This window comes from Dama dama, chromosome 6 (assembly GCF_033118175.1).
Source record: "Dama dama isolate Ldn47 chromosome 6, ASM3311817v1, whole genome shotgun sequence".
Taxonomy (NCBI): domain Eukaryota; kingdom Metazoa; phylum Chordata; class Mammalia; order Artiodactyla; family Cervidae; genus Dama; species Dama dama.
The window spans coordinates 22,390,321-22,462,409 of record NC_083686.1 but is presented as its reverse complement, the minus strand read 5'-3'; the positions used below and the strand labels follow the sequence as shown (position 1 = coordinate 22,462,409).

Genomic DNA, 72,089 nt, shown 5'->3' with positions numbered 1-72,089 from the left:
TTTAATGTTCTTTCCTCTACTCCAAGATGCTTTCCTTGTCTCTTCCATCCTAGTTTTACAAATTAGATCATAGCTGCTTAGTCTTTCTTTTTGTATTTATTATCCCTTTCCCCAGGCTCTTCTCCGGCTCTTTTATCTGGCCTTTTTTCCTCCATCACCTCAGATCCTTAATATTTTAATTTTTTTCTCCATTTCATTTATTTGACTTGTTTTTGTCGGGACCAGCCGGCAAAGAGAACAAGTCCCAATCGCAGCAGCACGGAAGCCTGAGAAAAAGGAACTGAAAGTAAAGGATGGGGTCGAGAGGGCTGAATGCTCTTTAGGCAAGTCAGTGATTTTATTGGGTAAAACAGCTACCGTTATACTAGTACAAGCAGAAAACATAGTTCATAAAAAATGCCATCTGGTGTTTGTCACATCAATACAATTCTTTGTCTTAAGTGATTGCAGAAGCTTACATCTTGTTTTCGGCATTCCAAGATAAACTACTAAGTGAAGGTCACTACTATGTTTTTCTCAAGGAAGAACAAAGGAGACCCAGCAAATGTTTTACTACTTTATCATGGGGTGGCGGGACAGGGAATGGCCTCTTTCAAGGCTTTCCCAGGGCCTTTTTGGGCCTTGAACAGGCCGGCTCCCCACATGTTTTAAGAAAAAAACTTATAAACTCATCTGTGTTCCAATGTTTATGATTTAACTACACTACAAAATAATCTTACTTCAGCAAACCTAATTAACACTTATTTGTGAATTTATTGAGAATCTATTATATGCCAAGCACTTCTCTAGATTATGGGTACAAGAGCATGGAACAGAAGAATAAAAATGTATTGCCCTCATGGAACTTAAATTTCAGGGTCAGGTGAAGTGGAGATGGAGAAGGAAATGGCAACCCACTCCAGTATTTTGCCTGAAGAATCCCACAGACAAAGGAACCGGGAGAGCTACTGTCCATGGGATTGCAAAGAGTCAGACACAACTGAGCAATTTAGGCAATAAATAAATTATACAGCATATTAAATGATTATAATGCTATAGAAAAAAAGGAAAGAAGAAAGAAGATAGGGAATATCAGATTTTGGTTGGGAGGGATTGGTTCAATTTTAAATAAGGTATTCGAGGAATGCCTTAATGAGCAAGTGGTGTTTAAGTGATGACATGGGGAGGTTGGAAGTGAGCTCTCTAAACATCTGGGTGAAGATTCTTCTGGTCAGATACAAGAGCAAATGAAGTTTCTGAGACAGGAGTAAAACTAGCATATTTAAAGAACAGCAAGGAGACCACGTTGGCCATTGAGAGGACTTGTGCTTTTAATCTGAGATGGAAAGCTATTGGAGAATGGAATAAAGGAGTGTAATGACTTGTCTTACCACTTGTACCAGATTGGAAAAAACTGACCACAGCATGCTGTAAGTCCTCCCAGCTAGAGGTGGAATCTTGTCAGTCAGGGTCTTGTGAGGAGACAGAAGTCATATTAGTTACTTGAAAGAACTGTACATGATGAAATGCTTATAATCAGGTATAAAAGTGTAACATAGTCATTGAAAGGATGAAGAAGATAATTTTAAATTGTCACCAAAAGAAGAAAGCATCTGTACCCTGTAGGACTGGGGAAAAAAGGGAAGAGGTTGGAATATTTCAGCTACTTCAGAGTTAGAGGAGGTATATCATGGAGTTGAAAAAATCAGACCTCCAGAGTGAGAACTGAGGCCAGCTTTAGCTGGTATCTCTGAGAGATCATGACTAGACCGATGATAAATGCTGGGAAAACTGCTCATTGGATTGGGTTTCTCATATGGAAAAGGGCTGCTACCAGGGGTGAAGAAGTGATGATGGGGTGATGCTTACATGAACCACAAGCAGGGAGGAACCAAGTAGAGGGAAGCTAAATCCTTCTTCCTCTGGCTTTGCAGTCTTGCTCTAGCAAGCTCTCTCCCCTACTGACCAAATCTAGCATCATTATCTGGTACATTCCTACTCCATCATCACAAAGTGGAGTATAGAGGAAAGAGTTTGAATCTGAGAAAAAAATTGCCATCAACACAACTCTATTTCTTCACCCTTGGAGTTGGGCTGGCAACCTTACTTGCTTGACCAATAAAATTTAGCAACTTGCATTATTTGATCTTCGAGGGTAATCTCAAGAGGCAGCTGTTGGTTTTACTCACTTTGGTTGCTACCTTGAGATCATCTTGTACTGAAGCCATTCTAAAGTCTTGGAGGATGAGAAGCCACATGAAGGAGAGTCAAGGTATCACAGAGGCTGTCTTGGATCTGTCAGATCCCATTGGGAATGAGAGGTATGTGCTCAGCTATATTGCCAGATTGCTACAAATGAGGACTGCTTCACACTTTCTGTTATTCCCCTAATGAAGAGGAGTGTCTAATGCAGTAGTCCTGTCTCTAGCTCACTGTCATATGTTGGATGCAGGAGAAACAGATATCTTAATAGCGTAAATAACTTGTCTTTTTAGTAAACAGATCTCTGGATCACAAGGAACACAGCTAAGAAGTCATGTCTATACCTGGACCAGGTGCAGATTGTAACGTAGTGAAGTTTGAGCCTGTTGCTGTAATGGGATGAGAACTGGAGGAGAGGGGTGAGCAATTTATTATTATTTTTGCCTATGTAAGGAATGGAAATCACTGTAACCGGAGGGTAAACTGTGATCAAATGAAAAACATGGCTGCATTATTTTGTATCTTTTTCATCAAAATTTGTGGCCTAGCTAGTCCAGACTACTGGAGAATGAAAGGCTGTGTAGAAAACTGAGGTTCCCTAGTCAACAGCCATGTCAGACCTACGAGTGAGGCTCTCTTGGATCTTCCAGCCCAACTTAGCCTCCAGACAAATGCAGCTGCAGGAGTAACCCCAGATGAACCCATCAGAGGAGCAACTCAGCTAACCTGCAGCATCAGGAGAAATAAACAAATTATCATTGTTTTAAGTCACTAAGTTTTGGGATGATTTGATTCACAATGGCAGCTCTAGCTGTTTTGTTCAAGGTTGTCTATAAGCGGCAAGAGTGGGGAAAATAGTGGCTCAGACAGTAAAGGAGCCTCCTGCAATGAGGGAGACCCAGGTTCGATCCCTGGGTTGGGAAGATTCCCTGGAGAAGGGAATGGCTACTAACCCCAGTATTCTTGTCTGGAGAATTCTATGGACAGAGGAGCCCAGCAGGCTATCGTCCATGGGGTTGCAAAGGGTCGGGCATTACTGAGTGACTAACACACAACACACACGCTGGAGAAGATAGACGGCTTCCAGGTGCTTCCGTGGTAAAGAACCTACATGACAGTGCAGAAGACGTAGAAGAGAAGGAGATGTGGGTTTTATTTCTGGGCTGGGAAGATCCCTGGAGGAGGAAATGGCAACCCACTCCAGTATTTTTGCCTGAAGAATCCCATGGACAAAGGAGCCTGGTGGGCCACAGTCCATGGGGATCTCAAAAGAGTCAGACTTTGCTAACTGACTGAGTGCTCATTCATGCACCAAAAAGGTAGAGAACTCTCAATACAAATCAAACCTAATGTCTTCCGTCAAGCTGAAACTATAATTTTAAAAGATACACAAGACTTGGACTTTCCTGGTGGTATAGTGAAAAAGAATCTGCTTGTCAATGCAGAGGACACGGATTCGATCCTTGGTCTGGGAGGATTCCACATGCTGTAGGCAACTAAAGCCTGTGCTCCACAACTACTGAGCCCATGCTATAGGGCCCAGGAGCCACAACTACTGAGGCCCGTGTGCCCGAGAGCCAGTACTCAGAGTCAAGAGAAGCCACTCAGTGAGAGGCCCACGCAGCACAACAAAGTGTAGCTGCCACTTTTTGCAAGTAGAAAAAAACCAGTGCACAGCAATGAAGACCCAGTGCAACCAAGTATATATAATTTAATTAAAAAAAATATATACAAGACTTCCAGCAAGGAAACAAATCTGTTATAATGCAAATATTAAGGCAACAAAATATGAATGAGAAAAGGTGATTTTTGAAGCCAGGATCATTACCAATGACTCAAAATCATACAATACATAAACCATGCCTATAGTCCGCGGAATAATAACATAATAATATCACTTATAAAGAATACAAACAACTAAAGTATAAGCATTCTAAGAAAAACAAAGTAAAATATGTATCATTTAAATGTATTAACTCATTTAATCCTCACAATAATCTTCTATGAATGAGTATACTATTATTCCCATTTTATAGGTGAAGAAATATGAGGTTAATTAACTATATCGTAGCTAGTAAGAGTTGGAGCTGGAGTTCAGACTCAAGCAGATATGAAATTACAGAGTCTATGCTCTGAACCACTCACTATGCTATATACTAAAAAGCCAAAGATCAACTTTGGGGAGAGTCTCAGTTGAGTAACTGACTTTTATTGAGTTTTTATTTTTATTGAATTCCTATTAAGCACATTACATCTTATTGGATTCTTGATGTGTAGTTACAATCTCTTTATTTATTGTCCTTAAAAATTGTCATTTTATATAGTTAAATCTTAAGTTCAGTCTACCTATGATGGATTGAAAAAGTGAGGGAAACTTTTCTAAAGCAGGTGATACTTGAGTTAGGTATTATAGAAAGAACAAGAGAAAAATATCTCTCAAACCTCTGTGCATGTCCAAATCCTATCTAGATTTTAAATCCAATATAGAGATTCTTTTCTATAAAGGCAGTTCTGATTTTTTCCACCTTAAAGTAAATGCTTTTCCTCTGAATTTCCTGAATAATAAATATGTCTCTTAGAGTATATTTGCTGTCGTATCCAACATTTGCTTATAGATACACTGTATCTCTTTCCAGATGTAATCCAGGTCTGATTTATGTTTGTATTTCTTTTGTTGACAGTGGGATGAATGGATAGATGGGTGGGAGAATGAATGTATGATTGGATGGATAGCTGTTGAATGAACAAATCTCATGCCTTTGAATGGATTCACACTCTTAACCCATGTTTTCAACATCCCTAAGGGAATATTTTCTGTGAAAATGTTTTTCTAATGTGTTAAGATAAATTATTTTCTTAGTCATGTCTGACTCTTTGTGATCCCATGGACTGTGGCTCTCTAGGGTCCTCTGTCCATGGAATTCTCCAGGGAAGAATACTGGAATGGGTAGCCATTCCCTTCTCCAGGCAATCTTCCCAAAGCAGGGATTGAATCTGGGTCTTCTCCACTGCAGGCAGATCTGCAAATTTACCATCTGAGCCACCAGGGAAGCCCAAGATGAATTAATGGGAAGTTACTGAAATGCATCCTAAGATTTTGCATGTAGAAGGAATATGCCATATTGTTTGGCTTGATTACTTATCTTTTTACAGTAACTACTTAGTAATTATTCTCTTCCATTTCAAAATTAAGCTTCCCTCATCGCTCAGTCAAGACCTGGGTTTGATTCCTGGGTCAGGAAGATCCTCTGCAGAAGGAAACATCTACCCATTCCAGTATTCTTGCCTGGAGAATCCCATGGACAGAGGAGCCTGGCAGGCTACAGTCCATAGTGTAGCAAGAGTTGGACACGACTTAGTGATTAAACCACTGCCCGTATCAAAATTGCCGTTACTTATCCGTAATGGCAATTTTGATAAGTAATGGCAATATTATACACACACACACACACACACACACACACATATATGTTATATATATATATATATATATATAGTCAGTTTGTTTTGGGGCACTTATTTGAGTGCCCGTATGTAAGGCTCTATTTTACTGAAAGGCAAGGGCTTATTTCTTCCTAATTTCTAAGTATGGAGACCACTTCAGATATTTTAAAAAGGTAAAAGAGTTACCCAGGACTATCATATAATTTTCAGGGTTCAGTGTAAAATGAAAATATGAGCCATTTGTTAAAAAATTATTAATTTTCCTGGATGGTGACGGGAGAGCTTTCAACCAAGTTTAGGGCCCTCCTAAGTGAATATGTAAGGGTACAGGTGGTTTCATGTGCATGAAGGGGGCCCTGGTGTTATCCATAGTCTTTTCATTTGTAGCCTCAACAAATAGCACTTTCATCACATAGCAAGAGGGAAAGGTGTATTTTCCCAGTTAGGGGAAGAAACTTTCCCACTTCCCACTTTCCACTGAGGGGAAGAAACATTTGATGATAATCACAAAGTGTCACCAAACATGCACGTTGAGGGTGATTGCATATATGCTCTGGTTTGAAATATTAGGACTTTACCAAATCCATTTCTATTGGATTGATGCCAGGGAGTGGAGTTGCTAAGTCTTGGGTATTCTTATATTTAGCTTCAATAGATATTGTCAAATGGTTTTTCAGAGACATACAAATTTATACTTACCAGCAGCATGTGAGAGTTCTGATTGCTCCATATCTTTGCCAACACTTGATATTAAAGCCTTTTTCATTTTAGCTGTTCTGATATGTGTGTATTAGTATCACATTGTGGTTTTAATGATCATTTCCTGGATGACTTATACAGTTGAACATTTCTCCACATGTTGGGGCTTTTAGTCCTTTTGTTGAAGTGTCTGTATAAGTCTTTTGACCACTTTTCTACTGTGTTGCCAATATTTTTCTTATTTACTTATAAAAAGTCTTTATATATCTGGAGATATGGGCCCTTTCTTGGATTTATGTGTTAATATCTTCTCCTCTCTTTGGGTTGCCTTTTTATTCTCTTAATGGTGCTTTTTGATGAATACTCATTCATATTTTTAAAACATATATTTTTAGTGATTTTTATTTTAAAAAATTATTTATTTTTATTTTTAGTTGGAGGATAATTGCTTTACAATATTGTGTTGGTTTCTGCCATACATCCGCATAGATCAGCCATAAGTAGACATATATCCTCTGCCTCTTGAGCCTCCCTCCCACCTCCCACCCCCATCCCACCCCCCAGGTCGTCACAGAGCACCAGTCTGAAGTCCATGTGTCACACAACAGATTCCCACTGGCTCTCTGTTTTACATATGGTAATGTCTATGTTTCTATTCCGCTCTCTTCATTCATCCCATCCTTCCCTTCCCCCACTGTGTCCCCAAGTCTATTTTCTGTATCTGTGTCTCCATTGTTGCCCTGCAAATACATTCATCAGTTCCATCTTTCTATATTCTACATATATATGCATTAATATATGTTTGTGTGACTAACTTCTGTTTGTATAATAGGCTCTAGGTTCATCCACATCATTAGAACTGACTCCAATGCATGCCTTTTTATGGGTGAAACATATTCATATATATATGTACCACAATTTTATCCATTCATCTCTTGATGGACATCTAGGTTGCTTCCATGTCCTAGCCTATTGTAAACAGTGCTGCGATAAACATTGGGCTGCATGTATCATTTTCAATTATGATTTCCTCAGGGTATAGGCCCAGTAGTGGGATTGTTGGGTCATATGGTAGTTTTATTCCTAGTTTTTAAAGGAATCTCCATACTGTAGTTTCTATAGTGGTTTCTATAGTGGTTAAATCAATTTACGTTCCAATTCCAGCGTTTATTGTTTGTAGATTTTTTGATGATGGTCATTCTGACTGGCGTGAGGTGATACCTCATTGTAGTTTTGCTTTGCATTTCTCTAGTAATGAGTGATGCTGAGCATCTTTTCATAAAACATATCTCCTAATGGAACATTATAAAAAAGAACCTAAAAGGACAAAAAGACTATAAAAAACACAAATTAATATTTGAGCAAATGATACTGAATGGATAATGATGAAGCTAAAAGTAATATAAATGTATAGCTAAACAGCAAGAATAATACTAATCATTCATTAAAAGCAAAATCAAAGAATTCTCTATAGAAATTGTAGGAACTCTGACTATTTGCACATGTATGCACAGTAGGAGCTTTGTGATGTTGCCAAATGCTGTGTGACAGCAGACTTCTCAGCAGCATGCTAAACAATCAGTAAATTCTAATAACACTCTAATCTTGATTCATGAATACTGAAGTTTAATAACACTTTTTTTTTGATTGTGGGATGCATGAACCTCAAGCCAGTTTATTGCCATTTCTAGTGGTTCTACTTATTAAGAAGGTTATTATTAGTATTTAGACCTTTTCATACTTACAAGTCTCTAAGACAGGTCTGATTAATTCTGGAAATAAATAACAAATGCAAGTTTCTTTCTGGCTTTTTATCTACATTCAAATTTGTCTGTGGTCAACTATAACTTTTTGACTTTTTTCTTCTACAAAAACTTGTGTTAACCAGTCTCCTGTAAATATACTTGCATTATTGCTTATTGTCCCCAGCTGCTGCTGCTGCTGCTAAGTCGCTTCAGTCGTGTCCGACTCTGTGCGACCCCATAGACGGCAGCCCACCAGGCTCCTCCGTCCCCGGGATTCTCCAGGCAAGAACACTGGAGTGGGTTGCCATTTCCTTCTCCATTATTGTCCCCTAACATAATATAAACTTATATACCTTTCATAGACATCTATATTTTGTCATCAAAGGGTATAATTTTGTTTGCTGGCTGTTTGTCTTCATTCATTCATTTTTTCATCCATTCTATAAATTCTATAAATATAAAACATTTTATAAATATTAGCTGTGCATCTGCTAGATACTAGGAAATCAGCTGTGAACCAAACAGACAAAAATCCTTGCTGACATGAAGCTTGCATTCCAATGGAAGAGAGACAGATAGGATTGTATCTATATACCTACCTACTACCTACCTACCTGTCTACCTACCGTCTATCTAGAGAGCACTGAATGATAAGAAATATCATGGAAAAAAATAATTTGGGGGATGGGGATGGATAGTAGGAGTCGTCCACAATTTTCATTATTGTGGTCAGAAAAGACCTCATTGGGAAGGTAATTTTTCAGTAGAGTCCTGAGAAACGAGGGAGGAGCCCTGGTTATGTACAGAAAAGCACTCCAGGCAAGGGGACTGAGCGTGTACAAACTTGGAGACAGGGGAGCACTTAGATGGAGCTGACATCAGTGTTGCTGTTGTTTCCGATGCCTGCCAGTTGACACTGAGATATAGCATCCTTGTAAGCAAGGTCACAATTTGGCAGTTAGCAGGCATGACCCAGGAACTTTGACTGGAAATAGGTCTGAAAATAAAATCACTTACCTGAGAGATATATTATGCAGCTCTGATCATTAGAAATTAAAGACAGCACATTTATTAGATGTTGAAAGAGTTCTATGATGATTTTGAGACAATTTGAGATTGTAGGCAAAGTTGTGACCTGTGATTGGGAAAGAGAAATAAATTGTATATGCCTTTATACACACACACGCAACTTGGGGGATTACTGTATTTCCTGGACATTGAGTTATTCATCATTTAAAATTAAGAAAGTAATTGTATCAAGGACTGTTAAGAATTTGTTGCGTTAATATTCCAAAGTGCACCAAGGAGGCAAAAAGCCCTATGCTGATTTTGATGACCTAGACACAGACAGATGGATGTTACCAGGCATTTTAGATCCCAAAGTTCTTCTCTTAGTGTTCTTTTTCATATCTTTATTATTTGGGTAAATGTATAAACTATTAACAAAATTAAATATTTATTCAATTGATATAATTGAGTATGTTAACAAATATGACATTCATAAAGAGAGAATAAGGCTATTGGTCAGGACTCTATAAACCACTTATATCCCCTTGAAGTTGGGATTTTTGAAAATTATCATGTCCATATCATTGATATTAATCTAGCTCACAGCAACTTACCACTATTCTTCTAAAAGTGTAATGATTTTCTGATAATTTCAATAAAAATATTTCCATAAATGTTTGCAGGAGTGATTATGAAAAATGTCAGAAGTACTACAGTGATTACTTAAATATACCATGATGAAAATCAGTTAGCAAGAGTTATTAGAACAGTTTGAAAAAAATCCACCTGCCTAAACAGAAAAACAAGGCATTAGATTCACTAAAATCATTGTTCTTTTTTTTTATTATTGAATTCATTGAATATTGAATTCTTATTTTATTAATAGTCCAATAATTCTCAACAAATTGTATGTGTTGTCATTTACCTATGAAGGTATTTTTTTTTACTGCTAGTATATTTCTAGATCCTGCCTTCCTTCTCTTTTCCCCTCCTATTCTCCCTCCCAGCCTCATTTCTTTCTTTTCTGCCTTTTTTCTTTCTATTATGTGTTTATATCTTTATCTTTGCAACACACCTGATTTGTCTAACCTCCAGGAGAGTTGGACCATAAACTAGGCTGAGCACTGAAGAATTGATGCTTTCAAATTGTGGTGCTGGAGATGACTCTTGAGAGTCCCTTAGACAGAAGGAGAGCAAACCAGTCAATCCTAAGGGAAATCAACCCTGAATATTCATCGGAAGGACCGATGCTCAAGCTGAAGCTCCAATACTTTGGCCACCTGATGCCAAGAGCCGACTCATTGGAAGAGACCCTGATACTGGGAAAGATTGAAGGCAGGAGGAAAAAGGGATAACAGAGCATGAGATGGTTGGATGGCATCACCGATAATTGATATGAGTTTGAGGAAACTCTGGGAGATAGTGGAGGACAGGGACGTCTGGCCTGTTGCAGTCCATCAGGTCGCAAATAGTCAGACATGACTTAGCAATTGAACAACAGCCAGCATGGCAGCTATATAAATACCAGTCTTGTGACATATACACACTTCAGCATTGTTTGCTTAGCAATATTATATGATGTCCCGAGAGCGGTATCCCCCAGAAGGTGGCTAGGCAGTTAGTACCCTTTAACTAACTGATAATTGTGTGAACAATAAATTTCACTTTTTTTTCCCATCCCGAACAATAAGTTTACCTTTCTACTTGGTCAGACATGACAGCTTCTTCTTTTTTTTTTAATATTTTTTTTTTTTTTTATTTTTTATTAGTTGGAGGCTAATTACCTCACAACATTTCAGTGGGTTTTGTCATACATTGACATGAATCAGCCATGGAGTTACATGTATTCCCCATCCCGATCCCCCCTCCCACCTCCCTGTCCACCCGATTCCTCTGGGTCTTCCCAGTGCACCAGCCCCGAGCACTTGTCTCATGCATCCCACCTGGGCTGGTGATCTGTTTCACCATAGATAATATACATGCTGTTCTTTCAAAACATCCCACCCTCACCTTCTCCCACAGAGTTCAAAAGTCTGTTCTGTACTTCTGTGTCTCTTTTTCTGTTTTGCATATAGGGTTATCATTACCATCTTTCTAAATTCCATATATATGTGTTAGTATGCTGTAATGTTCTTTATCTTTCTGGCTTACTTCACTCTGTATAATGGGCTCCAGTTTCATCCATCTCATTAGAACTGATTCAAATGAATTCTTTTTAATGGCTGAGTAATATTCCATGGTGTATATGTACCACAGCTTCCTTATCCATTCATCTGCTGATGGGCATCTAGGTTGCTTCCATGTCCTGGCTATTATAAACAGTGCTGCGATGAACATTGGGGTGCACATGTCTCTTTCAGATCTGGTTTCCTCAGTGTGTATGCCCAGAAGTGGGATTGCTGGGTCATATGGCAGTTCTATTTCCAATTTTTTTAAGAAATCTCCACACTGTTTTCCATAGTGGCTGTACTAGTTTGCATTCCCACCAACAGTGTAAGAGGGTTCCCTTTTCTCCACACCCTCTCCAGCATTTATTGCTTGTAGACTTTTGGATAGCAGCCATCCTGACTGGCGTGTAATGGTACCTCATTGTGGTTTTGATTTGCATTTCTCTAATAATGAGTGATGTTGAGCATCTTTTCATGTGTTTGTTAGCCATCTGTATGTCTTCTTTGGAGAAATGTCTGTTTAGTTCTTTGGCCCATTTTTTGATTGGGTCATTTATTTTTCTGGAACTGAGCTTCAGGAGTTGCTTGTATATTTTTGAGATGAATCCTTTGTCTGTTGCTTCATTTGCTATTATTTTCTCCCAATCTGAGGGCTATGACAGCTTCTTTTAAGCTGCTATGAACCTTCTCAAAATTAAGTCTGAATTTTGATGGTAAAATTTCTTGTTTGTGGAATATGCAAAAATATCTTGCCAACCAGAATAATATTTGGTGTATGATGTTAACAGTTTTCAAAGTGATTTCTCTTTTAATGTTCTTAGTTATTTACATGCAGTTTTATTATTTGAAGTTACTTTTGAAAATAAAATTAACTTTCCATTATGTTTATTTGATTACACAGTATATACCTAACATTTTAAATGAAAACAAACAAACAAAACACAGGGATTTGGATGCTTATGACTCTTGAGAGTCCCTTGGAATGCAAGGAGATCCAACCAGTCCATCCTAAAGGAAATCAGTCCTGGGTGTTCATTGGAAGGATTGATGCTGAAGCTGAAACTCCAGTACTTTGGCCACCTCATGCGAAGAGTTGACTCATTGGAAAAGACCCTGATGCTGGGAGGGATTGGGGGCAGGAGGAGAAGGGACAACAGAGGATGAGATGGCTGGATGGCATCACTGGCTCGATGGACATGAGTTTGAGTAAACTCTAGGAGTTGGTGATGGACAGGGAGGCCTGCATGCTGTGACTCATGGGGCCGCAAAGAGTCGGACACGACTGTGCGACTGAAGTGAACTGACTGACATTAATAAAAAAGAAGTAGATTTAACTAGTTTATTCATTTAACAAATTTTTATTGTGCACCTACAGACATGATTCTTGTCCTCCTTGAACTTAAAATAGTGTATGGAGAGACAGATTGCTGTGATATGAGCAAAGACAGAAATATATAATCACAAATTGTGCTGTGTGGTGGGAGGGAAAAGAAAAACCTTCTTTTTCTTTGGGTTGGAGAGGACTTCTTTTAAATCTAATGGGTGAAAGTCTCCAAAGAGCTGAGACCTGAAGCCAGTCATTCTGAAGAATATTCCAGGCAAAGGACCAGGTTCTGGAAAGGCCCCGAGGCAAGAAAAATCTTACAACATTTTGCAACATTACCAAGGAAGGTTCACATTTCTCTTTCTATTTCACCCATGATGTGAGACATATCTGAAGTAGCTTAAGGACTATTTGCCTTCATGAATCCTTTTTTTCATGGCTGATCCTATTTAAAAAGTCAGTGTGGCCTTCAGTGTTGGTGACTCTAGTTCATGACTTAATATTTGTTCTAGATATTTTCTACCACTGATATTGGGGCATCCCAGGTGGCCCAGTGTTAAAGAACCTGCCTGCCAATGCAGGAGATGTGGGTTCGATCCCTGGGTTGGGAAGATTCCCTGGAGAAGGAAATGGCTACCCATTCCAGTATTCTTGCCTGGAAAATCTCATGGACAGAAGGAGTCTGGTGGGCTACAGTCCATGGGGTTGCAAAAGAGTAGCACATGACTTAGCAACTAAAAGAACAACAACCATTGATATTAAGTTAAATTAAATGAAATTACCATTTTCAGTGATTCAAACCAGATGACTGCTGGCAATTTCACTTGGTTTGGTTTGCATATTACCATTTGTTATGTGGATCGTAAAAGATCTCTAGTAGTAACTAGATTTTTTGGAGAATATATCGAAGAGCATAGATTTATTTTGAATATTATTTGCCATCTCAATTTTTGAAAGTATTGATGTTTCAGAGAAAAGACTCTCCATGGAAATATTTTTACCTAATTGCAGATGATGAAATTATGGAAAGGAATTATGCATACTTTTCATATTTTTGTTACACTAGTGCATCAAAATTCCAGCATTGAAACATTTAAAAAACATAGGCTGTACTGAAATATTTTTACTGTTTCCAAATATGATATTTTTAATGCAGTATAAAATATTTTTGAAGTTCTATGGTATTAATTAGTTCAAAATTATTATGTTTCTTCATTTCTCTCCCATTTCCACTTAATGTTATTATTTCTTTATTTATTCCCTAGAAATTATCTCACTATAAGTATACCATAATCATGTAGGGAGCTATTGAAAGATAGATTTTGAATTTTAGTTTCATATAATTGGTATCAACTGAATCAGAATCTTAAAGCTTGAAAAGACTTCAGCCATAAAAAAGAATGAAATAATATCATTTGCAGCAACATGGATTGACCTAGAGATTATTATACTAAGTGAAGTAAGTCAGAAAAAGTAATACCATATGATATCACTTATATGTGGAACATAAAATATGACACAAATGTACTTATCTATGAAGCAGAGATCAGACTTGTTGTTACCAAGTGGGAGGGGGTATGGAGGAGAGATGGAGTGGAAGGTTGGGATTAGCAGATGCAAGCTATTATATATAAAATTAATAAACAATAAGATCCTACTGTATAGCACAGGGAACTATATTCATATCCTACAATAAACCATAATGGAAAACAATATAATAAATATACATAATGTATATATGCATAAACAAATCACTTTGCTATGTAGTAGAAATCAACACAACATTGTAAATCAGCTATACTTCAAAAAAAAATATGTTTAAAAACAAACACAAAAAAATTTCTCCAACCAAATAAATCATAGATATCTGTATATTGGCTTTTCTTTATTTATGTATTTAACACTTCTGCCCTGTCACTGAAGAATTTATGCAGGATAGGATTACAAACAATAGCAGCTATAGATGACAGCAAAAAAGCTTGCTTTACCACCTCAAAATGTAAAGATATTTGTATGTCTGTACTTATAAAAATAAAAACATGCTATATTATGGAATGTATATTTCTAAAACTAAGTGCCTGAAAGCTAAATTCTCAAAAAAAAAGTAATAATTCTTCCCAAACAGAGAGATTCTCTGCAGTCAATTTTACTGTTATATACCAACAATTCTAATAAAAATAAATGAAAATTATACAGAGTGAAGTAAGCCAGAAAGATAAAGAACATTACAGCATACTGACACATGTATATGGAATTTAGAAAGGTGATAACGATAACCCTATATGCAGAACAGAAAAAGAGACACAGAAATACAGAACAGACTTTTGAACTTTGTGGGAGAATGTGAGGGTGGGATATTTCAAAAGAACAGCATGTATACTATCTATGGTGAAACAGATCACCAGCCCAGGTGGGATGCATGAGACAAGTGCTCAGGCCTGGTGCACTGGGAAGACCCAGAGGAATCGGGTGGAGAGGGAGGTGGGAGGGGGGATCAGGATGGGGAATACGTGTAAATCTATGGCTGATTCATATCAATGTATGACAAAACCGACTGGAAAAAATAATAATAATAATAAAAATTAAAAAAAAAAACTGGAATACAATTATAGCAATAATTGTAGTGTGGTTTGTAGTAGATGCACTTTGCAAAGTGCTTTCATGTACATTCTTGGATTTTTGTTGCATTATTTACATTGAGACTAATTCTTGTTTGTGTTCAGTTTAATTTCTTACTTCCTTATGAAATCATTCATGGTTTTATTAAACTTATGTTCATATTAAATTTCTTTGGCTAACAGACTTAATGTTTGACCAAATCTCAACTGAGAAAACGAGTTTTAAGTTAAAGTAGATAGAGGATATTGTGATTTCTACTTCTGACTCTTTAGAAAACTTAACCTTTATTTGCAGTCTCTATGTTTGGCTGGGGAAAGCCACGTTGTCAATGAAAACATTCAGAAGTCACCTAAAATAAATTCTCAGAAAGCTGTAACTTTGGACTGTGATGGTCACCTTTCATCAGCCAAGAAGAGCACAACAGCTAATGTTTTTTATAAAGATAAACATAAGCAAACAAACAAAAAACCAAAAAACTATAAACCTATGATTGCATCTTCTCTCAGAAAGTCCTGGTGGTCATACATGAATCATGGGTGCAATACTCATTGATTCATGTGTTGGCTGTTGTTCAGCCGCTAAGTCCTGTCTGACTCTTTGTGACCCCATGGACTGCCAGGCTCTTTGTCCTCCTCTACCTCCTGGGGTTTGCTCAAATTCATGTCCCTTGAGATGCTGATGCTATCAAACCATCTCATCCTTGCCACCTCCTTCTCCTTTTGCCTTCAACATTTCCTGGCATCAGGGTCTTTTCCAATGACTTGATTCTTTGCATCAGGTGGCCAAAGTACTAATAGAGATTTATACTAATAGGGAGTTCCACCTCACCAACTTTTTCTACAGACGCAGTCTTTCCTTTCTTTAGGGATCATTTCTAGCGGCAGTTGAATCAGCGGTGCAAGTCAGTCTTAGGGTCTAGCTGATCCTGCACCATAGAGATTTTTTTCCGAAAGGGCCTCAAGACTTTCCTTGTCTTAACAAATGTCTTCCCCTCATTTTAGTTTCATAGATTGTGGGCTCTCTTAATGAGAATATCTTTTGCTTGTAATAGTTATTCACTTAAAAAGCCTTCAAAATATTAACCAGTCGCTGAAGGTTCTTTGAAGAAAAATATGACTGCTCGTGTAAACAATTAATGGTTGTTAAGCATGGCAGTGTATATTATGACAAACAACACATGCTACATTATGCCAGCTGGTGTAATGATGTGATAATGGCTGACTCATTAACTCTGGCACACAGTTTACGATGCCCTTCTATGACAGGATTAATTGATTCACACATACATTAAAACAAAAATAACTACACTGAAATTCAGCTGGAAGCCTGGCTCCTCATTTGTCATAAACCCTGCCATTGGTGATAGCTGACAAAGACCCTAAAGCTGAATGGGTTAGGGTTCCCTTTCTGACCTCACCTTTGATTCTGACTTAGAGCAAGAACCTTGGAAGCACACCAGAATGCCTTAAGGTACAGGCTTTCCCTAGGAAAGAGTTGATGTAAGAGCAGAATACATACACACATACGGGATAGCAGTGAAATGGTTCAATATATTTTTTCTAAAGCAAATTCAGCAACAGAACAACCATTATTAAAGAGTGTCTTATCTACTAGAAATATAGTTTCAATGCTTCTCTCAAATTATTAGATATTTAAAGAATTTCTTTCAGATACCTAATCAAATACTTCTCAGAGTGCTTTCTGGAACTGTAATGAATTCTGACTTCTATTAGGCTGCAGTAAACAGAGCACCCACCAGGGTGCTAACTTTTCTCCTTTGCCTCAGCTGTCAATTTTATGTCTTCATTGAATGTGAGAATTGGCAATGCTTAAAAACTGAGCCTAGGCAACTCTTCTCACCTAAAAGCTGAAAATGTAGTAACAGTCTTATTAAATTGGAAGGCTCACTCATTTTAATGTAAAATATACATTTATTATTATTTGAGGGCACTTTCAACTCAGAACTAAATTATTTTGTGAAATGATTTTTTTTTGTTATTCAACTGAGACCTTATATACTCAATTTAATTATTTCTAGTTAGGGTATTCCTGGTGGCTCAGATGGTAAAGAGTCTGCTTGCAATGCGGGAGACCTGGGTTTCATTAAATTAAAACTAAATTGTATAATATGATTTTCATTTCAGAAGTGCCTTAGACATACTGCATTTATTATTATTATTGGTATTATTATTATTAGAAATTATGGCATAAATGTTGGAGGATATAGAAAACACAGGAGTTTACCTGCATATACTTTATCCAGTATACTGAAACCTAAAATGTAATAGAGGAAAAATGTGCTAACTTATAATTCCTCTGATTATTTTCATTAATTTTATTCATTTTGCCATTTTTGTTTTCAGACATAAAGGAGGCATGTCCCATCTTTACATTGAGACTAAAAAATCTTCTAGCTGGTCAAGTAACAAAGTGATTGGTTAAGGTTGATGAGAGTTAAAGCCTAAAGAGAAGCCCAGGAGTCATTTTGGAAGAAAAAAATGGCACAACCAACTTGCCTTTCTTTTTACCTTGCTAATTTCCATTATAGAATTAAGGCAGTAATTCCAAACTTTTTCTTTATCAAGGGCTATGTTTTCTTCTATAGATCACTTTTTATAAATTTTTGTATCTTTATTATAAAACCCATGTCTAATGGCAACAACTTAGAAGATTCAATGAAAACATAAAGAAAAAAATTAGAGATTATCCATCATTTCACAACCCAGAGATAACCACAATTAACAGGCTAACGTATTTCTTGTCAGAGTTGCTTTATATATAGATTATATATTTTTCCTAAAATTGAGATATTATAAATATGATTTTGTGTCTATTTTTCTTTCTTCTTATGATTACATCTTGAACATTTTATATTTTATTAAATGTTTCAAAACCAATATTTTTCATGACTTTTAACATTTACTTCAGTACCTCAGTATTGCTGGATGTTTACATTGATTTTAAACTTTCTTTATAATAAGACATGCTGTAATGAATATAGGCCCTATTTTTTGAAAAGTTTGGTCTATAAAACAAATTAAATTTGTCAACAAGTAATTTAGATGCTACACCATTTAAAAGTTAATCAAAGGCATAGTAATTGTGGTCCAGATTTTCAAATCAACATTAGAAATCAGTGTTGTTGCCCCAAATTAGTAACATTTCATCCAAAGTAGACAGGAAAGGTTATGTTTATTTGTGACTATATAATTTGTCAGGAAAGCTCATGATCTACCTTTCATGTGTTGATGTAAGAAAAACTGCTCTGAGATCTACAAACTGACAACTAGCACGCTAGCTGATTAACACTTAGTCACACTTTACAGGATAAGTAGAATTGATAGCTAGTTTTATTTATTCTCCGTACCTTAAGATTAAGAAAATATGTTCTTCCAAAGAGGTGAGTATGATGATGTAAATCACAGCAGTAAGAAGAGAATTCACTGAAGAATTTTTTTAATGATAAGCAGATAGGTAGATATAAAGACAGGTAGATTATTGGCTGTGACTTTCAAAATGGGATATTTATTTTGTGGCAAGAACTGTGGCCAATTTGAGGTCAGAAATCTGCTGTCTCGCATTTCTGTGTGCTGTCTCTGTTTCTTGAAGCTCCTCAGTGTTTGGTTGGTATGCCTAGTAGTCTGTAGTGTATCATTGGTACCTTTCTTATTTCATTGAGATCAGTGTGTTTTCTCTATATTTCATGATTTTAGTTTATGATTTTGTTTTGTGTGTATGTGTATGTCATTTATCTTTTTGTTTGCAACTGTTATTTCTAGTGGAGTTTAACTAATAAAATTGAGCAAGATGTCTTAATATATAATCTTCAAAATACTTTTTTTAAGTGTAAAAAATAGATTGGCTTCTCAAAGCTGGTATAGTTGTAATGTCTATGTTTCTGGTCCTTCAGTTTGCAATTCCTGGTCTAAAATAGATCTTGGTTGAGAGAAGAAGGGTGAGTGATGAAGTTGTCACTGCTAGATATGTGATAGAGTAAGAGGGAAGAAGAAATTCATGAGGACCAAGTTGCAATGGATATACAGTGCTTTTCTGTGTACAACACAGGCTGCAAGGACACCAAAGAGAAATGTTTCCACCATATAAGAAAATGTATTTTAAGAGGAAGTGTTGGGGCCAAACAAGCTCAGTAGAATCTGTTGGCAACTTCAGCTTCTCTGCAATTCCCTCATGGCCACAACACTTTACAATCTCCTGTAAGTGACCTGTCCCATTTCTTCAAGCTTGATTAATAATCAGAAAGAAATGTGAAGGAAGAAGGAGAAGAAGATGGATAAGGAGAAGAATAATAAGTAGTAGAAGAAGGAGGAGGAGGGGGAGGGGGTAGGGGACAGTAACATATGCAAAGCAAGTGAAGCACTAACATTAAATGAGATAATTAGCATCAAGGGCTTAGAACTATGTCTGCAAATAACAAATATTCACCAAGTGTTAGACATATGTTACAAAAGTAATTATCAAAAAAACAAAACAAAGACAACTCTCTAACAGATAATCATCTATATTCTCACTCAGATTAGATAGATATTGTTTCTATGGCCTTTGTGTTTGTGTTCCATTAAAAAATTGATATGTTGAAATCCTATTGCCCAATGTGGTGTTATTAGGAGGCAGGGCCTTTGGGACCTTATATTGCTGTTGTTGTTCAGTTGCTCATTCATGTCTGACTCTTTGCAACCCCATGGACTGCAGCATGCCAGGTTTCCCTGTTCTTCACCATCTCCCAGAGCTTGATCAAACTCATGTCCATTGAGTTGGTGATGCCATCCAACCATCTCATCCCCTTCTCATCGTCCCCTTCTCCTCCTGCCTTCATTCTCTCCCAGCATCAGGGTCTTTTCTGAGTCGCCTCTTCACATCAGGTGGCCAAAGTATTGGAGCTTCAGCTTTAGCATCATTCCTTCCAATGGATATTCAGGACTGATTTCCTTTAGGATTTACTGGTTTGATCTCCTTGCAGTCCAAGGGACTCTCAAGAGTCTTCTCCAACACCATAATTCAAAAGCATCAATTCTTCAGTGCTCAGCCTTCTTTATGGCTCAGTTTTCACATCCATATATGACTACTGGAAAAACTATAGCTTTGACTATATGGATCTTTGTTGGCAAAGTAATGTCTCTGATATTTAATATGCCATCTAGGTTGGTCATAGCTTTTCTTCCAAGGAGCAAGCACCTTTTAATTTCATGGCTGCAGTCACCATCTGTAGTGATTTTGGAGACCAAGGAAATAAAGTCTGTCACTGTTTCCATTGTTTCCCCATCTATTTTCCATGAAGTGATGGGACCAGATGCCATAATCTTAGTTTTTTGAATGTTGAGTTTTAAGCCAGCTTTTTCACCCTCCTCTTTCCCCTACATCAAGAGGCTTTTATTTCCTCTTTGTTGTCTGCCATAATGATGGTGTTATGTGAATATCTGAGGTTATTGATATTTCTCCCTGCGATCTTGATTCCAGCTTGTGCTTCATCCAGCCTGGCATTTCACATGATGTACTCTGCATATAAATTAAATAAGCAGGGTGACAATATATAGCCTTGACATACTCCTTTCCCAATTTTGAACCAGTCCATTGTTCCATGTCCAGTTCTAAGTGTTGTTTCTTGATCTGCATACAGGTTTCTCAGGAGGCAAGTAAGGTGCCTAATATTAGAGCCTTCATAAAAGGGACCCTAGAGAACTCTCACTCCTTCCCTTTCTGCCACATGAGGGTATAAAAAGAAGTTTGCAGTCTTGCAACCCACAAGAGGACCCTTACTAGACCATGCAAGCACCATTATCTGGGACTCCTAGTTTCCAGAACTGTGATAAATAAAGTTCTGTTGTTTATAAGCTACCCAGTCTGTGGTATTTTTAATAGCAGCCCGAACAGACTAAAATATATATCTTATATATACACACCCACACAGAGGAAGAGAGATGAATAAGGAAACACAATGTTACAAAGAAGATAAAAAAGCAACAAAAAAAGATGAAAAGTTATGAGGCAGAGCTTAAAATAGAAATGGAAGCCAAAATAAACATGACCAAAGATATGAAAGTATGTTGGAAACACCAAAAAACTAGAGTAAATGGGACTTGGAAAATGTGTTGACACAAAGCATGGGTGGACTTGAAGAACTCTCTGAAAACAAAATTGAGACAAGAAAGCTTTATCATACATGAGCTATCTTGCAAGCATCAGAAAACTAAACACTAATAAAACAATGTCAAGGACTCAAATAGGCTTGAAGAGAATAGACTTGAGGAACTCAAAACAAAATTGGCAAGAATAAGAACATGAAAATGACTGTAAAGTTGACAATAAAAATACAAATCCATTGATAGGGATCCAATGAATGTATAGTTGATACCCCAGAAGAAGAGGACAAAATAAATAAAGACAAGCTGTCAAACAAACAAATGTCTTTAAAAAAAAAAGACTCTAATTTGCAGATGAAACAACATACAATGCCCTTAGGAAAAACAGATATCTAGTGCTGTACACCAAATTGTATTTTGGTGAATTTAATAACCTACAAGAATAAAGAAAAAAGTCATGAAAGCATTATAGCAAATGGGAAGTTGCAAAGCAAGTCAGATAAGACAAATAAATGTGATTGGTCTGAGACTTTACTCAACGCTCCATTCAATGCCAGAAGACAAAGAAGTAATATCTACAAAGTTTTGAGGGAAGAAAGTATAACTCAAGAACCTCATACCTAGCCAATATGTGCTTCAAGTTTAAATGAAAAGAGAGATGTTATCAAGAATGCAAAAACTTAGAACAGGGAGTCTGTTATTTAAAGTAACAGAATAAAAAAAAAAAAGGATATGTTTCTATGCCAAAATTCAGCTGCCAAAGGATGGATGAATTACTTCAGGCATGGAGATGCTGTGATTGATAGACTGCTGAAAAGTGTGGGAATTATGTACAAGTTAAAAAATTTGGCACTGTAAAACTGATAATACACCTAACAAACAGTTGGGATGAGACTCCGGGAGGTGTAAAGCACCTATAGGTTTGCTGAATCCCATCTCTCCAAACATCCAGTCAAAAGATACCATTTAAAGTTTGAACTTGTAGTTAAAACATCAACTCTGATCTCTTACATAATAGTCTCTCCTTGAGAGAAATCTTTTGGAAATTGAAATGTTTTGTCATGGAGAAACATCTGAATCTCATCATCTCTCCAGTTGCACTTAATTATTTTTCCACTGCAGTTCAAATTAAGTGAATTTCATACAGATCAAGTGCTCACAATTGCCCAGTGCCTACCCTCTGTTTTGTCCAGATTAAACTTTAGTCAGGCCTCTCTCTTTCCTGTCAGTTCTACTCATCTCCAAGCCTGAGTGAACACTGAAAACCAGACGAGCTAAGTCACTTCAGTTGCGTCAGTCCCTTCGTGACCCTATGGACCACAGCCTGCCAGTATGCTCGTCCATGGGATTCTCCAGGAATGAATACTGGAGTGAGTTGCCATTTCCTTCTCTAGGGATCAAACCTGCATCTCCTCTCATGTCTCCTGCATTAGTAGGCAGGCTCTTTACCACTAGTACCATCTGATCAACCTGTTCAAGAACTGGCTGACCACAGCAGGACACTTTTCCTATCAGACCCTCTGGTCGTTTCTACTTGTTTGCCCAGCTTCCTCTTAAAAATTCCTGCTAATCTTTCATATTCTCTGTATTCATTTTTTTTTAAACCTTCAGTCACAAGTTGTCATAAACTAGGTGACTTAAAACAACAGAAATTTATTCTCTTACAGTTGTGGAGGCTGGAAGTTTGAAAGTTCTTCAAGGTGTCAGCAAGGCCACATTCCCACTGAAACTCTATGTGTCTAGTTTCTGCTCCCCTGCCTCTGCGTAGCTTCTGGGGGTGGCGATTAATCATGGGCATTTTTTGGTTTGTGGCTACATGACTCCAACATCTGCCTCCATCTTTACATGGCATTCTTCCCTCCTGTTTTCACACAGTCTTCATGTTGGCATGTTGGATTAAGAGCCCATCCTCCTCCCGTATGACTTCATCCGAACTCTCTGAAGTAGCTCTGTTTCCAAATAAGGTCACATGCTGAGGTACTGGGGATTAGGATTTCAATATACCTTTTTAGAAGACACAGTTCAACTCTTAACACTTCCCCTTACCTTAAAAAAGAAAAGAGTTTCTGTTTGATGTTGAGATGCTTGAAGATTTCTGAGATTGGAGGCTATTTCAATAGGCTTTCTTCTAAACAAAGCTTCTCATTATGTAAATCCAGATTTGTGTTTATTTGACAATATTTTATGGTGATGTATGATTCCACGTTAAAATAAAAATTGTTCAATCACCTTTCTATTAATCCATGCAGGATTAATATTCAAGAAAATTTTTTGTTTTCAATGATAATGTGTTGTTTTCACAAAACACATAAAAGTTATTTTTTTGGACTAAAACCCTTATGAGAAAACAAGTATTTTCTTCCTCTTTCTTACATAAAAGACAGAAAGAAAGACAGCTGGCGGTGAAATGCTTAGCAAGTTACTGGCAATATAAAACTGGAGTCTACATCATAATTGGCTAATTGAGACAGGGCTGACTTTAAAATTAGACACTATTCATATGGAAATTAAAAATTCAGCCAATCATCTCTATGATTGACTTTGGTTTAATAACAGTAAACCCAAATCTGTGAGTCTAATAATCTACACTGTATAGAAGACATCAGAATGTTTTACTCTTTGTCCAAATATTTGTTACTATATAAACTTTTGGTTTTAAAATGATTTCCTTTAGAATTTATAATATATTGTGAGAAGTCAAGTTAGAATACAGAAATCTTGAGGAGCCCAGAAATGAGCCTTAACATACAGTCTTTAGAAAGAAGTAATATTAAACAGAAGTGGACATGGAATGGACTGATTCAAAACTGGGAAAGGAGTACATCAAGGCTGTATATTGTCACCCTGCTTATTTAACTAATATGCAAAGTACATCGTGTGAAATGCCAGGATGGATTAATCAAAAACTAGAATCAAAATTGAGGGAAGAAATATCAACAATCTCATATATGCAATCTCAACAATATGCAATATCAACAATCTCATATATTTCTACCCTAATGGTAGAAAGTGAATGGGAAGTAAGAGCCTTTTGATGAAGGTGAAACAGGGGAGTGAAAAAGCTGACTTAAAATTCAACATTCAAAAAACTAAGACATGGCATCTGGTCCCATCACTTCATGGCAAATAGATGGGTAAAAAGTGGAAGCAGTCACAGATTTTATTTTCTTGGTCTCCAAAATCACTACAGATGGTGACTGCAGCCATGAAATTAAAAGATGCTTGCTTCTTGGAAGAAAAGCTATGACAAACCTAGACAGCGTATTAAAAAGCAGAGACATTACTTTGCCAACAAAGGTCCATCTAGTCAAAGCTATGGTTTTTCCAGTAGTCATTTATGGATGTGAGAGCTGGGCCATAAAGAAGGCTGAGCATCGAAGAATTGATGATTTCGAAATATGGTGTTGGAGAAGACTCTTGAGAGTCCCTTGGACAGCAAAGAGATCAAACCAGTAAATCCTAAAGGAAATCAGTCCTGAATATCCATTGGAAGGAATGATGCTAAAGCTGAAGCTCCAATACTTTGGCTACCTGATGCGAAGTGCTGCCTCATTAGAAAAGACCCCAATGGGAAAGATTAAAGTCAAAGGGAGAAGAGGGTGGCAAATGATGGTTGGATGGCATCACTGACTCAATGGATAGGAGTTCGAGCAAACTCCAGGAGATAATGAAGGACAGGGAATCCTGGCATGCTGCAGTCTATGAGGTTGCAGAGTCAGACACAATCTGAGTTGTTTACATATTATGCCATGCTGACTAGTGGCTTATTTAAGAAGAAAACAGCTTAAAATGTGTATTTTGTGAGACAAAACAAGAATTCTAATACTACATGTCTGCCCAGTATGACATCATCCTGCAATGTTATACTTTATTCATTAATACATTTATTCACTCATCCTGCAACATTCACCAAGATATTTATTGCCTTCTACTCTGTGCCTCAAACTGCACTAAACATTGATTCAAACGCACGGTTAAAACACTACAAATAAGAAATTAGAGGAAGATCATGTGATTAGAACACAGAGGATGAGGGGAGACTGTAGGTGGGAGATGAGGCAGGACCAGATCATGTTAACTCTTGAAGGTTATGTTGAAAGTTTTGGTATTTATCTTAAGAACAGTGAACCAGAAGTTAAGAGACATGATTAAATTTGAATTTTATCATGTGTATCACTCTGGTTCTGAAGTGGAGAAGACCTAAAGCACAAGAAGATCATAGTTAGTTAGGAGGTTATTAAAGTAAATATCTTAAAAAAGGGAGGGAATTAAAAAAACTGATAGTTTGAAGTAAGTTATTGGTAGCAGAACTAGAAACATGTGAATGGATTTAGGAATGTTTATGATCTAAGGTTGGCAAGATTTTATGAAAATTGATGAATGGTCTTGATAGCAATGAATTTGTGATAGGGTGGGGGAGAGATGTCAAACAAGACTATTAAATACCTGAATTTGGAGGCTGCATCTTCACACAAACAACTATGATAGAAAATATTATACAAGGATCATGTGAGGGAGTAAAGCTATTGGATTGTGTCTAATCTTTTAATCCATCTTTCTCTCATACCCAAAGTTTGCAATACTTTATTTCTTCTATCATTTTTTTGCTAGATTTTCTCCATTATAAAAATAATCCAGGCTATTGCTTTTAATAAAGGAAAGAAACAGAACTATAGAAAAAGATAAAGTGATTATTTATTCTATCAATTTTAATTAAAAAATTGTAAAAAATATTGGCTAGATAGTATATGAATATTTTACTTGAGATTTAAGTCTTTTTGAGAGTATATTTGCTTTCAATATAACTTTCTTAAAGGAGTCTAAAGTGTAAATCCAGGATAAATTTAAGATGTAATGGCTAAAAGTTAGAAAAAGTTCTAGTTAACCTTAAAATTGGTTAACAATCATTACATTAGAATTTTCTAGTCAAGTGGAGCAAGAGTGACTACCATGTTATTTTCAGAGCTTCTCTATTTATTCACATCTATTTTTCATACCATATATATATTTGATTGCAGCTGGCATTCTGAGAGGTTATCATGATTGTTTCAGGAAAGAGATGACATAGTGGGATGCATGAAGATTTTTTTCTAGGTTTTAACGTGAGAGAATTTACTCTTTGGGATTTTAAATTGCAGACAAGACCCCTGCCATAATGTTTCACTGTTCAATAGCTCCAGCTTTATTAGGTAATACTGACTTTTCCAAATATGATATTTTATACACAATGGTTCTTTAATGTAATCACAAACTGTGTCATTAAGAAAATGTGCTGTGTCTTGAATAAGGAAATTCAGACAAAAATAAATACAGATATAACAAACAAATCATATAATCATCATTCTTCTGCTCTATGGCTGACCAGAGTTTGAGCAATTTCATTGACCTTTTAGCTATAAATTGAGAAAGACTAACAGAAAGCTTATTCAGTGATAGGTATAATTCTTTAAAACATGCAATGTTTACAGTGGTTAAATGTTAGTGTCTTTAGAATTATAGGCTTAGGTGTTATTTTTCAAACTGTGTCTCATATCTGATTTAAAATACTGCCAATTTTCTGATAGATATTCAGTTCTATAAGGTACTGAATACATTATAATAGGTGGGTGGGATCACTAAATGATATTTCATATACATTGTTGATATGCTGAGAAATATGAATATTATTCTTAAAATCGGAATTAAAAGAGTTTCTCAGAGACATGTAAAATTTGGATATTATTTCTGTTAAAGAAAATATAAAAACTCTGAACAGGAGGAAAATATTCATCTTTTACTTCAGTTCAGTTCAGGTCAGTCGCTCAGTCATGTCTAACTCTTTGTGACCCCATGGACTGCAGCACACCAGACTTCCCTGTCCATCCTTTTAAAGGAACACATTTTAACTGCTAATCTCTACTACAAGTGAATAAAAAGAAAAAAAAATGGAGAGAGCTCCTACCTTAAACAAGTTTGTAGTCTAGTAGGCAAAAAGGCAATCAAACACATAATTAAGATGGAATTTATTAACTGCTCCTAGAGGCATGTACAACATTTTAGGAGAACTCCAGAGAGGTGGCCAAAATTCAGCCTGGGAAGGGCCACCTATTAATAGCCAGGAGTCTTTTCAGTTGCATGTGGTAGAATTTCAATTTAAGCTTAGCCAGACCTGAATTTATTTGCTCACATAACTGAGCAATTCTCTTGCATCTACTTGGGATGGAGTACTCCTATCAAGTACTGGGAATAATAGAGAGATGGAGATGGGGTGACACTTTCCATTTTAGTAGACCTGAGGGATGTGCAAGTATCTCACTTCAGTCTCTTTCTTGGCCTGTTGAGAAGGAATTTCAGAGCCCAAAAGCAAGGGATGGAAAACCCAGAAAGCAGATGTCCTTCCCATGAGTTGAGGCTCAGAAGTAGTCCCGGATAGTAAAGAGACTACTCACCTACAGAAGAGAGGGTACAAGTGAGATTGTGTAAAGAACAGTGGGCAGTGTATATATGTCAATCCTAATCTCCCAAATGCCCCACCCTCCAAAACAGGTAGCTAGTGGAACAGCATAGGGAGCTCAGCTCTCTGCTCTGTGGTGACCTAGAGGGGAGGGATGTGAGGGTAGGAGGGTGGTCTAAGAGGGAGGGGATATATGTATACAAATAGCTGATTCACTCTGTTGTGCAGCAGAAACTAGCACAACACAGTAAAGCAGTTATACTCCAATTGAAAAAAAAAGCAGTGGGCAAAGCAATGGCATTCTTGGGAATCAACATGCCTCATCATGTTTTGCTCTAAGACAGTAACCTCAGCATGAAGCCTGGAACAGCCCTGTGATGACCAGAGGCTAAGGGCTTGGGGAATCGGCATTTCATTAGACATCTTCAAGAAATGACAGTTACTTGAATTACTGTACCTTTGATTTTATCCCCAGTCTGATGTGATTTCCCTGGTGGTTCAGTTGGTAGAGAACACGCCTGCAGTGCAGGAGACCCGGGTTCGATCCCTGGGTCAGGAAGATCACCTGGAGGAAGAAATGGCAACCCACTCCAGTATTCTTGTCTGGAGAAGTCCATGGACAGAGGAGCCTGGTGGGCTATAGTCCAGGGGTCGTAAAAACACAACTGAGCGTCTGAGCATGTTATACCATAGCAGTCTGATGTAGCCTCAGGGGAAGTAGCTATCACATTTTTACACTTATTTGCTTGTGCTGCATGATAATGCATTCCGCAAAAGTAAAGTATCTTTTTCATCTTTGTGCTCCCACTGCGTAGTGGACACGGTACCCGGCACACACTGGACATTCAGTGTATGACAATTAGATTCAATGAATCTGGTGATGTCACAGCAGTAGCTAAAGTTTTCTATCCTGTGGTTATTTGGATTGATTGGAGATCCTGTAGAATTTCCTGTTTGGAGAAACAGAAGTACTTAAAAATTATGTGGTCTCCCTGGTGGCTCAGTTGGTAAGGTATCTGTCTGCAGTGCAGGAAACCCAGGTTCAATCCCTGGGTAGGGAAGACCCCCTGGAGAAGGAAATGGCAACCCACTCCAGTATTCTTGCCTGGAGAATCCCATGGACAGGGAAGCCTAGTGGTCTACAGTCCATGGGGTCACAAACAGTGGGGCACGACTGAGTGTCTGAGCATATTATTTTATTATTATTATTATCAAAAACTGTACTTCTATAATATTTCTGCTCTAAGAGGTAGCAACTTAGAAGCAAGCTATAATTCAAGATGGACCAGAATATATCTGGGAATAAAAACAATACATTTCATGTCTCTGCTTACTCATTTAGGGCATCTGAACAAAAAAAACCTTCAGTTCAACAAATTTTTCTGTTGCATATTTTATAACTGGCCCTGTGATTGCATTCTAGAAGAGAATCAACAGGAAAAAATGTCTGTTCATATAGTTTATATATTCTGTTTAAAACATTCATGAAAAATAATAACCTCTGAAATATCAGCACATTAGGAAAGGTCAAGATGAAAATGCCATATTTGTTGGAAATTTGACATATTTTGTTTTCTGTTGGCTGGTATTCATCTTTAAAAATGTCCATTTTGATAGCAGGTCTAATAGCAAATGCATTTTTTTTTTCCTGGCAGAGTTTTCTACATTTTCTCTCGTTATAAAGTTTCTGTATTCGGACAAGGGCAATTCTTTTGAGGACACATAAGGCAGAAGCTTGTAATGTGGTTACTTGTCCAAAGAGTTCTTGGCTCTGTCGTGTTGAAAATAACAGAAATGAATTTGGACATCCCAAACCCAGTCAGATATGACTAGGAAGACAATGAAAGGAACAGATGGGTATCTTTGCAAAGCAACAAACTCAGAGCCACACTTGGGGTCATGCCCATCTTTTCAGGAGCTGTGAGAAAGGGAATAGAGGGTCAGGAAGAAGGACTTAAATCTCTCTCTGGTGAGAAATCCCTCTTCAGAGTCTCAAAGAGTCTGGAAACTAAAATGCATATTATTCAGATTTATTACGCAGAGAATATTGACATTTTGAACTATTGCTTTATGGATAATACACCATGTTTAAAGGCATACAAACTAACTAGCTTTATTTATTTATTTTTTCATTTATTTTTATTAGTTAGAGGCTAATTACTTTACAGTATTGTAGAGGGTTTTGTCATACATTGACATGAATCAGCCATGGAGTTACATGCTAGCTTTAGAATGTATATTTCAGTACATAAAATGCAAGTTCTTCATTATTAGGATATGTTTTCCTAGAAAAGAAGACAAAGAATCATTGAATCAGCCCAATGAAACCTATGTCCTAAAATTGCTTTGGGTACATGCTAATGAGGATCCTACCATGGACCATTCAATCATTCTCCTTTGTTGTTCTCTGATTTTTCATCATCAGCCATCTTTTCATATCAATGCAATCAAACGAGTATGCCAATATAACACAGGAGTGGTGAGAGAAGTTCACTTGGTCTATAGTTTATTGGTTTCAAGAGTTTTCAGGGCAGCTGTAACCACTACGGAGAACAGTATGGAGGTTTCTTAAAGAAGTAGAAATAGAGTTACCATATGATCCTGCAATAGCATTCCTGAGCATATGTCTAGAGAAATCTCTAATTAGAAAACAGACAGGAACCCAGGGGAATGTTCACAGCATCTCTATTTGCAATAGCCTAGACATGGAAGCAACCTAAGTGTCCACTGACAGATGACTAGATAAAGAAGTAACAGTTCATATACACAATGCAATATTACTCAGCTATAACAAAGAATGAAGCATTGCCATTTGTAGCAACATGGATGGACCAGTAAATTGTCATTCTAAGTAAAGGGAGTCAGACAGAGAAAGACAGATATCATATGATGCCATTTATATAGGGGATCTAAAAAATGATACAAATGAACTTATTTACAAAACAGAAACAGACTTGCAGACATAGAAAACAAACTTTTTTGTTTGTTTGGGGACGTTTCTTATCAAAGGGGATGGTGGTAGTGAGGGATAAATTAGGAGTTTGGGATTAACAGACACAAACTACTACATATAAATAGACAAACAACAAGGTTCTACTCTATAACAAAGGGAACTTTATTCAATATCTTGTAATAAACAATGAAAATTAATATATGTGCATAAATATATATGTATAACTGTAATATATATATATACATATGTATAACTGGATCACCTTGCTGGATACTAGAAACTATAAGACAACATTGTAAAGCAGCTACAGTTTTTAAAAAAAATGTGTTTGGCAAATCAAATGCCTGTAAACATTGTTATTTGGGGAATAGGACATTTCAATAAAAACGATAGCTGAAGGGCATATATGAATTTGGAGAGGGGAAATAATTTACTTACTGTCAACATAATAATTTGTAAGTTATATGTTACATAAGAAGTGTGATGCAGTGTGTGGTATTGGAAGTTACTTAACTCAGATCTAGATGGTTGATAACCACAGAAAAGCAAAGATTTTTTTTTTTTCTTGGTTAAATATACATAATATGAAACTTCCTGTTTTAACAATTTTTAAGTGTTCAGTTCAGTGGCATTAAGTACATTCACATTGTTGTACAACTGTTGATACTGTATATCTCTAGAACGTTCTCTTTATCTCAAACTGAACTCTGTGCCCATTAAACAATGTCTTCATTACTCCCTTTCCCCAGCCTCTAGTAACCACTATTTTCTGCTTTCTATTTCTACAAATGTTGACTCTCATCTGATTCTTATCTAAGTAGTGTTAGTCTTTGTGACTAACACTTTGTGCCCAACTCTTTGTGACCCCGTGGACTGCAGCCCACCAGGCTTCTCTGTCCATGGGACTTTCTAGGCATGGGTACTCGAATGGGTTATATACATAGAGCCATACAATATTTTCAATTTTGTGTCTCACTTATTTCACTTAGTGTAATGTTTTCAAGTTTCATCTATACTGTAGCATGTATCAGAATGCCATCCCCATTTGTACTGAATGATATTCCACTGCATGGACATCCTGCATTTGTTTATTCATCCATCTGTCGCTGGACATTTCTGCTGTTTCCTCCTTTAGGTACTGTGAATACTGCTGCTATGAACATTGGTGTACATCCATCTATTGGAGTCTCTGCTTTCAGAGATTCTTTTGGGTATTTTCCTAGAAGTGGCATTGCTGGATCATACAGTAATTCTATGTTTGATTTTTTGAGGAAACATCATTATTTTCCACAGCACCTGCACCATTTGACATTCCTACCAGCAGTGCATAAGTGTTCTAGTTTCTCTACATCCTTGCCAATACTTCTTCTTTTTCATTCCCTTGATAATAGCCATCTTATTGGGTGTGAAATGATATCTTTTTGTGGTTTTCATTTTCATTTCCCTAATGACTAGCAGTATTGAGCACCTTTTCATGTGCTCATTGGCCATTTGTATATCTTTTTTGGATAATTGTTAAGCCCAATTTTTAACTGGGTGTTTTTTTTGGGCTTTGTTTTTATTGAGGGTAGTTTATATATTCCAGATATTAATTCCTTATCAGATATATTATTTGCAAATATTTTCTTTCATTTTATGTATTATCTTTTCACTCTCTTGATAGTGTCATTTGATACAAAGAAGTTTTCAATTTTGATAAGTCTCAACTTATTTTTTTCTTTTTTTGCCTATGCTTTTGGTGTTATATCCAAGAAATTATTGCTAAGTCCAATGTAAGAATCTTTTTAAATGTATTCTCATAGTCTAGAAATCTTGATTATATGACGTCTCTTTCCATTCTTCAGTTGCATTTTTCACATCCTCTTATCACACAAAGGACAAATAGGACTACAATCTAGGTTGCCAAATAATACTTAGTTTATAAGCCTGTGCTTATAATACACATGATTAAACCTATGCTGGTTTATAATTAGTCTTTCCCTTTTTAAGGAACTCTTTTGAGATTTAATTTTAAAGGTATAGAAACCGAAGAATCACCCAACTCTTCTGTCCTATTTGGCAACAGTTATGCTGAGAGTACTAATAGCAAACTCTTAAGTGGGACTTCTCTAGTAGTTCAGCTGGTAAATAATCCACTTGCAGTTCAGGAGACCCTGGTTTGATTCTTGGGTTGGGAAGATCCCCTGGAGAAGGGACAGACTATCTGCTCCAGTATTCATGGTTTCCCTGGTGGCTCAGATAGTAAAGAATCAACCCACAATGCAGCAGACCTGGGTTTGATCCCTGGGTGGGGAAGATCCCCTGGAGAAGGGCATGGCAACCCAGTCCAGTAGTCTTCCCTGGAGAATCATCATGAGCAGAGGAGCCTGGTAGGCTACAGTCCATGGGTCACAAAGAGGTGAATATGACTGAATGACTAATCACAAGTGGGACTTACCCACTTCCAAAAATTGATCTAAGCTCTTTGCATACATTAATTCATTTGCTCCTCAAACAATTCATTTATTCCTCACAACTAGCCTTATCATTATTACCATCCTCATTCTCATCTTCATTTTAGAGTTGAAGAAACGGAAGTACAGAAAGGTTGAGTAACTTGGCGAAGGCCGCATGGTAAGTGATAGAGCCCAGATCTGAAGCCAGAAGTCCATGCCCTTACTGCTACTCCATGTACTCCATGCACACCTCCAATAATGAGAGTTAGCAGTCTAGGAGGGATAGACATGAGAGTTTTACCATGATATTTACCTTGATATAAACCTTCTGTGAACCTCTAGTTCCCAAAGGGTGAAAAAAAGACCTAGGTTCTTAGCATGATATTCAAGGTTCTTCAAAATCTGGCTCCAGCTTTTATTTCCCTATTCTTTCTAACATCATCACACTCTGTTTAAACAGATAAGCTTAAAAACTATAAGGCTTGCTTCTGATGCCATTACTTATATCATTTCCCACAAGTGGGTTTATTTTCATCTCACCACCCTTATCTATTGACATTCTATCCATCTTAGAAGTCTGGTTCACATCTTAGCAGGCTGATCCTGCCATAATTATTTTTCTCTTAATTTCAAATACAAGTGTGCTTTCCCATCTGTATCACCTACTGCATATGCAGTCGATTCACTTGAACATTCATTCATTCACTAAATAGTACTTTTCAAATATTGCCATACTTCATGGTCATTTCTGAATATGACATACTGCCAATATTAGATTTAAAAATCTTGGAAAGCAGATACCATATAGTTCCCATTTTTATATTTCCCATGGTACCTAGCATAGGAGGAACTTAATAAATATAGATTCATTCACTGATTAGCTGAGTTATATGACCAAACTTAGGCTGGAAATCTGATTTTTATGAGGTTATTGCTATAAGGATAAGCTCTCTTTATTTAGAAACTTCTGTCGTGATCAGTGAGAAACAAAGGATTAGAAAAAACTCATATATGAAATAACTATTATATACCAAACTAAATGCCGAACTGTGCATGAGTGCTCAGTCGTTCAGTAGTGACCGACTCTTTGCAACCCCATTGACTGTAGCTTGCTAGGCTCCTCTGTCCATGGAATTTTCCAGGCAAGAATGCTGGAGCAGGTTGCCATTTCCTTTTCCAGGGGAACAAACCCTTCTCTGAAATCTCCTACATTGGCAGGCCGATCCTTTACCACTAGCGCCACCTGGGAAGCCCCTAAGGACTTTTTTCTAAATTAAGGAAAGTTGATAAACCTGACAGTAGAGTTATTTTTAGAATAATGCAGTAGGGTTAAGTGAAATGATTTAATGAAAAGCAATACACAGACTAGTATGATTTAAAATGGAAATAACTAGATATTTAGAAGTTTTTGAAAAATCATAATGAAATAATTTATTTTTAAGAGAGGTTAATGACCATACTTCTCAGACCTTTAAATCTCACCAAGAATCCCTTTTTTCATCCCTAAATAATGAAGATAACATCTTTTTAAGATGAAAGAATGACATGCATCTTGTAAAGGGGAAAACACCATAAACAGTCTTATTTTGCATCTCTTATTTTTTCTGCCTAGAAAAAGTGCAGAGATTTCTCTTTAATTTGACAGCTTCCAGGAAAACCAACCGAGTTACATGGTCAGTGAAAAGATAAGACAAGTGAAACTAGAAGAACAAGTAGAAGACAGAACATAGGTATTCAAATCTTAAATGCCAGGCTGCTTAGCTTACCTGTGAAACGATTGCAATGAGCACATTTAAAGAGATAAGGTTAAATGGACAGATGTTTGTTTTCAAGATTCACGTAGCTCAGATATGCGGATGGCACTACCCTTATGGCAGAAAGTGAAGAGAAACTGAAGAACCTCTTGATGAAAGTGAAAGAGGAGAGTGGAAAAGCTGGCTTAAAACTCAACATTCAAAAAGTAAGATCATGGCATCTGGTCCCATCACTTCATGACAAATAGATGGGGAAACAATGGAAGCAGTGACAGATTTCATTTTCTTGGGCTCCAAAATCATTGCAGATGGTGACTGTAGCCATGAGATTAAAAGACACTTTCTCCTTGGAAGAAAAGCTATGACCATCCTAGACAGTATATTAAAAAGCAGAGACATTACTTTGCCGACAAAGGTCGGTCTAGTCGAGGCCATGGTTTTTCCAATAGTCATGTATGGATGTGAGAGTAGTACTATAAAGACAGCTGAATGCTAAAGAACTGATGCTTTCGAAATGTGGTGTTGGAAAAAACTCTTGAGAGTCCCTTGGACTGCAAGGAGATCCAAGCAGTCCACCCTAAAGGAGATCAGTGCTGGGTGTTCATTGGAAGGACTGATGCTGAAGCTGAAACTCCAATACTTTGGCTACCTGATGCGAAGAACTGACTCATTGAAAAAGACCTGATGCTGGGAGGGATTGGGGGCAGGAGGAGAAGGGGTCAACAGAGGATGAGATGGGTGGATGACATCACTTACTCGGTGGACATGAGTTTGAGCAGTCTCTGGAAGCTTGTGATGGACAGGGAAGCCTGGAGTGCTGCAATCCATGGGGTCGCAAAGACTCGGACACGACTGAGCAACTGAACTGAACTAAAGCTTTGTTGACACCACGGCCACAGGGCGGCACTGAAAAGCCCAAGCGGCAGCGACGGTCTGAGGGGTCACGTGGCCCTTGCTGGCCACCGTAGGGCTTCGAGCCAGGGTTCTGAGGCCTAGTCCATTAATTTCGAACACTAGCCTAGAGTCAGGTGTGCCGCCGGTCCCGGCTGGTGGGTGACTTCTACGCAGTTCCAAACCCCCAGACCATCTCTGAAATGAGAGTTGACTTGTCTAGACTCTGGTCTTTGGACATGCAAATAGGAATAGGTAGCTGGAAATCAGACATGAGCAGCTGGTGAACAAGGTCGCAGCAGAATTTGCAGGGCCCTTGAGGCTTGAATTGTTGCCTTGACGATCCGGATCCACAGTTATTAGGAACCTGTGTGGCAAGGTCAAAGATCAGAGCCCATAAACATTGGTTGATGTTAAGCTAGAGGAAGAAGCTCAAGGAACGTTCCTAAGAACAGCCAGGGGGTTATTGAGAGAACAAGGAGCTGGAGATCTGCCTCTCTTTCCTCTTTGTGCCTAGGAACAGCTCCTCCCTGGAGGTAAGAAGACCAGGGGGCTCCTTATGGGGGTTGGTGTGGGAAGCTTTCCAAAAGGTCTGGGGGCTGGAAAAGGAACAATAAATTATGTAAAATCAGAGATAGAGGTGGGAAAGGAACAGGAAGAACCACAGTGAAAATATAGAGGGTAAATTTGAGAGATGGGACAGGAAAAGTTAGGTTGGGTGATGCTAAGTCACTTCAGTCGTGCCCGACTCTTTATGACCCCATGGACTGTACCCTGCCAGGCTCCTCTGTCCATGGGATTCTCCAGGCAAGAATACTGGAGTGAGTAGCCATGCCTTCCTCCAGGGGATCTTCCTGACCCAGCAGTTGAACCCAGGTCACTTATGTCTCCTGCATTGGCAGGAGTTTTTTTTTTTACCACTAGTGCCACCTGGGAAGCCCAAAAGTGAAGTTTAGTCAGTTCAGTCACTCAGTCATGTGTGTGACCCCTCTGCAGTATACCAGGCTTCCCTGTCCACCATTAACTCCCAGAGCTTGTTCAAATTCACTTGAGTCGGTGATGCCATCCAACCATCACATCCTCTGTTGTCCCCTTCTCCTCCTGCCTCCAATCCTTCCCAGCATCAGGGTCTTTTCCAGTGAGTCAGTTCTTCGCATCAGGTGGCCAAAGTATTGGAGTTTGAGCTTCAACATCAGTCCTTCCAATGAACATTCAAGATTGATTTCCTTTAGGATTGACTGGTTGGATCTCCTTGCAGTCCAAGGGACTCTCAAGAGTCTTCTCCAACACCACAATTCAAAGGCATCAATTCTTTGGTGCTCAGCTTTCTTTATGGTCCACCTCTCACATCCATCCATGACTACTGGGAAAAGCATAACTTTGGCTATACAGACCTTTGTCAGCAAAGTGATGTTTCTGCTTTTTAATATGATGTCTTAGGTTGGTCATAGCTTTTGTTCCAAGGAGCAAGCATCTTTTAATTTCATGGCTGTAGTCACCATCTGCAGTGATTTTAGAGCCCAAGAAAAAAAAGTTGTCACTGTGTCCGTTGTTTCCCCATCTATTTGCCATAAAGTGATGGGACCGAATGCCATGATGTTAATTTTTTTTGTGTTGAGTTTTAAGCCAGCCTTTTCACTCTCCTCTTTCACTTTCATCAAGAGGCTCTTTGGTTCCTCTTCACTTTCTGCCATAAGGGTGGTGTCACTGAATATCTGAGGTTATTGATGTTTCTCCTAGCAATCTTGATTCCAGCTTGTGTTTCATAAATCTGGCACCGTTAGTGGTCATGCCTCGACTGAAAGTGTGAAGGAAGAAACTGAGAGAAGAGGCCTTTTAAAATCAGTCCCAATGAGGTGGTTCCCTGGGAATTCTGAATGTTGATGGGAACATGCTAAGCAATTACCACTGCATTTGTAAATATTTCTAAATCTGACCTAGAGAAAACCAACAGTTTTTATGTTTAAAATTGAAATTTTTGAAGAAAATTTGGGATATGTAATAATGAAATTTTGCCTAGATTCTAATTCCAACATTTCCAGGTCCAAAACAGCCCTGAAGCCTTGGATTGTCACCACCTCTGGAACCCAGTTTCTAAATATTTAAAATTAGGGGCCTGACATTCAAGATCTCTAATCTCTAGCTGAAATTCATCAGGGATCCTTTTTAAATTTAAAGGTTTTTCTCTCTGCATGCATGCCAAGTCGCTTCAGTTGTGTCTGACTCTTTGTGATCCCATGGACTGTAGCCTGTCAGACTTCTCTGTCCATGGGATTCCCCTGATAATACTGGAGTGGGTTGCTGTGCCCTCCTTCAGGGCATCTTCCCCATCCAGGGATGGAACCCATGTCTCTTATGTCTGTCTTCTGCTTTGGCAGGCAGCTTCTTTACCACTAGTACCATCTGGGAAGCCCTTTTCTCTGTAAGCCTTAGGTTATCTTCTTATAGCCATCTCTAACATCCGGAAAATGCAAAGCAAATGTTTCCATTCTCTAATGACATGACAAAACGAGACCTGAGGAAATGCTGTAGAAGCTCTTTTGTAAAGGTTTATACCCTTTTTGTCCATGTTCTTTTTATTTGTAGGCATTGTATAGTGCGCGCACACACATACACACACACACACACACACACATTGGGGCTAGTATGAGAAGGTAAAACTGTAGTGAACTTATAGTGACAAATGGAAGAGGAACAGACATATAAACAGGCAAAGCATGTATTGACAGCAGTAGAGCTGAAGTGTAGAAGCTGTGAGGGAATGAATGAAAGAAAAATGATGTTCCAAGTACTCATCCACGCAAACATTTGGTACATGATTTGTTTTTGATACAGTTGTAATGAAATTCCATTCTTCTCTATGGAACAACAGGCCAGATCCTTAGCGCATTGCTGCCCAGTGCCCAGTGGGCAGTGAGTGCCTGATTGCCAGAACCACTTTTGAGCGCATGTTCATCTGCAGGATATTAAGCAGATTGTCGCCCCTTTGATGTTTGTGAATATGAGTAGTAAATACCATATTGATATGACTCAATGGATTTGTTTCAGGAAAAACAAAAAGACAAAGAGGAGGGCAAAGAAAGGAAGAAAGAAGAGAAGGTGGAAGGGAAAGAAATTCACATTGCTCCCTGAAATGAAGGGATGAATTAGGTAAGTCTGAAAGTATATCAGTTGTTTGGAGGTGAGTATCATACTCTGTACCTAAAAGGAAATGGTACTTCTTCCAGTTCACTCCCAATTTAATGAGTAAGGGAGTGGCTCCCCAAAGAGTCTGCAAACATTTTTTTCTCCAGAAATAGCAAATAACAAATGAAGAATAGCAAATGTGTTTTGTTACAGTTCAGAATTTTCCAGAATGTGCCTAGCTTAAGTGGCCAGAAACAAGGTATGTGTGTATGAGGATGTGAGTATACGCCAAATTATTTGCTATGTTTATAACAAATTCATAAGTTATTATTAGCTTTACATTCCATTTTATAAAAAGTCAACAGAGTTGTTTGAGGTAGACAAAGTTCAAGTAAAGCCTTACCAGTTGGATAAAGCTAAAGGAACATTAGAGTATAAAAATTGGATTGTAATTTTACTCCCACCATCTTTTTAATGGCATCTAGTAAGTCATTTACATTTTTCACTTCTTTTATATTAAAAGATGTTGAGCTAGATGCTCTCTCAAGCCCTGTCCACCCACAGGATTTACATCATACAGGTGGTCTCAGAGTTTTCACTGGGAACATTGTTTTTGAAAATAGCAAATTCTAGGCAAGTAATCATATTCTCCTGATGAATTATCTCCTAAATTCTAAAGCTATACCCTTTTTGGATTGGGAAAGTGATTTTCTTATTCTTTATCTCATTATTCTCAACCGTGAAACTGAGATAATGGCATATGGTGGTGATGGTGGTTTAGTTGCTAAGTTGTGTCCTATTCTTGTGACCCCATGGACTGTAGCCTGCTAGGCTCCTCTGTCCATGGGATTTTCCAGGTAAGAATTCTGGAGTGGGTTGTCATTTCCTTCTCCAGAGGATCTTCCCAACCCAGTAATTGCATCCAGGTCTCCTGAACTGAGGGCAGATTCTTTACTGACTGAGCCACCAGGGAACCCAAATGTAGTGTCTGTGGCCTATTTGAAAGAGACCTGGGAAGAAGTGGTCAGTTCATTTGGTAAAATATACTTGAGGTCGGGCAAACCGTATCTTGCAATGAGAGACAGAGAGAGACAGAAAGAGAAACATGCTAATTAGAGCTTCCTGTTCCAAGGTGTCTATTCATCCCCTGCTTTGGTCACTTTGTTAAAGCCATACAAAAGTAGAAACAGGGACATGCAATTAAGCAGATTGCCTACTTCAGGTTCAGAGCTATCTTTCAGCTGCAATCATTAGAACATTGTTATCTTGGTTTTTGCCTAGCTCTCTCTTGAAGCTCCTAGTATAGACATATCTTCCCTGGTGGCTCAGATGATAAAGAGTCTGCCTGCAGTGCAGGAGACCTGAGTTTAATTCCTGGGTCTAGAAGATCTCCTGGGGAAGGGAATAGCAACACACTCCAGTATTCTGGCCTGGAGAAACCCATGGACCTAGGAACCTGGCGGGCTACAGTCCATGGGATTGCAAAGAGTGGGAGATTGCTGAGTGACCAACAGTTTCACTTTCAGTATAGACATAAGCTGTCTTTTCACTGTTTTTGGTTTTGCAAATACATTTCAAGCTTGGATTTCCTGTGACACTTGAAAACATCCTATAATAACTGAACATAGGAAAGATTTGTGGACTGTTTACAATGAACTGAACTCATAGATGGGCTTCCCAGGTGGCACTAGTGGTAAAAAATCTGCCTGCCAGTATAGGAGATGTAAGAGATGTGGGTTCAATCCCTGAGTTGGGAGGATCTCTTGGAGGAGGGCATGGCAACCCACTCCAGGATTCTTGCCTGGAGAATCTCATGGACAGAGGAGCCTGGCAGGCTACAGTCTATAGGTATGCAAAGAGTCGGACACAACTGAAGCAACTTAGCACACACAAACTCATAGATAGCTTAATATAAGGTTATTAATAGTTTTATTACCCTCTACTTTTTTCCCACCAAAGGTCAAGGCCTTCCTTTCTTTTCTTTTTGTAAATTAAATCAATTTATTGAGAGCTGATATAATAATGAGCTGTTATATATGCTAAACACATAGCAGACAAAGATCCCATGCAGTTTCTCCAAGGCTCAAATAAATCAGGCTGTACAGGTTGTTGATGGAAACTATGGAGGGATATTTAAATATTAACTTTACTGAGTTTATTTATTTTGTTTTGATTGAACCATCAGAATGGACTATAGAACTGTCATTTCAGTGGGAGGAAAAAGTAGATGACTGTGTGAGATGGTATTGTATTTACTCTGGACTTTGCTGCAAAATTATTCTCGGGAATCTTATTAGTTCTGAATAAAAAGAAAATGGCATGGAAACACATTTTCCATATCTAACGGTCATACAATAGGTTTATAATGTTCCACCTAAATAGGGATTGTTTAACGTAATGTTTTTACTGATATATGGAGAACAAGGGCTTACCAGTGAGTGAATCAATAGCTTCCCTTTGAGTTTATGGGTATCAGTATCAAAACAATCATATAAGCACCAGATATTAGTTACAGACAGATAATAATTAGGATTATTACCAGGTGAGGAGGGGAAGATGCTTATCCCTCTAAGTCTGATGTCCATTGCTGTCACTCCTAGAGCTGCGTGTACATGGGTACCACACAGGATGTCTCCAGTTAGATTTAATAGTACAGCTTGTTTCTCTTTGAAAGTGTTAGTCACTCAGTCATGTCCGACTCTTTGTGACCCCACGGACTGTAGCCCGCCAGGCTCCTCTGACCATGGGATTTTCCAGGCAAAAATACTAGAGTGGGGAGCCACTTCCTTCTCCAGGGGATTTTCCTGACACAAGGATCAAACCCGCATCTCTTGCATTGTGGGCAGATTCTTTACCTTCTGAGCCAGCAAGGAAGTTTCTCTTTGGATACCTTTAAAATCCCTTTCCCTTCATGGCCTTCTTTGTTTCTTCTCTCTCTTCCTTACTCACCCCTGCCCCTCTCAGCTATGACTGACTTGTTTTAATTCACAAACTGTTGTTGTTGTTGTTCAGTCTCTAATTCATGTCTGACTCTTTTGAAAACTCATGGACTGTAGCCTGCCAGGCGCCTCTGTCCATAGGGTTCTCCAGGCAAGACTACTGGAGTGGGTTGCCATTGCCTCCTCCAGGGGATCTTCCTGTCTCTAGATGTTGGCAGGCAGATTCTTTACCACTGAGCCACAGGGTAGCCCTCACAACCTGTGCCTTTTTGGAAAATAGTATCAGAATTAGATGTTTTTCATTCTCCTGGTTAGTGTTTGACCTCCTGCTCTCCCACTCACACATATGCCTGACATTAAATGATGACTTGCTGTTTCATAACATGCATGTGATGAGACTCCATCATCATAATTTAACCATGTAGTTCTGCTTAGTGGCAATAGAGAGAAATTATTCATTAGCTAATTTTATGATAGAATATACAGAAGCTCCTTAATAGCCTTGGGACAAAGTACTATAATTTATCAATACCATAATAGGTTGAATTATGAAAATGAGACTTATAAAGCCAAAGGTATTAAAAAAGCTGATAACCACATGAGTTTAGCACTCAGAAGTGAGAAAGAATGAGATACTGAGTTTGAGGACTTTTAGCTTGATTTTCTTACAGCATCTTTGTTTGTGACTTTTCATAAGGTCATTTGCAGCAGGTCCCAGACTGAGAATTATGAACAGATAAATGAAATGGGAAATTAATTTGGTTTAAATGATACTAGACATTATCATGTACTTCTCCAGCCTAATCACATAAATGACTTCAAATAAAGCTGATAGACCTTCTAGAGACAGGAAGAAGCACACCCCTGCTAGCAGACTGTAGAAGCAGAGGATACATCAGTATGCTTAATAGAAAACAGCCAAGATCAACTAAATGAGCAAACTTTGGTTATATTCCTTCAGAATCTGAGGTAATTTTTTTTTTAAACTTTTTTTGAGGTATAATTGATGTATAATAATCACATATTTAAAGTGTTCACTGTTGACAGTCACCTTTTATATGTCACCATAATTAATAAATGAACATATTCACTCCTTCCTGTTTTCCTTTGTGACCCTTTAATCATTTTTCCTACCCCCTTCTGCCTACTCTTCATTCTGATCCTTCCCGCCCGCCACCTTCTGTTTTCTATACCACTTATTATTGTACTTTATTTTATTTTCTTATCCTTTGTATTGAATTTGTTATTCTATTTCCAGTTTCTTAAGATTGAAGCTGAGGTCACTGATTTGAAACTTTGTCTTTCTTCTAGGCCTTTAGTCCTAGAAATTTCTAAGTGCTGCTTTAGTGATATGTCAAATTTTGTTATGGTGTATCTTCATTTTCACTATGTTCCAAATATTTTTTATTTTTCTTCTTTATCTTTTCAACTTGGGGATTATTTAAAACTTTTCAACTTAATGTCCAAATATTTGGACATTTAGAAAAACATTTTATTGATTTATAATTCCAGTGTTCTCACACGGCATACTCTATGTGAAATCCTTTTAAATTTTTTGAAGCTTGGTTAATGGCCTAAATAAGATATGTCTTGGTAAATGTTTCATAGGCGCTTGAAATGAATATGTATTCTTTTACTATAGGGTTTTATGGTATATGAATGTCAATTAAATTATTCGATAGTATAATATTGTTCAAATCTATAGTATTGTTCAAATCATTGGTTTTTCTACTTGTTTTGTCAAATGAAGAAGAGATATTGAAATCTCTTACTATAATTGTAGATTTATTCACTTTTTCTTTCAGTTCTATCAGATTTTGCTTTATGTATTTTGAAGCTTTATTAGGTATATAAATATTTAGGATTGTTATGTATCTTTAATGAATTGACTTTTTATCACTGCAATCTGACTTTGTCTATCAGTGGTAATACTTTTTGCTTTGAAATTTACTTTGTTATTAATAGTCACTTCAACTTTCTTTCCATTAATATGAGTATGGTATATTTTTTAAATCCTTTTTCTCTTTTGACTATTTTGTTCCTCTTTTTAGGAAATATGTTTTTTGGAGGCAGTATGTATTTGAGTCTTCTTTATATGACAATCTTGCTTTCTAATTGAGGTGTTTAGACCATTTATATTTAGTGTTCTTATTGGTATGGTTAGGTTTAAGTATATTTTCCTGTTATTATTTTTCATTTTTCTATCTTTTCTTTTTTCCTTGTTCATCTGTTTTTTGCCTTCTTTTGGGTCAAATGAATATTTTTATAGTTCTGGCCTATGCACTAAATTTAATTCTTTTTGTTTTGTTATTTTAGGATTTAGAGTATTAACAGTGTAACTCCAAATGACATTATATTCCTTCCCGTATAGTATACAAACCTTACAATACTTTACATTTCCATTTATCTACTTCCAACTTGCTTGTTATTTTTGTTTTATACATGCTTAACTCCATAGTGTATTATTAGTTTTGTAACAATCAGTTCTTTCTTTTCTGCTACAAAATAATGCTTACTGTGGTATTCCACAGTTTTCCCCCTTTGTTTCTGACATATATCTAGCTAAGGCAATTAAATTAAAAGGTAATTGTAAGAAATATTGTTGAAACCATAATATACTGTTTTATATCAATATAAAACACATATTAAAATAATAAATACCAGTTCTTTAAAAAACTTTCTACTGATAATAGTATGTGTATTCATTACTCTAAATATATATGTATATATATTTACCCTAAAATATTTATTGTGGTGATCTACATAAGACTACCCTTCTTATAAACTTCATCAGTGGGTTTTCTATATGAAGAATATAAGCATATATGTTATACATACCAAGTAGAGTACATAAAAATGGAGATATGAAAAGAAAAAGTAAAACATACCCTTCTCCCTATATGATCTACACAGAAAAGTAGTGTAATTGATGAGGCATGTAAAATGTCTGAAGAATTTTGACAAATATCTTTTAGGAAAATATCTAGGCTATGAGAATGCTACATTTCTATTATAAAAACTAATGTTTCCCTTAAACATTCAGTAAAGGTATTGAAGTCTCCCTAATATGTGCAAAAGAGGACCTTGGGATCCATTATAAACAACAACAATTACAACAAGATGTCCCTCAGTTTTAACAGGGTAGTTGCACCTCTTAATCAAGTGTGTGCACAGAGAGCCAAATCCTAGTCTTAAGGGTTAGAAAATGTATGATGAAAAATTCCATAGACAGAATCTCAGTATTCTGTATTTTAGAGGGAGTGAAGTAGGATTTTATGACCGTGGAATGGTTGGCCTGACCTTAACTGCCGATGCTAAAAAACACACCAAATATTTCTGCAGCATTTTCTGCTGTAATTTATTTATTTCCAGCCAAAGGTCTACTTCTAGGGTTCTCGTAAGTCATGAAGTTAAGTGTTCAATAAACGAAGTCAGAGTCTTGTTGTAGCGACATCACACTAAGAGGCAAAATTGCTGGATTTTTTCATTGTGTGAAAAGCTCACATCTCGAGAGTCCATGCTTGGTATTATGAAAATATACTTGAGATGTATCTTGCTCCAATTAACATTATCATGCTAGTCACTATAAAAAAACCCAAGGGCAGACTAGAGAAGTTATTAGATTCACTACTTTCAGAAGGCTGACCTGTAACCCAACCCATTGACTTCATCACAGCTTTCTTCCATGTAGAATAACGAATTTCACTCTCTGTGGCTTTGATCTGTGGTTCAAACCGTTCCATCATGATGGTTGACAGGTCCTCGGGTTTAAGGCTCCAGACGTTCACCCCTTCTGCAGCCCCCGCTGCCATGGCTGCTCCCAGTGCCATTGTTTCAGGCATGGAGGCTTTTATTACTGGAATATGCAGAATGTCTGCTTGCAGTTGCATAAGAACTTTGTTTTTCGTCATTTCTCCATCCACTTGCAAATGACTGAGTGGAATTCCACAGTCACGGTTCATGGCATCCAGAATCTCTCGGGTTTGGAAACAAATAGCTTCCAATGCGGCAAAAGCAACATGACTCTTATTGGTGAACTGAGTGAGCCCACAGATGATCCCTCTCGCACTGGGCTCCCAATAAGGTGCGTATAACCCTGAGAAGGCTGGGATGAAGTAGCAGCCATAAGAAGTACCTGCTTCGTTAGCAAGTTTTTCACTTTCTTCTGAGGTTTTTATAATTCCAAGATTGTCCCTCAGCCAGTGAATAACAGCACCGCCTATGGCCACAGAACCTTCCAGTGCATAAAAAACGGGCTTGTTTTTGCCTAGCTTGTAAGCCACTGTGGTCAGGAGGCCACATTCAGAAAACACGCATTTATGACCTGTATTACATAGTAAGAAGCAGCCTGTCCCATACGTGTTTTTGGCTTGTCCTTCCTGGAAGCACATTTGTCCTACTAATGCAGCAGACTGGTCCCCCAAGCATCCAGATATTGGCACACCTTCCAGGGCCCCGGTTTTCATTTGTCCATAGATCTCAGAAGAACTCCAGATATTTGGAAGAATGTCCATTGGAATTTCAAAAAAATCACACAGCTCTTTATCCCATTCTAAAGAATGGATGTTGAAGAGCATCGTCCTACTTGCATTTGTTACATCTGTGCAATGGATACCTCCATCAGCTCCTCCCGTCAGACTCCAGATAAGCCATGAATCAACAGTACCAAAAAGAGCTCTGCCTTCTTCAACAGCCTTTTGAGCTTTTCTTACATTGTCAAGAATCCAACGAAGTTTCACTGCGCTGAAGTAAGTGCTAAGTGGAAGACCTGTCTTGGACTTGACGAAGTTATTATTTCCTGGAATTTTTTTACTAAGAGCCTCAACAGTAGACTGGGTTCTTACATCAAGCCACATCACAGCATTATAGAGCGGCTCACCGGTTAATTTGTCCCAGACCACGGTGGTTTCCCTCTGATTGCTGACACCAATTGCCTTTATGTTGGATATATCAATATTCAGTTCTTGAAGTTTCTCACATGTTTTCTCTATACATTCATTAACAGACTGAAGAATTTGCTTAGGGTCTTGTTCTATCCATCCTTCTTTTGGGAACTCTTGGGTTAATGCCACTCGATGGTGACTAAGTACTTCTGATGTTTTTGAATCGAAAACCACAAAATTAGAGTAGTCCGTACCCTGGACCACTGCCCCCACCAACGGCCCCCCGGCTGCTGTCTTCGGAGCTGCCATGAAACCAGTGGGTTGGCTCAGCGGCTCTGGCGCCGTTTCTCGTTTCCCTGGCGCCGTTTCTCGTTTCCCTGGTGATGGAGGTGTTGGTCGGGGAGGGGCACGCAGGACGTCAGCAGCGTCAGGCTCATCATAAAGCGCCGGCGCCATTGACTGCCCGCTGCTCAAGGCAACCTTTGCCCTCAAACCAGCGCTGCCTCTTCTCACTTGATTCCTTTGGCCCAGGCTCCACCCCCAGCCTCTCAATTATCTTTTAAGGAGATTTAAGCTTTGAAGAGTCACATATTTACCCACAGAATTATTGTACTTGTGCTCATCACTGTACTGCATGGATCCACATTTCTGTTACCATTTTCTTTCTGCCTGTAAGATTTCCCTCATTATTTCTTGTAGTGTGGGTTTGTTGGAAATGCATTTTTTATTATTTTTGAATATCCGAAGAGGATTTAATCTACTATTTAAAGATATTTTCTATGGGTATAGAATTCTTAGCTATTTTTTTTTCTCCTTAAATTTCAGTGCCTTGAAACGGTTGCTCCACCCTCTTTTTGTATTGCTTCAGGTGTAAAGTTCATTATTGAACTTATTTTTAAAATGTCTGAAGCCCATGGGCCACAGTGAGAGATGCTGCAGGCCACAATTAAGACCCGATCCACCCAAATATATTTGGGCTTCCTCCTAGCTCGGGTGGTAAAGAATCCGCCTGCAATGCAGGATACTCGGGTTCTATTCCTAGGTCAGGAAGATCCCCTGTAGTAGAAGATGGCAACCTGCTCCAGTATTCTTACTTGGAGAATCCCCATGGACAGAGGAACCTGGCGGGCTACAGTCCACTGCACTGCAAAGAGTGGACACGCCTGAGTGACTAAGAACAGTTCTTTAACTGTCTTTAAGAGTTTTTTTTTCTCCTTATCAATGGTTTTGGTCAGTTTTATGATGATATTACTTACTATAGTTTTCTTATTTTCTGTGCTTGCGGCTCATTGAACTACTTGGGTCTATGGGATTATGGATTTCATCAAATTTGGAAAACTTTGGGCCATTATTTCTATAAATATGGTTTATTTTCCCTTTCTTCTCTGCTTTAGGGACTCCCATGACATATATTGGTGTTATTCCAGAGTTTACTAATGCTCTACTCATTATTATAATTATATTCTCTTTCTGTGGTTCATTTTAGAGAGTTTCCACTGCTATGTTTTCAAATTTACTAGTCTTTTCTTCTCTTGTTTAATCTGCTGCTAATTCATCAAGTGTATTTTTCACCTCACACGCTGTAGTTTTCATCCCTAGAAGTTCAATTGGATTTTTAAGAATATTTACTTAGGTTTTTGAACACATGATAATACAGTTAGAATAAATTTAATTTCAGTTTCTGCTAATCCTAACATCTGTGTCAGTTCTGGTTCAATTTTGACTGATTAATTTTTATCCTCATTATATCTTGTATATCTCTGCTTCTTTGCGTGCTTGATAAGTTTTGATTAGGTGCCAAACATTATGAATTGTTTGGATTGGATTGGTTGGTTTGCTGGTTATTTCTGTGTTCCTATAGGTCTCGAGCTTTGTTTGGGGATGCAGTTAAGTTACATGGGAACAGTTTGATTCTTTTGAATCTTGTCTTTTAGATTTGCTATTAACAGGTGGAGTAGGACAGTACTTAATCTGGGGCTAGTTATTCCCCTTACCTCTGGTAAGATCCTTCAGGGTACTCTAACCAAGGCCCATGAAAAATGATATTTTTTTGGCTGGTGGAAATAGTCCCTATTCCCAGTCATGGGTAAATGCTGGATACTGTTACCTTTAGTCTGAATATATCTTTCCCCAGTCTCATGCAGTTTCCTTATACACATGTGCACTGATCAATACTCAACTGAATACTCAAAGGGGACACTCTGAAGGTCGCTAGAGTTCTCTTCCTGTGTAACTCTTTTCTTTCGGTACCAAGTCCTGCAACTCTAGCTGCCTTTGTCTCTCTGAATGCTCAGCTGTATCTCCTTACTACAGAGTTTACACTGAGCTTCACCTGGGTTTTCCTTCCCAGTGCTGTGGCCTCAAATTTCTCTCAAGAAAATAGGCTGGGGAAGTCATAGTATTCATGCTATTTGTTTCTTGCTTCTCAGAGATCACTATCCTTCATGGCCTGGTAGTCAGCCTCTTATAAACTGCTGTTATGTAATTTTTGACTTATACGAACTGTTTCAAGTATTTGATTCATTTTTAATTGTTTCAAATGATAAATGAAGATAAATCGAGTGTTATACCATCATTACAAGAGTGGAAGTCAACTTAATAGAAGCTTAAAGTTTCAGATCAATTGTAAAGTTGGTGAATATATGTTCATCAGTTTAAATTTATAAAATGTCCAATCCCTGGTGGCTCAGAGAGTAGAGTCTGCCTGCAGTGCAGGAGACCTGAGTTCGATCCCTTGATCAGGAAGATCCCCTGGAGAAGAAAATGGCAACCCACTCCAATATTCTTGCCTGGAAAATTCCACTGACAGAGGAGCCTGGGGGCTACAATCCATAGAGTCACAGTCGGACACAACTGAGTGACTTCACTTTCAATTCGTGAATGACAGTTTTTTTGCATTGGGGCATAGGCTATACTTTTAAGTTAGCTCAAGGATACAACTCATTTATTCTTAGTGAATCCAACAGAACTAATAGAAAATACCATAAAAATCAGCAGCAATATTGTTATTTTACTATTTTAACTGGATCACATTTTTCTTTTAAGTAAACTTTTTTAAGGAAGTCAGAAAATCAAAATTAGCAACCAGACTTAATTTGAATAGTAGGGGATTGAAATAATCAGAACGTGGTACAGATTTTCCTGATAATATCTTTGTTAAGTTTTAAAAATCAACCAGAGCTTTTCTGAGCAAAAATGTAGAGACAACACTTACTAGTATGCTTATTTACCATACAATGTTTTAATTCACATGGAACAGATTAAAAATTAAAATTTTTTCTTCATAAATATTTGGCAATAGTAGACCTTCTGTATATACATTAATAGATTCAATAAAAAAATTTGACCCAAAATTTCTTCTCTATTTTTTCTCTCTCCTACCACTTCAGTATATAGACACAAATGTCCCAGTCATATTAGTTTTGTTTTGTTTTGTTTTTTTTGATGCCTCAAAATCCTCCATTCAGGGGACTGTGGGCTTTCCCCCCCCCCCCCCACCCCAGTTTGAAAGAGCCTCTATTTAGTTCAATGCCTCAATTTTCCAGGTGGGAAACTGAGGCCTGGAGAGGTGGGGTGACTTGCTTAAGATTCCCCAGTAAGTTAGTTATGGCTTTTTTCTTTTTAAAGATTTTTTAAAAAAACATTTGTTATTTTTTTAGTTGCTGAGTTGTGTCCGACTCTTTTGCAACCCCATGGACTATAGCCCCCTAGGCTCCTCTGTCCTTGGGATTTTCCAGGCAAGAATACTGGAGGTAGGTTGCCATTTCCTCCTCCAGGGGACCAGGGATTGAACTCAATGTCTCTTGCATTGACAGACAGTTTCTTTACCACTGAGCTACCACAGAAGCTTTTTTTTTTTTTTTGATAGGAACCATTTTTAAAGTCTTTTTTTTTTTTTTTTTTAATTTTTATTAGTTGGAGGCTAATTACTTCACAACATTTCAGTGGGTTTTGTCATACATTGATATGAATCAGCCATAGATTTACACGTATTCCCCATCCCGATCCCCCCTCCCACCTCCCTCTCTACCCGATTCCTCTGGGTCTTCCCAGTGCACCAGGCCGGAGCACTTGTCTCATGCATCCCACCTGGGCTGGTGATCTGTTTCACCATAGATAGTATACATGCTGTTCTTTTGAAACATCCCACCCTCACCTTCTCCCACAGAGTTCAAAAGTCTGTTCTGTATTTCGGTGTCTCTTTTTCTGTTTTGCATATAGGGTTATCATTACCATCTTTCTAAATTCCATATATATGTGTTAGTATACTATAATGTTCTTTATCTTTCTGGCTTACTTCACTCTGTATAATGGGCTCAAGTTTCATCCATCTCATTAGGACTGATTCAAATGAATTCTTTTTAACGGCTGAGTAATATTCCATGGTGTATATGTACCACAGCTTCCTTATCCATTCATCTGCTGATGGGCATCTAGGTTGCTTCCATGTCCTGGCTATTATAAACAGTGCTGCGATGAACATTGGGGTGCACGTGTCTCTTTCAGATCTGGTTTCCTCAGTGTGTATGCCCAGAAGTGGGATTGCTGGGTCATATGGCAGTTCTATTTCCAGTTTTTTAAGAAATCTCCACACTGTTCTCCATAGCGGCTGTACTAGTTTGCATTCCCACCAACAGTGTAAGAGGGTTCCCTTTTCTCCACACCCTCTCCAGCATTTATTGCTTGTAGACTTTTGGATAGCAGCCATCCTGACTGGCGTGTAATGGTACCTCATTGTGGTTTTGATTTGCATTTCTCTAATAATGAGTGATGTTGAGCATCTTTTCATGTGTTTGTTAGCCATCTGTATGTCTTCTTTGGAGAAATGTCTGTTTAGTTCTTTGGCCCATTTTTTGATTGGGTCATTTATTTTTCTGGAATTGAGCTTCAGGAGTTGCTTGTATATTTTTGAGATTAATCCTTTGTCTGTTGCTTCATTTGCTATTATTTTCTCCCAATCTGAGGGCTGTCTTTTCACCTTACTTATAGTTTCCTTTGTAGTGCAAAAGCTTTTAAGTTTCATTAGGTCCCATTTGTTTAGTTTTGCTTTTATTTCCAATATTCTGGGAGGTTGGTCATAGAGGATCTTGCTGTGGTTTATGTCAGAGAGGGTTTTGCTTATGTTCTCCTCTAGGAGTTTTATAGTTTCTGGTCTTACATTTAGATCTTTAATCCATTTTGAGTTTATTTTTGTGTATGGTGTTAGAAAGTGTTCTAGTTTCATTCTTTTACAAGTGATTGACCAGTTTTCCCAGCACCACTTGTTAAAGAGGTTGTCTTTTTTCCATTGTATATCTTTGCCTCCTTTGTCAAAGATAAGGTGTCCATAGGTTCGTGGATTTATCTCTGGGCTTTCTATTCTGTTCCATTGATCTATATTTCTTTCTTTGTGCCAGTACCATACTGTCTTAATGACTGTGGCTTTGTAGTAGAGTCTGAAGTCAGGCAGGTTGATTCCTCCAGCTCCATTCTTCTTTCTCAAGATTACTTTGGCTATTCAAGGTTTTTTGTATTTCCGTACAAATTGTGAAATTCTTTGGTCTAGTTCTGTGAAAAATACCGTTGGTAGCTTGATAGGGATTGCGTTGAATCTATAGATTGCTTTGGGTAGAATAGCCATTTTGACAATATTGATTCTTCCAATCCATGAACACAGTATGTTTCTCCATCTGTTTGTGTCCTCTTTGATTTCTTTCATCAGTGTTTTATAGTTTTCTATGTATAAGTCTTTTGTTTCTTTAGGTAGATATACTCCTAAGTATTTTATTCTTTTTGTTGCAATGGTGAATGGTATTGTTTCCTTAATTTCTCTTTCTGTTTTTTCATTGTTAGTATATAGGAATGCAAGGGATTTCTGTGTGTTAATTTTATATCCTGCAACTTTACTATATTCATTGATTAGCTCTAGTAATTTTCTGGAAGAGTCTTTAGGGTTTTCTTTACAGACAGAACTGATGACTTTATATTCCACACTCTAGTGTGGAATATTTTAAGCATTTTGTGTTTAAGTAACATACATAAAGTCATCAGTTCTGTCTGTAAAGAACTTTGTTTGCATACTAGTTCCACTGTTAATAAATTATAGCCACTAAATAATCAGATAATGAATATCTCACATTAGTTTAGGAAGGAAAGTTGACCAGATTGATTTAACTTTCTTAGAGTAGTTATAAACTATTGATAGATTTAACCAAAGCTGACTAGCAATGCTCTTTGTTTTCTTAAACTAACTCCACTATTTTTTCATTAAAAACATAAAAACTTGATTATTAGTCTGTAATAGCCTCCCTACATTTTAATTTAAACACCTCTGAATGGATCATTGGCACAACCTTATTTTTGAGGACGTTATACTTTACTAGGAAATTATTTCACTTTGCATCATATTCCATACAAACTCTCCTGTAATGGTAGACATACTATTCAGAACAGTGCCCCCAAACCAGGTATGTCTTGAAAAAGTCTTTTGATGTAAAATTGCTACAATTAGAGTTGTTAAATGAATTGCCTTCCTATTATTATTTATTTACCTTTAAGGTCACTCTTCAATAGTGCATGCTTAGTCACTTCAGTCATGTCCGACTCTGTGGTCCCATGGACTGTAGCCTGCCAGGCTCCTCTACCCATGGAATTCTTCAGGCAAGAATACTGACAAAGTTGGTTGCCTTTGTTCATCCAGTAATGTGACGGCTATCTTACGAGAGGCTGCTATGTATGGGCTCTTTTTTAGACAATATTATAGTGACACAGGAAACATTCTTCCTAACCTTATTACAATGTCTAAGTTAATAACCTTGACTACTTGTCTATATTGGCATATCTTCCTTTGTACAAATCTTTTTTTAGAGAGCCATTCATTTAATAATTATTTTTTCCCTGTCAAGCCCACTACATTATAAGTTCAATGAGGGCAGGTATTTTGGCTATTTTATTCAATCATGTGTCTTCAGCATTTAGAACAGTGCCTGACCCTAAGCAAAAACTCAAGAAATACTTATTGAATAACTTAGCACCACCATATATGAATCTCACTTTAATTAGCATAAACTCAAGTTAATTTTAATTTTGGTTGCTGGATGGTTATTGGTTATTCATTTTGAAATCTAACATAATAAGATAGATTGATGAATAGATAAAAGAACAGGTAAATGAAAAGATATATAGTAAAATTAGTATTGTAACATTAATTGTAGAATCTGTGTGGTAGACAAAATGGTATTGGTTCTTTCAAATTTTCTATGTTTGCCAATTTTTATAACAAAGTATTAATCTTCCCTCTTAGCTCAGTCGGAAAATAATCTGTCTGCAATGCAGGAGACCTGGGTTCGATTCCTGGGTTGGGAAGCTCCCCTGGAGAAGTAAATGGCAACCCACTCTAGTATTCTTGCCTGGAGAATCCCATGGACAGAGGAGTCTGGCAGAATACAGTCCATGGGGTCCCAAGAGTTGGACATGACTTATCAATTAAACCACCACCATAACAAAATACTAGGGAAATGTAATACAAAGAAAAAGCTGCAAAACAGTTAATAGCTATCTGTTTCATACAGGTTCTTTGTTTGGAAGGATAGTTGAAGGAAATAAAAGAGACAATGCCAAGTTTACGTCTATCTGAGAGATTCTGTGGTGGCATAATCTACTTGTTTGTCTCAAGGAAACTGTTAATTGTGAATCATTTAAAAAAAAATATTAGTACTTTTATTGTAGGAATTTTCTTCTGCTAGGAGTTTTCTTCTGTTTTTTATAAACCTTGTAAGTCTTAAGAAGCCAGCTGCAGGTTTAATGCTTTATTTGGTTTTAACAGGAAATAACAGGCATTGAAGAGGGCTCATTGAAGAGTACTCTTTCCAGTCTCTAATGAATGAGAATCCATTTTGGAAGTTTTGGTTTTACTGAATTTGCATGTATCTCATCTTGCATTTGAGAGTGTGCACCCTGATGGTAAGGACACTGAATTATATCGATTGTGGCTAGGAAATTTAACATTTTTTAGGTTGTGTCATAACCAATGCATCATCACAGTTGGTAATCTTCAAAACACTGACGCATTTTTCTACATGCTGTTCCCAAATGTGCTGGACCAGCTGTTGAGAGCCACACCATCCAATCGCCTGGAAGACCACTTCTTGGACCACAGATCACCTAACATACTATACCTCTTTGTTCTAAGAAAGAATGGAAAAATTAAAGCAGGCTACCGTGGTTTATTACTCATGTTTTCTCTGTTAAGCATGGGCTATGGGAGTCACTGCATCCACATTAGGAGGTCTTGGCATTCTAGATAAGCACTCATAACAGACAAACCAGTGGGTTTAATATTCACAGCTATGAAAGTGATTGTATCAATGCTTGAATCTTGAAATTTTTGATTGTGTGTATGTGTATGTGTGTGTGTTCTTTGTCATTTTCCCAGTGAAAATTGCCCTGACACTGATCTCAATGTTAATGTATTCCTGCTTACATTTGACTTTGGAATATGTTATGGCTAATTATCATTACACAGGATGAAAGATCAGAGCCTTGAGTGAGGTACTTGGGCTTAGGAACAAAGAGAGGCCAATTCAGCAACCTGGCTGTAGGCCCAACAATTGTAATCAAACATCTTGAAACTGGTGGGGTCTTTGCCTCTATTTTTTTCCCCTTTTTCTTCCTCACTTTTTGAAAGGGGATAGTGGAAGGGGGTTAAGGGTTTGAAGGGGCTGAAATTTCCCCTTGAACATGATGTCAATATGTTGGCATGTCTCCTTTTATTAAGATGCCATCCAACTGATAACAAGTCCTGCTGTGTTTTACCAACATAAAAAATTAGACTGGAGACCGAGGAGCGGCAGGTGGCTTTTGGCACCAAGAAATAATCACACTTGATGTGGAAAGGAAAGTAAAAGGAGCCATCTGTTCACTGCAGGAGGACGTGAAAAATCACATTAACATATTGTCACTAACATCATGAAATACACAGTTAATAATAAATTTAGTTATCATGGCAAGTCGTGTTGGATACTTTCTCTGAAAATGTAGAATGTGAAAGATTCTCTGTCTTGCCCACCCCATCTTTTTTTTTTTTTTGGAAAAAAAAATAGACATTAAATCTTTACTTGGGATGTGTGTGTATGTGACAGAGTTGAAGGGAAGAAAGTGTTTCATTTTATTTATTTTTTTTTAAACTTTTTTTTTTTTTTTTTAGTTGGAGGCCAATCACTTCACAACATTTCAGTGGGTTTTGTCATACATTGATATGAATCAGCCATGGATTTACACATTTTAAAGCCTGGCTGTCATTGATTTTTGCTGACTAAGTGAGCAAGAGTCTTTTCATGCAAATAGAATGAATAACTTATTTGATTCTGTCCACTTATCATCTACCATGTTCTTCTATAGCCTGTTACCTGGATGGAGAAAAAGAGATGTAGGCAAGAAATTGATTGTTTTGATGATGTCACTTGCACAAGACCCAGAGCTTGCAAACGCTGCTATGAAAGGCACAGAGGTGGCAGAGTGCTGCCTGAGAGGAGAATCAGAGGCTGTGACCTTCTCTTGAATGTCTAATAGGCATCTGAATCTGCCTTTTGTCAGTAAAGTGTTCTGCTAAATAGTGTCAGAGTGGATTTTATGTGTGATGCCTATATATATTTTACAAGAGAACAAATGTATTAAAGCACCATGATGGCAAAGTTTTCTTGCACTTTTTTTGTGCATGTGTTGTTTACATATGTCAACAAAGTAAAGAAGCTGCAGAGGCTTTAGGTCAAACTAAACTTGAGCAAATTGGCGTTATTATTGCTGAGTCATTGTTAGAGCCATCATGTGATAACACACCTTTATCTGTAGCAGTGTGCTATCTAGCCTTTTATAGTCATTGTTCACTCTCACTGCAAATCTGTGACTCAAATCCACATTATTAGTAGTAGCATTATTAATCTAATGACCTCAGTCTCACTATTTACAAAATTATACTTGTCATATAATAGAATTCTAATGAATAACTTGACCAAGAATTTTTCTCTAGGTATGGTTGGTTGTTTATATCCCGTCGTTATCACTTTTGCTAGAGAGCGGAAATATATATAGATAATTTTAAGAATATCTATATGTAATTATGTAAAGAAAATTAGAATAGAAATCAGGATTTTAGTTCTAGCTCTGACTCTAACTAGCTTTAGGGTATTTTGCAAGTTAAATGATCTCCTAGACCCCTTTTTCTTAGGGATAAAATTTAGGAACTCTAAAAAGAAACTTGTCCATTCTAAAATTTAAAGATTTTAGGATATGTTGTCCAGTGAAACTTGATTTTTATTTTAAGCTAATAGAGAGAAAATGGAGTACAGTGAGCAGTCATTTTGGTCATACATGTGTGTGCTAAGTTGCTTCAGTTGTGTCCAACTCTGTGACCCCATGGATTGTAGCCTTCCAGGCTCCTCTGTCCATGGGATTCTCCAGGCAGGAATACCAGAGCGAGTTGCCATTTCCTCCTCCAGGCATCTTCCTAACCTAGGGATAGAACCAGTGTCTCTTACCTTTCCTGCACTGGCAGGCAGGTTCTTTACCATTTGCTCCACCTGGGCAGTCCTTGGTCATACATATTTACCCATAAAACCTGAATGACCCTGGAAGGTAATGGGAGAATTTGGGTTGCCAGCTTTTATCCATTCAGTTGTGATGGCATTTGGAGAGAGATCTGCTTTGTTGGGAGGGAGGTGGTGGAGGACTTGTTGTCTGTTACATATGTGATAGTCTGTCACCAAAGGTAAATGTTACCCTGTATTCCTGACTTAGGTATAGACTCTGCCTCCTAACATAAGTCATCAGCGTGTCTCATGAATAGAGACCTTTACCCCTCAGATATGTTTCTTAAAAATGATACAATTTCTGTTATTTCAGTTAGATGATCTGGACACAGAATCCACTTAATTCTCTCCACTGGTCTTGAATCACATGCTGGTTCACCTTCCTGGACATCCTTCCTTCTCTCCTATACCACCTACCAAAAGGTCAACTCATTTTTCTTCTTCATGGAAACCTTTCTGACCCCTTAGCCTTAGGTTAGTCCCCCTACACCTTATACTTCTCTTTTTCTAACAACCATTGCTCTTGAATTAATTGTTTGTTGTATGCCATATTTTCTGAACTATAAGCCTCAGGAAGATAGCCCCCATCTCTCTATTATGGTCACCAACATATGCCAGGCATTATTGCTGTTTAGTCACTAGATCATGTCTGATACTTTCAGACCCCCATGAACTGCAGCACGTCAGGCTTCCCTGTCCTTTACCATCTCCCATAGTTTGCTCAAACTCATTGAATCAGTGATGCTATCCAACCATCTCATCCTCTGTTGCCCCCTTCTCCTTCTGCCCTCAATTTTCCCCAGCATCAGCATCTTTCCCAGTGAGTTGGCTCTTCGTACCAGGGGGCCAAAGTACTGGAGCTTCAGCTTCAGCATCAGTCCTTCCAATGAATATTCAGAGTTGATTTCCTTTGGGATTGAGTGGTTTGATCTCCTTACAGTCCAAGAGACTCTCAAGAGTCTTCTTCAGCACCACAATTTGAAAGCATATATAAAGCATTTAGTAAGTATCATTTTATTGATTGATAGTTGGTTACTCAGGTTTTATCAGGTTTAAGGGAATGAGTTTTTGGCATTAACGTTATCCTACATTTACCCTGAAAGTCTCTGACAAACTTTAGGGTGCTGTTCCAGAGGTTATCTGTGCCTATGGAGACACAGAGCTAGACACTGTTTTAGGGTCCTTCTGGACCAATTAGAATGTCTAAAGGACACCCTAGCCTGGACATCAAAATAGTTCCTGGCTCTTCCAAGGCTCTTGGATTTATTTTTATAATAGCCTGAAAATATATTATTAAAAAGTTGAACTATGTACTTAATAAATTCTCAGCTGGTCATGGAGCTGATCCAGTAGTCTGACTCTTCCAAAGCATTTAAATCTTACCTGGACAAGCATTGTTCGGTAGACTGGAATCCATCATTTTACCAAATCTTATTTGGCTTGGGAGTAACAAATAAGTTTAATTTTATGGACCTGAAAACTAGCAGAGAAATATGTTTTATAATGTCAAGTAGAAACTATATATCTCTTCATGTGTTACTTTGCCATAATGTTTAGAATGAAATGAATTTGCCAAGTGACTAAGTATGTGAAATGATAAAATGAATTACTGGTTTTCTCCCAAATTATTGTTAGAACTGATATTTAGATACAGTCATGCATTTATTACATGGGAAATACATGCTTAACTCATATATTTATCATTTTAATACATATTTACTGAAAAATGTTTATCATTAATAAATAATATCAATAGTAGGAAACATACATACTGCTCTATTGCTTTATTAACCGAAAATCTAATAAAAAAGAGCCACCAGGAAGAAAAGTGAATAATCTTTCCTGTGATAGTCACCAAAAAGGTAGATAAAACCGAGAAATCATAGTGAATGATACTTAATTATATTCTCTAGAAAGTTGCCAAATGTTTAAACTTAGGCTGGGACTATTTTACCACAATGCATAAAAATTCCCTCAGATCCTCAGAGGCAGTCGTACATACTTGACAAGCGTTTTCAGAATTGACAGTCTCCTTTACCCAGTAGATACTTCATTCCCTGCATGCTGGGCTTCTTTGCAGTTGTTGAAAACCAAGGCAGATGGGCACTCTAGTCAGCCTGAGGGGACAGGAATAGCACACTTCAGAGCACCAGGTGCCCTGAGATACCTTCTTTTCATCAGACAGACTAATAGACCCATGGAGGCCAGGAATTCAGTGGGATCCTAGAGGGTATTGCAGGTGGTCATCATTGAAGTGCCTGGTAGGCTTCCTGCTGACCCCTGATTTCACAGAGAGTGTTGAAAGTATAGCTCTTTCACTGTGACAGCCAGGCTTTGACATGAAATAGCATATTAGAGAAACTCGATGGTTTTGCAGTATGGAAAACATTCAGAGGTTAATGCTGATGAAGCATTCTTGTGTTTTTCTCTCTCTCTCTCTTTATTATGGTAAGAACACTTAATGTGATATCTACCTTCTTAGCAAATTTTTCAGTGTAAAATGCTGTATTGTTATCTTCAGGCACAATGTTGTAACTTAGATCTGTAGAACTTATTCATCTTGCATAACTGAACTTTTATACACATTGATCCAACTCCACATTTCCCTCTCCCCTCAGCCCCTGGTAACCACCATCCTGTTCTTTGCTTCTGTGAGTTTGACTGTATTTGATAACTTGTATTGGTGGAATTATGCAGTATTTGTCTTTCTGTGACTGGTTTCTTTTCTGTTTTTGTTGGCTATTTCTGCACATCCTTAGTAATTCCATCTGTCAATAAGTACTCTTTGCTCTTCCTTCTCTGAACTTCTGAGGCATGCAGTGATTCTTGATATAGCACTGTGCATTCTTTTTCTTTGATTACAGTGTAAGCTGCCTAAGAGGACAAGATTGTTTGAGTCATTCTATAGTTTTAGTAGTGCCTTGTACATAAAAATAATAGTTTATTCTTTTGCAGTTCTTTTCCCTTCCTTCATTATTCAAGAATTGTTTGCCAAGTATCAACTATTTAATAATTGCTGGGATGGCCTTGGGATAAAATTTTGAACTAGACATACATGGTCCTTGTCCTTGTGAGGTTCTGGTGTTCAGTGAAGCGGGCAAAAACTGAGTAAATGAAGGTAAACGAAATGCCAATTGTAGTAAGTGTTAATAAGTGGTTAAAGCTGAATATAACTAGGGGTGGTAGAGGTGACTGGGTTTTCTGTTTTTCTTGCTATTTTTCTTTCCCATTTTTGTCTTAGCTGTCCTGTCTTCCAAGTCAAATATTCTAAATTTTCTGAAAGGTGGAGGTATATCTAAAGAATAAGAACTATGAAAGGCTAACTACTGTTCTTATTTTCTCCTTCCACTATACCTCTCCTGGGTATGTATAAGGAGATTACCTGCAAATAAGAAAGAGGCCATGGCTTTTCAGTAACCAGATGCAGTATGCCTTACCAAATACCACAAATTCATATAGTATAATTCCAAATAGAATCACATTCTAACGTACTGTGGATTAGGACTTCAACATATGAATTGGGGGCGGGGGCACAAACCCATATATGTGCTCAGTCGTGTCTGAGTCTTTGTGACCCTGTGGATTGTAGCCTGCCAGGCTTCTCAGTACATGGGATTTTCCAGGCAAGAATACTGGAGTAGGTTGCCATTTCCTTCTCCAGGGGATCTTCCCAACATAGGGATAGAACTCCTGTCTCCTGAGTCTCCTGCAATGGCAGGAAGATTCTTTTTCACTAAGCCACACTGAAAGTGTAACAGCTACTGAAATAGCAATTACTGAGTAAGTCAGGGTCAGGGTCTAAACAGGAAAATGAAGACCGTTTCGGTTATTTGCAACAGAGAATTTGAAACAAGACATTGATTCCAAAGCTGATAGAAAGGTTGCAAACCCAAACAAAATAGTGAGGGCAACCCAAGGATTAAAAAGTAGGAAATTCCTTTGTATATTCTTGCTGTACAGAAATGCAGCAGATTTCTACATATTAATTTTATATTCTGCAACTTTATCAAGTTTATTGATGAACTCTAGTAGTTTTCTGGTGGCATCTTTAGAACTTTCTGTGTATAGTATCATGTTATCTGCAAACAGTGACTATTTTGCTTCTTCCTTTTCAATTTGGATTCCTTTTATTTCTTCTCTGATGACTATAATTCCAAAACTATGTTGAATAAGAGTGGTGAGAGTGGGCATCCTTGTCTTGTTCCTGATCTTAGAGGAAATGCTTTCAACTTTTTACTCTTGAATATTATATTGGACATGAGTTTCAGCAAACTTCATGGGATAGTGAAGGACAGGGAAACCTGGTGTGCTGCAGTCCATGGGGTCACAAAGAGTCAGATACAACTGAGCGACTGAAAAACAGCAACAAATTACATTAGCTGTGGGTTTGTCATGTATGGGCTTTATGTTGAGATGTGTTTCTTTTATTCATACTTTCTAGAGAGTTTTTATTATAAATAATCATTGAATTTTGTACAAAGCTTTTTCTGCAAGTATTGAAATGATCATGTGGTTTTTATCCTTTAGTTTGCTAATGTGGTGTATTACACTGATTTATTTGCAGATATTGAAAAATCTTAGCATCTGTGGGATAAATCCCATTTGATCATAGTGTATGTAATGTTGGATGAAGTTTGATAATATTTTGTTGAAGTTTTTTGTATATGTGTTCATCAGTGATACTGCCCTGTAATTTTGTTTGTATGTGAGATACCTTTGTCTGGTTTTGGTATCAGGGTAATGCTGATTGCATAGAATGAGTTCAGAAGTGTTCCTTCATCTGCAATCTTTTGAATATTTTGAGAAGGATAGGTATTAACTATTCTCTAAAACAATGAAATTAGGAATTCTCTAATACCATATACAAAAATAAACTCAAAATGGATTCATGACCTAAATGTAAGACTGGATAGTATAAAATTCCTTGAGGAAACTATAGGCAGAACACTGACATAAATCATAGCAATATTTTTTGATTTTTTTTTTGACTCTGTCTCCTAAACCAAAGGAGATAAAAGTAAAAATGAAGAAATGGGGCTAATTAGACTTAAAAATTTTTGCATAGCAAAGGAAATCAGCCACAAAACAAAAAGACAACCTACTGAATTGGAGAAAATATTTGCAAATGATATGACCAACAAAGGTCCATTTCAAAGCTATGGGTTTTCCAATAGTCATGTATGGATGTGCGAGTTGGACTATAAAGAAAGCTGAGTGCCAAAGAATTGATGCTTTTGAACTGTGGTGTCAGAGAAGACTCTTGAGAGTCCCTTGAGCTGCAAGGAGATCCAAGCAGTCCATCCTAAAGGAAATCAGTCCTGAATATTCATTGGAAGAACTGATGCTGAAGCTGAAACGCCAATACTTTGACCACCTGATGGGAAGAACTGACTCAATGGAAAAGACTCTGATGCTGGGAAAGATTGAAGGTGGGAGGCGAAGCAGACGACAGAGAATGAAATGGTTGGATGGCATCACCGACTCAATGGACATGAATTTGAGTAAACTCCGGGAGTTGGTGATGGACAGGGAGACTTGGTGTGCTGCAGTCCATGGGGTCACAAAGAGTTGGACATGACTGAGCGACTGAACTGAACTGAAGGCCAATAAAGGGTTAATATTCAACATGTATAAGCAAATCATATAACTCAGCATCAAAAAAACAAACAACCTAATCAAAAAATGGGCAGAAGAACTGAATGGATATTTTTCCAAAGGGTAAATACACATAGCCAACAAGCACATGAAAAGATGCTCATTATCACTGATCATTAGAGAAATGCAACTCAAAACCACAATGAGACATCACCTCTCACCCATTAGAATGTCTGTCTCAAAAAGACCACAGATAACAAATATTGGCAAGGATATAAAAAATGGGAACCCTTGTACACTGTTGGTGGGAATGTAAATTGGTGCAGCCGCTGTGGAAGACAGTATGGAGGTTTCTCCGAAAGCTAAAAATAGAACTACTCTGTGACACAACAGTTCCACTTATGGGAAGAACAAAAAACACTAATTCCAAAAGATACATTTACCCCAGTGTTTACAGCAGCATTATTTACAGTAGCCAAGATATGGGAACAACCTAAGTGTCCATCAGCAGAAGAATGGATAAAAAAATTTTGGTACATATATACAATGGAATATTACTCAGCCATAAAAAGGAATGAAGTTTTGCCACTTTTAGCAACATGGATGGACTTAGAGGGCATTAAGCTAAGGAAAGTAAATCAGACAGAGAAAGACAAATACTGTGTGATATCACTTACATGTGAAATCTGAAAAATACAGCAAACTAGTGAGTAAAACAGATGAAACAGACTAACAGATATACAGAACAACATTACCTGTGGGGGAAGGGAAGGAGGGAGGGACAATATAGGGGTAGAAGAGTAAGAAGTACAACTATTAAGTATAAAATATGCTATGAAGATACATTGTATAACAGGGAATATAGACAATATTTTATAATAACTTTAAATTAAATATAACTTTAAAAGTTGTGAATGACTGTATTGTACACCTGTAAGGTGTAATGTTTGCATCTACTATATGGTTGATAAAATTTTTTAAAATAAACATGTAATTTTTTTTTCAAAAAAGATAAGGTAGGAAACTCTGTATAAGCCTAGAATAGAAGGACAAAGGGAAGAAGGAATACTGGCAGAGACAGGAATGGGCTGGTGGAAGCTGGAACCACATACAGCCTGGAAACAATGAAGCCCCCAAAGAAGAATGGGTGCTGCCAGAGACAGTGCTCAAGACAGAGAGAGAGGGAAGAATACTCGGTTTCATCCCTTCTTCTTACTCTCCATTTTTCTGCCAGGGCCCCTTAATAGCCAACCCTGGACAGGAGCCTGGCAGTTACAGCTTGCTCCTGGGCTCTGTCCTGCATTACAGACAAAACAGTAGGAAGGGAAGGCGGGAATCTGGGGTCAGAAAAATGCAAGCTTGGCAATGTGCTAAAACATAGAACATTATAAAGTGATTCAAAAAGGTCCTTCAAATTAATGAAGGCAGATTTACATATTTATATTTATGGTTAGTGACTGTTATATAAACCTACCCACGACTGCCCAGACAAGACTTATTTTATTTCATTCTTGTGATTTCTTCAAAAATATTTCTTTTCTTCTTTGCCTGGAAGATCCATTCCCCCCTCCCACCCCACAAACTGTGCATTTCTAAATTCTAAACACTGTGTAAAGCCTTGCTTAAATTCTCCTTGAAGTCTCCCAAGTTATTCTCTCCTCTTCTTAATATTTGTCTCTGGACACTTAGAACTTTTCCATCTATATGAGCAACTATGTATATACTCAATATGCAGTTTTTAAGATCAGGGCCTGTAGTCTTTTTATTTCATATAGTTTTTAATATTGCAGCTTGCATATCATTAAAGATCAATAAGTTTATCTAGTGAATAGTTGTATTTAAGAAAACTCATAATACTTGCATTATTCCCAATTCATATTTATAATCTTGCTATCTTTTCTATAATTTTTCCATTATCTTTACCATCCTGTACAACAAAGCCAATAAAACACAAGCATTTTTTTTTCTTTTTGACTCCTTTTTTGAGGGAAGATGTATTTCATTTTATGATTATGTGGGTGAGACTTCTCAGGCTGCCCAGGTGGTACAGTGGTAAGGAATCTGCCTGCCAATGTAGGAGACGCAGGAGACGTGGGTTCTATCCCTGGGTCAGGAAGATCTCCTGGAGGAGGAAATGGCAACCCACTCCAGTATTCTTGCCTGAAAAATCCCATGAACAGAGGAGCCTGGTTGGCTACAGTCCATAGGGTCGCCAAGAGTGGGACACGACTGAGCCACTGATCATACACACACCCAGATGAGAATGCTTAGTCTGGGGTTCAGAGAAATTGCCATCTTGTCTCATCTGAATATCAAAAGTACATGAGATTTTGAATACATATTCTAAGTTAATAGATCTTTTCTATTATTTTACCCCCTTTCCTGCATGGTCACTTTTGTAGATCTTAAAATAAATCTTTTCCTTCCACTAACATGTATAGACTATGAGCCTACCACAGGCATTTGAAATATGTCAGGAAATATAAAACAGTCACTTTGCTGAAATTAACAAAACATTGTAAATCAATGACACTTCAATAAAATTTAAAAAACAAACTCACCTTGGTTGAGGTGATAGGATGTGGTTTAACTTTGGATGTATTTTGAAGGTAGAGCTGGTAGGATATGTTAATGGATTAGATGTGAACTATGAGGGAAAAGAGAGGAATCAAGGATGACTTAGAATTTGGGGCTGAGAAACTGGAAGGGTGGAGTTGTCATCAAGAGAGGAAGGGTAGGCTTCAGGTAAGCAGTTGTGGGAGCTTCAATCTAGACATGTTGACTTTCATGCCTATGAAAATAGGCAGCTGGGTTTTCAAGTACAATGCTCAGAAGGGAGGCCTAGGATGAAAATATGCTTTGGCCTGTTAAGAGGTGCACAGATGCTATATCAAGTCTTGAAACTAAATGAGATCTTCTAGAGAATGAATGGAGATGGGGGAGAGAAATGATCCAAAGACTGAACCTTGGGACTCTAATATGGATAGGTTTGGGACAAGAGAAGGAACTAGAATGTGAATTTTAAAAGTTAAGGGAAAAACCAAGACAGTGTGGTATTCTGAAAGCTCAGTGAAAAGCAGATCATCTGCTTTGTCTAATACTGTGGAGAGGCCAATAAAGATAAATAAATAAAATGCAGCTTGGTAAATATTTCAGTAAATTCAAGAGTGAAATTCTCTCTTTTAACTAAATAACTGGCGTGACTGTGGGACCTGTCAATCAGTGTGAAACTGCTAATAGACCTTTCTACTGAAGAATGGGAAAAATCAGATCTGCAGTTCTGATTTTAGGGTCTATTAGCAGTATCTAAGGACTGATGCTGAAACTGAAGCTCCAATACTTTGGCCACCTGGTGCGAAGAACTGGCCCATTGGAAATGACCCTGATGCTAGGAAAGGTGGCAGGTAGGAGGCGAAGGGGACAACAGAGGACAAGATGGTTAGATGGCATCACTTATTCAATGAACAAGAGTTTGAGCATACTCAGGACAGGGAAGCCTGGCGTGCTGCAGTCCATGGGGTCACAAAGAGTCGTACATGACTTAGCAACTGAGCAACAACAAGTGATACGCTATAGGAGTTTTAAAACAAAATAGAAAATTGTTCAACCTTAAGAAAGCTAATTAAAAGTAATCAGAGTAATCTTGATAGACAAAATTTGTTTTCAATTTAAAAAATTGGCAAGAGAAATATGTTTGAGATCCAGTGCTGTTTTTACATAGTGACTTAATACATATCAAGTGATGCTGAATATTTGCAGAACATCTGGTAAGAGCAGGTAGCAGCTTCCTTTTCAATATGTTTTAAATGGCAATTTGATAAAGCTGGAAAATAATTTTAGTGCTCATTTAAAATTGACTGTGCAAAGAAGCAGTTTTATTTTATTTGCTCTAACTGTTTGAGTTAGTTTCCTCACTTCAAAATTTCCTTACATAAGTTTGATAGAAAATGTTAAATTACATTTCATCATTGTGAAACAAAACCTCAGCTATCTCACTTTCTTACTGAAACTTTCTATGGTCAACAGCTCACCTGTCCTTTATTCTTAATGGCTCCATTATTTGACCCCATGAAGATTGTAATTACTGTGATTTCTGTATGTTCTCAAACTCAAATAGACCCCCTTTTGTTTCTCTCTTTCCTCTCCAGCCTGAATCTTATGACTGATAATCTAAACTATATTTCACTGGCTGTATCATTCTGGCTTCAGTTAAGAAAACAGAGCCACAGTAGATATTTAAAATACATTGACAGTATTAGTCGCTCAGTCGTGTCCTGTTCTTTGTGACCTCATGGATTGTAGCCCGCTGTAGCCCAGAGGACAGGCTCCTCTGTCCATGGGATTCTCCAGGCAAGAATACTGGAGTGGGTTGCCATTCCCTTCTCCAGGGGATCTTTCTGACCCAGGGATTAATCCAAGGTCTCCTGCATTGCAGGCAGATTCTTAACAATCCAAGCCACCAGAGAAGCCCTAAAACACAGTGAATTTAATATAAATAATTAATGACATGTGATGGACAAGCAGAAAACCTAACAGGGGATGGTGAGAAAAGTTCAGAGATTGGCAAAAATAGGAAATTGCTACCATCCCCAGGGTGAAAGAGAAAGCTCAAAGGGGTATCATTCCCATAGTCCAGAGGTGGAGGCTTACTGAAGAGTGCTAGGATTATGGTGAGGGTTGCTTGGGGGCCACTGATATCAGTGAGAGAGAATATGTGCAAAGAGCTGGAGGAGATAAAACTGTTTTCAGAAAGACATATCAAAGTAATGGGGATTAAATAGCCCTGATGTATCTATCATTGAATCTGGTTATAAAAAGGGAAACCACAGAAATTATTATTGTTGTGATCATCATCATGATCATTATTTGAAAGTACACAAAATTTTTGAATGAGAAGGGTATGACAAGACAAGGTTTTAAACTATAAGCCTATATAGTAGGAAAGGCCCATTGAATCAAAGGCAGGGCTGTGAATAAGGACTCTTCAATTCTTAAATAGGTCTCCACAGATAAAGCTTTATTGGAACACAGCCATGATTTTAAATTGGCAAGTTGTCTATGGGTTGATTGCGCATACAAAAGCAGAGTAGAGTAACTATAAAATAGACCAGATAACCCACCTAGGCCCTGTCATTGCTATTTGGCTAATCACAGAAAAACTTTGCCCACCTCTGCTTTATCAGTTCAGTTCAGTCACTCAGTCATGTCCGACTCTTTGCAACCCCATGGACTGCAAGCACATCAGGCCTCCCGGTCCATCACCAACTCCCGGAGCTTACTCAAGCTCGTGTCCATAGAGCTGGTGATGCCATCCAACCATCTCAACCTCTGTCGTCCCCTTTTCCTCTCATCTTCAATCTTTCCCAGCATCAGGGTCTTTTCCAATGAGTCAGTTCTTCACATCAGGTAGCCAAAGTACTGGAGTTTCAGCTTCATCATCAGTCGTTCCAATGAACATTCAGACTGATTTCCTTTAGGATGAACTGGTTGGATCTCCTTGCAACCCAAGGGACTCTCAAGAGTCTTCTCCAACATCACAGTTCAAAAGCATCAATTCTTTGGTGCTCAGCTTTCTTTATAGTCCAACTCGCACATCCATACATGACTACTGCAAAAACCATAGCCTTGACTAGATGGACCTTTGTTGGCAAAGTAATGTCACTAATTTTTAATATGCTGTTTAGGTTGGTCATAGCTTTTCTTCCAAGGAACAGGCATCTTTGATTTCATGGAGCAGCCACCATCTGCAGTGATTTTGGAGTCGAAAAAAAATAAAGTCTTTCACTGTTTCCATTGTTTCCCTATCTATTTGCTATGAACTGATGGGAAATGATGCCATGACCTTAGTTTTCTGAATGTTGAGTTTTAAGCCAACTTTTCCACTCTCCTCTTTCACCTTCATCAAGAGGCTCTTTAGTATTTCTTCACTTTCTGCCATAAGGGTGGTGTCATCTGCATATCTGAGGTTATTGATATTTTTCTCGGCAATCTTGATTGCAGATTGTGCTTCATCCAGCCCAGCATTTCTCATGATGTGCTCTGCATATAAGTTAAATAAATAGGGTGACAATATACAGCCTTGATGTACTCTTTTCCCAATTTGGAACCAGGCTGTTGGGGCTTCCCCAGTAGCTCAGTGGTAAAGAATTTGCCTACAATGCAGGAGATGCCTCTGTTTTATACCCATGCAGACATCATACTGGTAGAAATCATACAGCCATGCTGATTAGCATTCACCTTTAAGGCCATGAGTTTTTTTCCTTAATGTATGTATTTTATTGACATATAGTTGACTTACATGTTTTCAGTGCACAGCAAGGTGATTCAGTTTTACATATACACATATTATTTTTGAAATTATTTTCCATTATAGGTTATTACCTAGACAGCATCTTAAAAAGCAGAGATATTACTTTGCCAACAAAGGTCCGTCTAGTCAAGGCTATGGTTTTTCCAGTAGTCATGTATGGATGTGCGAGTTGGACTATAAAGAAAGCTGAGCACCAAAGAATTGATGCTTTTGAACTGTGATGTTGGAGAAGACTCTTGAGAGTCCCTTGGACTGCAAGGAGATCTAACCAGTCAATCCTAAAGGAAATCAGTCCTGAGTATTCACTGGAAGAACTGATGCTGAAGCTGAAACTCCAGTACTTTGGCTACCTGATGTGAAGAACTGACTCATTGGAAAAGACCCTGATGCTGGAAAAGATTGAAGGCGGAAGGAGAAGGGGATGACAGAGGATGAGATGGTTGGATGGCATCACCGACTCAGTGGACATGTTTTTGAGTAATCTCCGAGAGTTGGTGATGGACAGGGAGGCCTGGCGTGCTGCAGTCCATGGGGTTGCAAAGAGTCAGACACGACTGAGTGACTGAACTGAACTGATAGGTTATTACAAGATATTGATTATAGTTCCCTGTGCTGTACAGGGAACAGCAAACCTTTGTTGTTTGTTGCATATCTATTTTTTTAAATTAGAAATCTGGCATTCTAATGCCCAGGTATTGCTTTTTTCCTCCAGAGCTCCAGGTATGTTTCTAATGAGAAGTCATGTTTAAAAACAACTGGACTGTATGATCATCTTTTACTTTTATCTAGTTTGTTTCACTTTTTCTATTTCATATTCAGTGCTTCCATTTCATTTAGTTTATGTGTTCCAATTTCCACATCTCTCCTATATTTTTTATGTTCTTTCTCAAACCTTATCAAGTGTAGTAGAAAAGCTTTTGTATACACATATATAAATAATATATATTATATATATATATATATTAGAAAAGTTATGAATTTTTGCCTAACTAAAAAATGTGTGATATTTTGATTCCACTTGTTTGACAATATGAATAAAATACCATTAGTTTTTCTTACACTTAAACTTGGTCAATTTTCAGCATTTTAGCAGATCTTCATCAAGTCTCTACCCAGCACTCAGCCTTTTCTCCCAACTATGAACTGTGTTGGGATAAATAATTTTATTAATAAAATTTATCAATTGATAATTGATAAAAATTGATAAAATCAATTGAAAAAATTTATCAATTTTATTGATAAAATTCGGATAAAAATAAAATGTCTTTTCTTAGTTCCTGCTTGAGAGTTACACGCATATATATTTCCAAAGTCTGCCTTTCTTTATTCCTGCTAGTCTCAGAAACACTCCAGTACTCTTGCCTGGAAAATCCCATGGACGGAGGAGCCTAGTAGGCTTCGGTCCATGGGGTCATGAAGAGTTGGACACGGCTGGGTGACTTCACTTTCACTTTTCACTTTCATGCATTGGAGAAGGAAATGGCAACCCACTCCTGGGTTCTTGCCTGGAGAATCCCAGGGACAGCGGAGGCTGGTGGGTGGCCATCTATCGGGTTGCACAGAGTTGGACACGACTGAAGCGACTTAGCAGCAGCAGCAGCAGTCTCAGAAAATGAGCTCTCCTGGGTACCCATTTCACCACTCCTCTTGATCTCATCCCATCCCATCTACTCCTTTGCCATCAATCCAACTGATATTGTCAATCTCTGTCACCCTTCTAAGACATTACAGAGTAGTGAATAGGAACTTTTAAATTTGGCCAGCTAGAGTCTGATTCTTCCTTTACTATTACTGATTATGTAACCATTAGCAGTTTCTTTTCATCTTTATTGCTCTTAGCATCGTTCTCTGCAAAAACAACTATTCATAGAATTTTTGTAACCATTAACTAAAATCCTACATGTAAACACTTGGTGCAGTGCCTAGCATTTAGTGTATTTAATATAGTTTAGATATCTTCAAAGTATCACTAAATTTTTACCACCGACACCTTAACTTCTAAAAAATTCAATCCTCTCTCAACCTAAAATGAAAAAAAGCAGTCCCTTCAATCCTGGGCCACCTTTTGTTACTACTGCTTTAAACCTTCCCTTTTCCTTGAAGTCCAACCCCCAAGTAGTCTTACTGTTTCACTATTTTAATCTTTTCATTTTACTCTTTATTTCTTCCTTTAACGGGTCTTCTGAAAATGCTCTTGGAAAGATCAACAATGATGTCTTAATTCACAAATCCACTCATACTCCCTAGTCTGTATTATTTTATCTTTCTGGAGCATTCAGTCTTGTTAATTGCTTGCTCCTTTTGAGAGTTTCCTCTCCCTAGTTTCCAGCACATCGCAGTTTTTTTATTTCTCAGCTGATTTCCCCCCTCTCTTTCTTGAGTATCTCCTCATCTATCCATACCTGAGGTTTTATCTGTCCTCACTGCTGATGTCATATCATGTATTTACTGGGTGATTTTCTCCAGTCTCAGGGTTTTTAATTGATATTCATATGCATGCAAAACTGTAACTACAACCCAGATCTTGCCCAAGATCAAGCATAATATAACTGCCTGCCTGTGGTACTTTCATATCAGTATGATCTACTTTTAATTTCATATATCCAAAGATTGATATTCTTTCTAAACCTGATGCTCTTTCTTCATTTTTTGGCACGGTCATGGCTAGAATCACTCAGTCAGAAAGTTCCGAGTCATTCTTAACTCTTCCTTTTCCTATATTATATATATATAAAATAGTGTAATAATTTTGAGGTAAGTGTTATTATTGAGGTGAGTGCTATTATTATCCCCATCTTATAGGTGAAGAAACTGAGACACAGAGAGGTTATATAATTTGTTCAGTCAGGATCACACAGTGGGTAGGGGGAGCTTATATTGGAACCTGGGCAGTCTGGTTTCAGAGCCCAGGTTCTTAGT

At 37.7% G+C, this 72,089-nt stretch overlaps 1 protein-coding gene across 1 annotated transcript; it reads right to left on the bottom strand.

Moving 5' to 3' along the window:
- Positions 1-45,344: 45,344 nt before the first annotated feature.
- Positions 45,345-47,009, bottom strand: GK2 (glycerol kinase 2). Its single transcript, XM_061145197.1, has one exon. It carries the CDS (start codon positions 47,007-47,009, stop codon positions 45,345-45,347), a length of 1,665 nt encoding a protein of 554 aa, XP_061001180.1.
- Between the last annotated feature and the right edge of the window lie 25,080 nt (positions 47,010-72,089).

Excerpts from the sequence above, each read along its gene's own strand:
- GK2 (XM_061145197.1), bottom strand. The coding sequence starts at position 47,009 with ATGGCAGCTCCGAAGACAGCAGCCGGGGGGCCGTTGGTGGGGGCAGTG.